Source organism: Durio zibethinus, chromosome 27 (assembly GCF_047325235.1).
Source record: "Durio zibethinus cultivar Kanyao isolate XHJ-2024 chromosome 27, ASM4732523v1, whole genome shotgun sequence".
Classification (NCBI taxonomy): Eukaryota; Viridiplantae; Streptophyta; class Magnoliopsida; order Malvales; family Malvaceae; genus Durio; species Durio zibethinus.
The window spans coordinates 17,810,657-17,880,622 of NC_143188.1; the positions used below are offsets into that span (position 1 = coordinate 17,810,657).

At 30.9% G+C, this 69,966-nt stretch overlaps 4 protein-coding genes and 1 pseudogene across 9 annotated transcripts; 2 read left to right on the plus strand and 3 right to left on the minus strand.

Annotated features, from left to right (window-relative positions):
* Positions 1 to 3,988: 3,988 nt before the first annotated feature.
* On the minus strand, positions 3,989 to 6,481 carry LOC111279565 (UPF0481 protein At3g47200-like; annotated as a pseudogene).
* A 9,296-nt stretch (positions 6,482 to 15,777) lies between these two features.
* On the plus strand, positions 15,778 to 17,235 carry LOC111279561 (UPF0481 protein At3g47200-like). Its single transcript, XM_089756593.1, has one exon. It carries the CDS (start codon positions 15,780 to 15,782, stop codon positions 17,037 to 17,039), a length of 1,260 nt encoding a protein of 419 aa, XP_089612719.1. The 5' UTR covers positions 15,778 to 15,779; the 3' UTR covers positions 17,040 to 17,235.
* Positions 17,236 to 29,548: 12,313 nt separating this feature from the next.
* On the plus strand, positions 29,549 to 31,090 carry LOC149511087 (UPF0481 protein At3g47200-like). Its single transcript, XM_089756145.1, has one exon. The coding sequence runs from the start codon at positions 29,638 to 29,640 to the stop codon at positions 30,892 to 30,894; it is 1,257 nt and encodes a 418-aa protein (XP_089612271.1). The 5' UTR covers positions 29,549 to 29,637; the 3' UTR covers positions 30,895 to 31,090.
* A 684-nt stretch (positions 31,091 to 31,774) lies between these two features.
* On the minus strand, positions 31,775 to 37,122 carry LOC111280015 (putative voltage-gated potassium channel subunit beta). Its single transcript, XM_022867158.2, has 5 exons — positions 36,619 to 37,122; positions 36,027 to 36,222; positions 35,407 to 35,550; positions 34,118 to 34,282; positions 31,775 to 32,182 (listed from the first exon to the last, which is right to left on the minus strand). Exons 1-5 carry the CDS (start codon positions 36,984 to 36,986, stop codon positions 32,069 to 32,071), a joined length of 987 nt encoding a protein of 328 aa, XP_022722893.2. The 5' UTR covers positions 36,987 to 37,122; the 3' UTR covers positions 31,775 to 32,068.
* A 336-nt stretch (positions 37,123 to 37,458) lies between these two features.
* PAP23 (purple acid phosphatase 23) lies at positions 37,459 to 41,306 on the minus strand. Of its 6 annotated transcripts, none has more exons than XR_002688984.2 (8): positions 40,862 to 41,306; positions 40,584 to 40,775; positions 40,058 to 40,394; positions 39,061 to 39,278; positions 38,770 to 38,960; positions 38,356 to 38,637; positions 38,014 to 38,104; positions 37,459 to 37,815 (listed from the first exon to the last, which is right to left on the minus strand). XR_002688984.2 is itself a non-coding variant. In XM_089756144.1 (8 exons), exons 1-8 carry the CDS (start codon positions 41,121 to 41,123, stop codon positions 37,705 to 37,707), a joined length of 1,611 nt encoding a protein of 536 aa, XP_089612270.1. In that variant the 5' UTR covers positions 41,124 to 41,306; the 3' UTR covers positions 37,459 to 37,704. The 6 variants fall into 6 exon arrangements, 4 of the variants coding, with proteins under 4 accessions (XP_089612270.1, XP_022722886.2, XP_089612269.1 ...); XM_089756144.1 differs by having other exon boundaries at positions 38,014 to 38,142; positions 38,873 to 38,952; XM_022867151.2 differs by having other exon boundaries at positions 38,014 to 38,142.
* Positions 41,307 to 69,966: the final 28,660 nt, after the last annotated feature.

Consider the following 69,966-nt stretch of genomic DNA (forward strand, 5'->3'; position numbering starts at 1 on the left):
TTTCTAAAGTTGTAGAGTATAATCCATTCCAATTCTAACATTCTTGAAAAATTCTAGTGACCTCTTCTTACTTTTCTTGAGTTTTACCTTTCTATTGGTTCATTTCCTCTTGGAGCTCATCCATTTCACATTGTCGACTAAGGTAAGACTTGGTGACTTTTTTAGTCTTGAATTGGACTTGTAATCTTTTGTTTTCTTGGTGCAGGTCTTTCAAATCATTATTGGCCACATCCCGTTCCTTTATGACCTTCTTGAATATGCTCATTTGTACTTCTGCTTTGTATTTCAACTGTCTCATTTTTTAGCGAAGTCTTAAATTTTTTATTCTTATTTTCTCTTTTTTAGCTTTTAATTATTTCTTGACAAGCTCGACTTTTGATAATTGCATTTTTGTCGAAAGGTTAGCTATTTGATGTGAGCCGTCATTACGAAATAGCACTATGTCTCTAAGTCACTTCACTTTTCAAATCTAGTAATCAAGAGTGACTTTGTTAAGGAGAGGTCATAATCTCATCTTTCTTATTTTCTTTCACACTTGGATTAATTGCTCCAAGGTTCTTGGTGGATTGGACTCCTCATTAGTGAATTCTACTTGAACTAGGCCATAAGTATCAAGAACAAACTACTTTGCATCGAATTACCTAAGCACCATCAATGGAGCATAACTCACCATACCTTATAGTCCTAATAGGGGTATCCACAGTTCATTTCCTCCTTAATACAACATGGGCACATAGGGTATCCATGGCACCATCCATTCTATTTCATCCACGATAAGCTTTCATAATAAAAGAACCCATTCTTAATTAGTCTTCAATGTCAACCATTGGCTTTCGCAGAACTCTTTGATTGGTGCCTTGTTTTGAAGATACAACTTTAAGAATGCACTCTTCCCACACTTAAAATAACATTTGACCCATACATATAACAGTGGTGCACACCCTGTGAACTATCATTTTCTTTTCCGTGGATAAAAATTCAATGGCTTAATGATTTTAGCTAGGACTGCTGGTGCAAAATTAATTGTTTAGGTTTCACTTTGCTTAAAAAACTCCACCACCATTATCTTGATGGAGCCTAAGGTTTTTAGGAAGATCTTCATATAATACAATGCTAAAGCAAACATAGCCATGCCTTGATCCTCATCTAGATGCCCTTGAACAAAATTATGGAGTAAGTCCCAATAGATACCAAGATGGTCACCTTTAAGCTTTGTGAAATAATCTATGGTTTTCATTTTAACCCCCATAAGCTTGGTCAACTTTTTGCAATAACCTAATTTCGGCTTTCGGATAAACACTTTATCCAAACACTACAATTTTATCCTAAGTAAAACCAAGTACTCCTCAATGGTTGGCACCAAATCTTCTTAATTAAAAGTGAAGCATCTGTCGAAGGGGCCTCAAAATTATATAGCTGTCCCGATCAACTATTCTTCGATCACCACTAGCATGAGGGATGCAATTTGCCCATACTTTTTACAAAATCTTTTTTTTTTCTTTACGTAACTGACCCCAGATGATGGCTAAGTCTTTTAAATTATTTTATGTGAGATCCAAAGGTACTTTTTTGAGTAACTCAAACACATAACCAGTGGGAAAATAATCTCCATTTTGTTGCTAGGCTTCCTTTGACTAGACATGTACTTCATTATATGATTTGCATGGGACATTGATGGAAGATGAGCAAATCTATAGTTTTATGGAATCCATGAAGAACTTCTAAGGAAAAAGATTTTCTAAAGCTAATACATCAATGCAAAACTGTATGATAAGATTTATGTAAAAGGAAAAAAGAAAGGAAAACAAAATTAAGTTAGTGTGAAGATGTGGTTTAAGATTAAAAAATATTTTTTTTGAGATTTTTCATTTTTGTTTTGTTTTCAACTTTTATTCTTACACATTTTGGACCTAGGCATTTTTTATAATCGGATGGACGAAGCTCTACCTAAGGTTGATTTCCTATAGCTTATTACATGTTTGATTCAAATTGACATGCGTTAGAGGTTCCCAAATTGTTCCTTGCAATTATCCATGTTGAACTAGTAAAACACCCCTATCTTTACCCATTATAGGCTGTAAACGAAAAGGGTTCAATCTGAGTGAAAGTATTTCGCTTGCCATTGCAGAGGTTATCACTTCCCTAGAGCATAAGTACTTTACTTTCTCCTATAAAAGATGGAGCCCGGGTATAAAGCTTATGCTTAAATAGGCATAGTAAAAAAAAAACACGTGAAAATTTCTTTTAGTTTTCAATTTGTTTTTAATTTTTGATTAGTTTTTAATTTTTCATTGAAAAGGAATCAAAATCTAAGAACTTAAAATTAAATATTAATTAAGACTGTTTAAAGCAAAATTAAGGATAACATGTAGTTAATTTTGGCCTGACTAATGAAAAAATGGCATCATTAATGGAGTTGTCAAATTGTCATAATGATTTTGGAATTGCTTGATGAATTTGAAAACAAAATTAAAAAATGAAAAAAATGAAGTCGCCATCAATCTTTTTTAGTTAGGTGTGATTAACTACCTACTAAAACATATCTTTTTAATTAAATTTAAAATTAATTAAAATTTATTAAAAAGATAATTTTAGGGTATGCAAAACAGTTTGGGTCTGGGAGTTGATTATGCATGAGGAAAGATTAGCACCTTTATAGTGTCCATTTAAAACAATACCAATTAATTACATGTTATCCTTTGATTTTGACAAAAATAGTCTTAGTTTCGGTGTTTGAAAATAATTTCCTTGACTTTGTTCATTTATTGAAATTTTGGTTTCTTATTTTTTTTGTTATTATTATTGTTGTTCCATTTTATTTAAGAAAAATAAATTAGAATCCTTTTATTGAAATAATTCTTGAAATGTTCTAGTACGTTGATAATATTAAAAGAATTCTTTCTCACCTAGAGATTTATTAGGCATTATTTCTCAGAATACCTTAGAATCTTATAATCAAGAGTTTGTATTTACTTTTCGTAAAAATGAAATTATGCGTGCAATGCAAATTGCAACATGTTTATGCACACATTTTATTTTTTTTCTTTAAAAACATTTAGTGGGGTTTTTTTTTTAATTTTTGAAGAAAAAAGAAAATTTTTTCATATTGAAGATTTTCTATAAATACTCAAATACACTGGTAATATTTAGAAAAAATCTTTTCACCTAGGGATTTTGTAAAATATCTCTACTCGGAATACTTTTAGAACCTCATCATTGGATAAAATTTTATTTTTTATCATTTTTTATTATTTTATTTCTAACAAATTAATTAATTTTTATTTACTATTTTATAGCAAAAAAGAAAAATTTTTATTGTATTGAAAATTTTTTATAAATACTCTAATACATTAGTAATATTTTAAAAGAAATCTTTTCACTTAAAAATTTTATAGGTATTACTATTTAGAGTACTTTTAAAATCTTATTGTTGGATAAAAATTTTTTTTTTTACATTTTACTATTTTTATTAATTTTTTTGTTATTTTTCTATTTTTATTCTAAAAAAAATTATCAATGGTTAGAAACTATTTTTTTACTATTGATATCATAGTCATTAATTACTAATTATTATTTTTATCATTATTTTATAAGGTTTATTTCAAATTTTAACAAAATTATAAAAACTTTTAACTATGTATTTCATTATTTATTCTTATTTTTGTTTTCATTTTTACTAACTATTATTATAAAAACAACAAAATTTATCCCAATAAATAAATTTAAACATTTTAACATACATAAAAATTAATGATAAAATTTAAAATAATAAAAATAATATTAAAAAAATTAAAAATTAAAAAAAAAATTTTTACCTGAACCAATCATCAATAATCTAATCAACATCAATATGGGTTGATCAATGTCGATTTGAGTTGATTCTTCTTGACTGTTCAACGGTCAGAAAGGGGAGCAGGTTAATGGGTTGTTGAGTGAACTCCGGATCAAGTACGTATGGATCTTCAAGCATCAAAACGACATTGTTTTGGGTTTTCTCCAAATGTCATCATTTTGGTTAATCTATTCACTATAAAAGGCTACTTTTTTTTTTTCAATTTCCTTCCCTTTGCAGAAAAAAATTTTCCCAAGTCCAAAAAAAAACTCCATAGGCTTTTTGCCACAATCGAAATATGACGCCGTGCAACTGAGCTGGTCGTCGTGCCTTTGCCATCGGTGGTCACTAGCTGCCATCTTTGGTGATCGGTAAACTTCAAAAACCTACCAAAAAAAAATCCTCCTGGCCTCCTAAGCCCTGATTTAACCTCCTTTTTGCAAGAAAATGCCATGAATGGTTTGGATAGGGGCTGAAATTTTCGACCAAAACTTTTTTTTTTTGTTTTCGTTTTTGACGCTATTGGTCCCATTTCCAGGGGCTGTTTGTGTGTGTGTGATTGTGGTGTTTTGTTTTGATTGTGGTTTTAACGAAAGATTTTTTTTTTGGTTCGGTAGAACCTTTTTTTTCTTTTTTTTTTGGCAAGGTTTCTTCTTTTCTTTTTTTTTTTTGGTCAAGGTTTTCACTTTTTTGTTTGTGGGTTTTTCTTGGTTGCTTTTCTCGCTTGATGGATGCTCTATTTATAGAGCCAAGCAAGATCCAAGATCCTAGAACCCAGAAAATTTGGGATTTTTTTGTTGAAAATTGTCTAAAAGTTAGGCCGATGTCAGGCGGTCGCCGGCGATTGGGATTTTGGACTTTGGGGATGGGTGCATTTAATGCACCAAATCATTTGGCAAGGAGAAGCTAGAAAAGAAAAAAGAATAAATAATACTAATAATAATAATAACAATAAATAAAAATAAAACACAATGGGTGTTTACAAATAACACATTACAAAGTGGGAATTCATTGAGCATAAGAGAGAACTGAAATTACAGTTTGCAGCAGTGTAAGTAAAAGGATCAGAGAAGCCGGCAGAAAGGAAATGAATGCCCATGGACTGTTAAAATACTTGTCCTTCAAGTTCTCCATCCATCTGTCCCATTTCGCCATCCATCTATTCCAAGTTCTACTGCGATGCTCGTTTATCTTGTTGAATACTTCAGTGTAATAGAAATTGGGGGAGATGACGACACGGAAGCCTAGAGAATTAATCATGGTGGCAACTGCTTTATCATCACCTAACATGTTCTCAATAATTCCATGTTGGCAAAGTATTTCCACATCTTTTGGAGAGTCAATAAGGTAGTCCATAAATAACATATAATCGGTGGCATGCTTGAGATCTCTGTCTTCTAGGAACAGCTGCTCATAGGCAATGAGATTTCGGAGGAAAGGTTCCGTATCGTCTCCTATTTTAATTTCAGGGATATGTAGAGTCCCATTTTCAAACCGTATATCGAACATGGTATTTCCATCGACCAATTTGAATTTGATTCCAGCCTCTTTGAGCTGTGTGGCACAACGTATGAAATTCAATTCATTCTTTTTTTGTGAAGTTGAAGGATGGCAGCAACTGTGATACCTTAAGTTGAGTAAACGCTTGATATATGATCTAAAGCAATTCCGGTCTCTAGGGTTCGCTTCACCGTCCTTCATTTCTGAAGTTGAATTATCTTCTCTACGGGCCTCCACTTCCGAAGTTGAAGGATGAAAGCAGCAATGATACGCGAAGTCGAGTAAATGCTTGATATATGATCTAAAGCAATTCCGATCTCTAGGGTTCTCTTCACGGTCCTTCTTTTCTGAAGTTGAATTATAGGGTCTGAATTTCTTTTTACGGGCCCTCACTGCGGAAGTTGAAGGATGAAAGCAACAGTGATACATGAAGTCTAGTAAATGCTTGATATCTGATAAATTCGGGGACTTCAGATCACCTTCCGGGCGCCTTTTGCCTGGTACTCTATTGCCGAATATCGTAAAGATTGCTTCCACGAAGATCATATCTTGGTCAGGCCTGCTCCTCTCAATCATACAAAATAACTCCCAAAGGACAAAGAAGGGAAGTTGATTTTTGACTAATAACATGTCATAGCATAAAGCAAGTCATAAACCACTGCTGTAACAAGGTACCACATCGTACAAATTTAATGGACGCTTTTTTAAAAACAAGCGAATTATCTGGACAATAAAGACACCATCAAGGAGCAAGACTTTAACGAAATCATCTGTGTCCAGATCACTCGCAGGTTCTGCATACCATTTGCGAGCTTTATCTTTTAATTCTCTCATTTTCATCACATATACTGAAACATCATTCTCTTCTATTTCTTCAAGAAGCTTTTGAAGAAAGAGAATCTTTTGCTTTTCCATTGCTTCTAAGTGATCCTTACCCCGGTGATATGGACCGATTGAAATTACCTGTGGTTCGTATGCCTTCTCGTTTACCTGACGAAGATAATTAGGTACTTTGGAAATGCAAGGCTTAGATGTTTTTTCTGATAAACTCTCAAGCATTTTGCCTATGTCAATGGTAACAGGGTCTTCCAATAGTTTCTTCTGTAAATTGAGTAAAACTATGTTAGAAATAAAATGCAAAGTTTTCATAGTATATCTAAATTAAAATATTAGTTATTTGTCAGTAATTTTGTATTTTTTTTTAAAAAAAATCTTGTTCTTTTTCTCCTCTCTGTTCTCATTCATTAAATTACTGTTAATCATTAGTAATACTTAAATTATGAGTATTCATTCAGTTGGTTCAATTAATTACGAATCAAATTATTTAAAACTGAATTAATTAAATTAAATTATTTTATTTTTGTTAACTGAACTTATTTATTAATTTTAAAATTTTAATTGATGAAATTTAATTTGGTTAATTTTAAAATTAACCAAATAATAAAAAATATTTAAATTAAATCATATTTTAAACTCTTAATTTTTCATATTTGAAACAAACTTATTAAATAAAATTATCCAATAAAATATTTAAATAACAAAAGATTTTGTTAAAAACTCTAACAACTTTAAATAAAATGATCAATTTATCAGTGAAGAGCAATTCAATACTTTTCTGGGCTTTTTGACTAGGAATAAGTGAAGATCAATTCAACCCATCTGAGAATTTCAGCTCATTTACCATCTTTGATTTCCTGAATTTTAAATTACGGTTTAACAGAAAAAAACCTATATTAATGAGACAGGCATGATCAGTTGTAATTTTTAGATTTAAAGATACGAGATACTTACTTGTTCACAGAGCGGTGCCATGCCTTGCAAAGGTGTTTCACTTGGTTTCTTTGTTGGAAGTTGCAAATAGCTACAAAAAATGTGTATAAGAAATTGAAATTATGGACTTTATATAGGCATTCTTCGAGCTCAAATTTCCTGTATCAAAGCAATGAATTTTCAACAAATACAATTGGCTGCGACCAGGAGGTTAGTAGTTGAATGATAATTACAAAACAAGCAATAATGTAATGAACTGGTCACTCTGGACGCAACTTGGTCCTTTTGGAGAATAAAAATTTTTCATATTTCAATCTAAAATATATATATATATATGTATAATTATGTATGCTTTGATCAGTGTGTAAGTTTATTTTTTCCTCAAGATGATAACATATGTCTCTACACCGATATTAACTCTACCATCAAGATAAATTCGTTATCTCAAGTCAATTTTTTGTTAACATCAACTTTATGTCAATTTTATTAAAATTATTTTAATAAAATAAATTCTATTCACTTTATTAAAGCTAATTTATTAAAATTAATTTATTAATTTGTTTGTATTGCTTTATATATTTGTCATAGATTTTATTTTTATTTTTTCATTTAAGGAGAGATAATTCCCTTTTACTCATATATTATCTGGTTCAAATTATATCTCCCAATTCAATCATATATTTTATGGCCCACAATAATCAAACTAAACATGTTCAAATACAATAATTAATCAGATTGTTATCTTCAAAACACTTTTTTTTAAGCCAAACTCATGATTACCAACGAAGTAAGACAATTTTAATAGAAAATTTATTTTCATATCAAAATAGTGCGCTGGGTTATGAAAGCCTATACTCTTCCGTTTCCACTATTCAGCCTTTGAATAGAAAATTTTATCATACAAATAATATATGATAAAAATTCATTTCTAGTCAAAACTATTTTTTAATTGATAATAAAATTTATAAAAAGAGTTCACGTGTCAAATAATGAAATGGGTTAGATCACGATTCCTTTTAACCTTTTAGTAACATAAAGTACAAACCTCTCTTAAAAATGTGTCATCTTTTATTCAAGAATCATATAACTTCTTCAGTGAAATTGAAGTAAATGATATGTTTTATTTCTTGCATAACATAAATAAAGTATTTAATCAATAAGATATAAACACTGAAACAATATATAAACTAATTACTATGAATCATGCTTTCTTCCCTAGATCAATCAAATACAAGTATGGAATAAAATATGAACTTATGACAATAGCACTTGCACTTAATTCTTTCAATGAAGATCTACAATTTCAAAATTTTTTTTAATGCCTTGAAGCAATTCTTGAGAATTTATTTTGATTTAAATAATCATGGTCTTACAAATATAAAACCAGCAAGTACTCCATGTTCAATTCTAGGCTTATGTTTGTTTCATTTCTTTGCCATATAATTCACATCATGTGTATTTAAACCATCAAATGAGACAACCCACGGAAGTATAAAATGAATTTAACACTGCTGAGTAATTTTTTTCATTCATTATATTTGTTTTAAAAGAATGAAAAACTTAATAGATATATTTATATATATATATATTTGTTGTTAGAACTCACAAGAATGGATATATTCTTTATATCTTTAACATTACAAAGATTTTCATGGCATTACAATTGAACGTGCCTTTTACATGTGTATTTCATCGCACAAAGTAGTTCTCTAGCATAAACTTAAATAGATTATTGTACAACCATGCATATTAAACAAAAGCAAAATTTCTTTAGTCATATACCAATTTCTTATGATAGAATCATAAATATAATAAGCAAATCGATTATATATAGTCAATAACAATATATAAAATTTATCTCTAACTTTCAATTTGCTGCCATATCATCAATTTCACTATTCATTTAGATGAAAGTCTTCTTTTTTTTTTTTAGTTTTTGTTGGATGTCAAATTCCACTAAATTTATAACTGTGGGGTGTTTAGAGGTTTTTTAACTTCTTACGTTGGATTTCAACTTTGGATCACATTGTCGATAAGGGGGAATATATAAAATATTGGAAAAGAAATCATGAGACTTAGTCCTAAGATAGAAATGAAGGACAAACTTTATATAAATATCATAACATCTTTGCCCATGATTGAATGCACCTTTTCCTCTCTACCAATCGATGAATGCTAAGAAAAGAGTAAATCAACTACTACAACCAACTACAATATAAGATACCATTCGAGAAATCATCCAACACCCAAAAAGTGAAATAATGTCTAGAAGTGGCCGAGCAACTCTAAAGATATAAATAATTGGCAGCTGTTTAATATTATAAAATAATAATTTTATTATAAAAATTCTAAAAAAAAAGTTTTTGGATATGAATTTTGGGTTAAACTTTTAAAAAGTTTTGTAAAATTGATCCATTTAAAGAAATTCTAAGAAACTTTGCATAGTGATTCTCAGAAATCTTTAAATGAGAAAAATTCTTTTAATATTATCAATGTGCTGAAATATTTTAAAAGTTTTTTCAATTATAAGGTTCTAATTTATTTTTTTAAAATAAAAATAGAATAATAATAAAATAAAGCAAAATATTGTTAAAAGTGGAAAATGAAAATAAAAACAAAAAATCAAATTTGTGATAATAAAAACAGAAAAAGAGAAATTAAGAAAATTACTTTTAAATATCAAAATTAAGATTTTTTTGTCAAAATTAAAAAATAACACATAATTAATTAATATAGTTTTTAAAATGGTTACTGTAAAAGTGCTAATAATTCTTATATGTAACTGTATTCTTGCTCAAACTGTTTTAGTATATCCAAAAATTATACTTTTCATAAATTTTAATTAATTTTTTAAATCTTATTAAAAACGTAAGTTTTAATAAATGATTAATCATACTTAGCCAAAAAATATTAGTAATAACTCTATATTTTTAAATTCGTCAAGCGATCCCCAAAACAATTATTACAAAACAAAAATTTAAACATAATAATTATAACTTTTGTTATTAACTTTTATAAATAAACATTTAAACATATTTAAATAGTTATAACTCTTTCATTATTAATTATTATAAATAGTTATAACTCTTTTAGTATTAACTATTATAAACAAACATTTTTGTTCAAAATATAATTATTCAAATGAATAACTAATATAAACGTTAAATCTATTTATCAAAATAAAAATTTAATGTACACCATTCTAAATCACAACAGCAAACAGCTAAAAAAATTGTATGAGAAATGGAAATTATGGACTCTATGTAGGTTTTCTTCTAGCCTAAATTTCCTATATCAAAGCAATGAATTTTCAATAAATACGATTGGCTGCTACTGGATGGTTAGTACTTGAATGATAATTACAAAACAAGTAATAATGTACTTGACCTGGTCACTCTGGGCACAACTTGATCCTTTTGGAGAGTAAAAATTTTTCATGTTTCAGTATAAGATATATATAATTATGTATGTTTTGTTCGTGTAAGTTTGTTCTTTCCTCAAGTTGAAAACACGAGCCTTTACATCAATATCAAGTCTAATATCAAGACAAGTTTATCATCTCAAATAAATTTTATGTCAATTTTATTAAAATTATTTTGATAAAATAAATTTTATCCATTTTATTAAAGTTATTTTATTAAAATTATTTTATTAATTTATTTATTATTAACCCCTTAATTATATCAGATTTTATTCCTTTAGTTTTCCATTTAGATCACACAATAAGAGATAATTCTCTTTTACCCATATATTATCTGGTTCAAACTATATCTACCAATTCAATCATATATGTTATGGCCCACAACAATCAAACCAAACATGTTAAAATACAATAATTAATCACATTGTTATCTTCAAAAGAAATTTTTAGCCAAACTCATGACTACCAACCAAGTAAGAAATTTTTTATAGAAAATTTGTTTTCATATCAAAATAGTGCGCTTAGTTATGAAAGCCTATACTCTTCCGTTTCCACTATTCTGCCTTTGACTAGAAAATTTTGTCATACAAATAATATATGATATAAATTCATTTCTAGTGAAAACTATTTCTTAATTGAAAATAAAAATTGTAAAATAGTCCAATCATGAGTTCACATGTCAAATAATGAAATGGTTTAGACTACGATTCCTTTTAACCTTTTAGTAACATAGACTACAAACCTCTATTAAAAATGTGTTATCTTTTATTCATTTTCATGGTTAATAGTTTTTTTTTTTTTCAAGTTCCATGCTTATTCAAGAATCATATAACTTCTTCAATGAAATTGAAGTAAATGATATGTTTTATTTCTTGCATAACATAAATAAAGTAATTAATCAATGAGATATAAACATTGAAACAATATATAAACTAATTACTATGAATTATGCTTTCTTCCCTAGATCAATCAAATACAAGTATGGAATAAAATGTGAACTTATGACAATATCACATGTACTTAATTCTTTCAATGAAGATCTACAATTTCAAAAAATTTTTTAATGCCTTGAAGCAATTCTTAAGAATTTTATTTTCATTTAAATAATCATGGTCTTACAAATATATAACTAGTAAATACTCCATGTTCAATTCTAGGCTCATGGTTGTTTCAATTCATTGCCATGTAATTCACACAATATGTACTTAAACAAATAAAATGAGATAACCCAGGGAAGTATAAAGTGAAATTAACACTGTTGATTAATTTTGTTCATTCATTATATTTATTGTAACAGACATGAAAATTTTAATAGTTGCTTATATATATATATATATATATATATATATATATGGTCACAACTCAGAAGAATGGATATATTGTTTATATCTTTAACATTACAAAGATTTCCATGGCATTAGGGCCTTTACATGTTTATTTCATCACACAAAGTAGTTCTTTAGCATAAACTTATATAGATTATTGTGCACACATGCATATCAAACAAAAACAAAATTTCTTTAGTCATATACCAATTCTCATGGAAGAATCTTAAATATAATAAGCAAATTTATTATATATTATCAATAACAATATATAAAAGTTATCCCTAACCTTCAATTTGCTGCTGCCATATCATCGATTTCACTATTTATTTAGATTAAAGTCTTTTTTTTTCCTAGCCTCTGTTGGATTTCAAATTCTACTAAATTTGTAGTTGTAAGGTGTTTAGAGTTTTTTTTAACTTCTTACATTGGATTTCAACTTTGGATGATGTTGTCGATGAGGGGGAATTTATAAATATTGGAAAAGAAATCATGAGACTCAGTCCTAAGATTGAAATGAAAGAAAAACTATCGTATTAGTAACATTTTTGCCCATGATCGAATGCACCTTTTCCACGCCACTAATCAATGAATGCTAAGAAAAGAGTGAATCAACTACTGCAACCAACTATAATACATGACACCACTCGAGAAACCATCCAACACCCAAAAAGTGAAATAACGTTTAGAAGCGGCTAAGTAACTCCAAAAGTATAAATAATTAGCAGCTGTTTAATATTATAAAATAATCATTTTGTCATAAAAATTTAAAAAAAGTTTTTGGATATGAATTTTGGGTTAAAGTTTTGAAAAATTTTTGTAAAATTGATCCATTTGAAGAGATTTTTAAAAAATTCAAATAGTGATTTATAAAAAATCTCTAAATGAAAAAATGTTTTTCAATGTTATCAACGTACTAAAATATTTTAAAAGCTTTTTCAATAATAAGGTTCTATTTTCTTCAAATAAAAATAGAATAATAAAAAATAATAAAATTTTTTGAAAAAAGTGAAAAATGAAAATAAAAACAAAAAACCAAGTTTGTGATAATAAAAAGAGAAATTAAGGAAATTATTTTTAAATATTAAAATTAAGATTTTTTTGTCAAGATCAATAAATAACACATAATTAATTGATACTGTTTTTAAAATGGATGCTGTAAGGATGCTAATTTTTTGTTATGTATAACCGTACTCTTGAACCTAAATTATTTTTTCAAACCAAAAAGTATCTTTTAAATAAATTTTAATTAATTTTAAAATTTTATTGAAAAATTAAGTTTTAATAAGTTGTCTAATCATACATAACAAAAAATCAAAATTAGTGACAACTTCTTATATTTTTAAATTCGTCAAACAATCTCCAAAACTATTATTACAAAATAAAAATATTTAAACGTAATAATTACAACTTTTATTATTAACTATTACTTAGAAATGTTTAAGAATATTTAAATAGTTATAATTCTTTCATTATTAATTATTATAAATAATTATAACTATTTCATTGTTAGCTATTATAAACAAATGTTTTTGTTTAAAATATAATTATTCAAAATGTGAATAATTAATAGACCTTTTTGGTGCAAAGAAGAGTGCCAAAATATCAAAATTCACACTTTTGCCTTATAAAAAGATAGCGTAAAAAACACAGATGACAGTTCTTTCCCTTCACTGTGTTCAAAATTATCAAAATCTTCAAAAATCCCCTTGGCCCTGTTTCTTTAACTTGTTATCCTCAACAATTCAAAGCAAATGAAAAACAGATAAAGAAAATCAAAAGCCCAAAAAGTAAAACCAACCTTTCACTTCTTCAATATTTTCATTATTATCTCACATTCACACTTCCATTCCCAAGTCCCCACCATATTTTCTTTTTCTATACAAAACTACGTAGAATTTACACGTCACGTAAAACGACAACAAACAAAGGCCCCGACCTCCCTCCCCCGTACATATCCCCAGCTATCTAACTATCTGTGCCACGTGTACCATCATCTCCATCCACCATTGAATTCCGCTACGTGTCCAAGCCGACAAGCCTCTTGCGCGTTGGTGTCTGTAGATCTCACATAGCTGGCAACTTTGATTAATTTCTATATTTGATTTTTTAATTATATTAAATTATTAACGATTATTTCACATATTAATTGACATATTATTAAAATTATATTTAAAAATTAGGAGTTTGAGAAAATTTAAGTGTATAATTTTTTTTCAATTAAGTGTGTAATTAGGTAAAGATATTTAAGAGTAGATTAAAAAATTTTTAAAAAAAATTATATTAAATTATTTATTTTTTTAGGTCATCTAAGTAGTTGGAAGATTTATCTTCTCTAAATTACAAATAATATTAGTATTAAATAATATTTCATTGAAAAGAATGCAAATCTATTCATACTTCATTTTCTCCATTACATAGTTGAAGATTATTCATTAAAATTTTAAAATTATCATATTACGTAATATTTATTTAAAAGTATTGAAATTCATTAAATTAATTATCACTATTATATTTAATATACAAATATTATTATAAACTATAATTTAACTAAATTTAAAAGTGACTTAAGGGAATTCATTAGCTAAATTCACTTGATAAATTTTTATTTAGTTATGTATTTAACATTTTAAATTTTGACTTTGCATAATTTTAGAGTAGAGTTTTGAATTTATGGTCAATGGTCAATTAGGTTGAGAAATGATTTATTATCTACTTCTATATATTCAATTATTCACTATGTATCTAGGCAACTTTGACTCAATAATTAGTGCATACTTATCTTTATTTAAAAAATTAAATTCAAATCATCCTAAATTCAAATAAAAAATATTAATATATTAATAATATATTCAATCACTTATAATTGTAATTTTACTTTAGAAATATTCTTAAAAATTAATTAACTAATTAAATCACAAAGGCAATAGAAGTGAGACATTTAAGATGAAGGAAAAAAGTTTAAATAAAAAATTCTTAAATTGTTACAAAAGGTGAAAAAAGAAAATTTGGATTTTAATTCAGTTATTATTTCAGTTCAAATTTTGATTATATTCAATAACTATTAAGTTATTGACTTGTTAAAATAAATTCAAAATTGAGTTAAATTAGTTCATTTTTATAATTAAGTGTATTACATTAATTTTTAATTAAATTAAAATTTAAAATGAGTTAAAATTTTATGTAAACTTAATATGAGTTTTGAATTATTTTAAATTTAAGTTGATTAATCTATATTATTTTTAGTTATGCTTTTATGACACAATAATAAACTTTAAAATAAAATGAGAACAAAACACAATAAAAATTTAAATGCAAAAGTTATAATAATAATCTTGATTCCGACCTATTCAATTCCTGAAAAATCATATCCAATCAAACCAAGGTTTGAAAACAAAGCTATATGTTGTCTGTTAAAATGTCAACAAAGAACTAAGGTGTTGATATTGCCATGCTACGTGGCCGGTATATGCCTATTTTATTGGTGCTGGCCAGCATGGTGACTTTTTGAGTTTGGATTTACTGCCTGACTTTTTGGTTGCAACTAGAATCATTGCCAACCAGCCAATAAACACTTCTACCTTTGTTATTTGCTCCCTCGCCGGATATATAAATGCATGACAATGCCTTGTTTTTTCTTAACTCTATAGAATTAACTAATATATAATAAGGAGAGATCCGATTATATTTATGTAAAACTATATTTTTTATAATTTATTGTGCAAAACTAATAATTTGCTTGAACTTATCGTAGTGGTAAAGTTTTAAGTCAATTTATACCTCTGTTACATCAATTAAGAATACTTAAGTGGTAGCTTTTCGTCCGTTTGGGTCATATTAATGCATATGTGATAGGCTTACTTTTGAAAGTTTGGCATTTCTATTTGTACTAATAATTAACCTGGTTTGGTGCACTTCGCAGGAGAACGTGATGGCAGACGACCCTGTTTTGATTAACATAACGGAAATGATTGCAAAATTATCGCCAATACAACCTGAAAGTTGCATTTGCAAAGTGCCTAATCATCTTCGCAAGGTAGATGAGGAGGCCTATGAACCACAGCAACTTGCAATCGGTCCTTACCACCGCGATAAGGTTCACTTGAAAGCAATGGAAGAGCATAAGCTTCGGTATCTTCAAAAGCTACTTGAAGAAAGAGGGGAGATCAATGATGGCCCGAAATATGTTAAGGCAATGAGAAAATTAGAGACAAGAGCTCGCAATTGGTATACAGACCCTATAAATCTTGAATCAGATGATTTCATCAAAATGATGCTCCTTGATGGTTGCTTTATTATTCAGCTAATTCGGATGTATTTTGGCATGTCATCGAGGGTGGACAATGACCCCATTTTTAAGGTGATTGGTTTGCGTTCCTCCTTACGCTGTGAGTTGTTATTACTTGAAAATCAAATTCCCTTCTTTGTTGTATTGAAGTTAGTTGGTATGATTGGGATTTCCGATGAGGAAGATTTCGCTAGAACGATTTTGAAATTCTTGACGTACACATTACCAGATTCAAAGTTTTCTGAAGATGGTGTAAAATCGATCAATGAAATCGGACACCTACTGGACTTGATACATGAATACTGGCGTCCATCACCTATAGAAATTACGGCCTATCGAAATATGAAAGCAACGGATACCAGCCTCACACGTTGTGCCACGGAACTCAAAGAGGCTGGAATCAAGTTCAAAAATGTGAAGGGAGAGAGTTTGTTTGATATTAAGTTTGAAAAAGGGACTCTGAAAATCCCAACCTTGGAAATCAATGATTGGACAAACTGTTTGCTTCGAAATCTCATTGCCTTGGAGCAGTTTTCCTCGTGCGGAGATATAACTCATATCACGGATTATGCCGTATTCATGGACTGTCTTATTAACTCTGCAAAAGATGTGGAAATACTCACACACCGTGGAATTGTTAACAACAATTTAGGTAATGACGAAGCAGTTGCCACCATGTTTAACAGACTTACTGACTCAGTAACCTACTCTTCCAAAAAATACTATTACCGTGAAGTATCAGACAAAGTGAACGCATATAGCGGAGGACGCTGGAACAAACAGCTTGCCAACTTGAATCACTACTATTTCAATAGTCCTTGGGCACTTATTTCCGTTCTTGCTGCTGCAGTCATCCTTCTATTTACCCTCATGCAAACCATATTTTCTGGAATTGCTCTTTAAAAGTAAGAAAACATACTCTCTTTTATTATGTATTATATATATTTTATGTAAATTATGGAAAATACCTTTTAAATTACAATTATTTGCTGTGAGTGATGTGAACTTATTATTATAAGTTAGAACCGCTTATCGTTTCTGTAATATTAGTCTAAGAGTGATTCGAATGTAATTGATTATTGCTTGTTGCTTTTTCCTAGGACTTGATCTTGCTATTTTGTTTTATTTTATTTTTTATTTTTTTCTTTGAAAAGTAATAAAGGAATTCAGGGTACCTTATAACCGTTCTTTTATCTAAATTTTCTATTAGTTGCTCTTTAAAAGTAATAAAGGAAAGTTTTCTGGTGGACAAGAGAATGTGATAGGAAACAGGCGATGAATCTGCCGAAGATAACTAGTAGATAGAAGGAAGAAGAAATAATGGTAGTTGATTTTGTTAACGGTTTTGTACATTGTGATTCGTCAAAGCTGGCTAGTTGGCCGCGGTTTTTTTTTTTTTTTTCTCTAGAAAGTTTTCAATGCTTTCTGCTCTTTCCATGATCTTTTCACTAAATATCGATTCGAAATGTTAAATGTGAAAATATTCTTCTTAGTCTGTCGTTCAAAAAAAAAAAAAAAAACTTTGAAAAGATCTTTTTTCCTGCAAAAACTTTACCGAATATGTTGTCTTTAAGCTATCCCAAAAAATATTGACATTCTGAGCTGCTTAATGCTTGACCTTGTAGCTATTAAACTTGGCTTAGCCTATTTCCATTTGAGTTGAATAAAAAGAATGTTTAGCAACAGGATCAGTAATCTTAAAACACATTGAAAAGAGAATGAGTGGCAGGGTATGAACTATGTGACAGAAGCTAGGCAGAGAAATATCAATTGAGCCACCATAATTCAGACCAACGCAGATATTATAAAATAAATAAATTTGAGTTCCCAAAATGTATTCCAAACCATATGCATTCACAATCCACCAGCAATCACAAACCACTTCCAAACTCATTTTATTTCCCAATTTTTCGTAAGGGTCCCATACACATGGAAGTTCCGATATTTGAAGCACAAAACACAGAAACCAAATAAACATCAAGTACACAAATTGATTACAGAAAATGGGGCATAACCTTGCTCTAAAAGAATGCTATGCCAATGACATATGCTAATGAAGCAATAGGTATTCTGCATCTACCTATATGAATCTGGTCGCTTCGGCTTGCTTTGAACAACAGCCTCAATCTTCTCCATAATTGCAGGAGTCAGGAATGGGATTACATCGAGTGCCTTCATGTTCTCTTGAATCTGAATAGGGAGAAGAAAAGTTTACTGTTTAGTTGCATGTAAATGTTGTTAGGAAAATGGGGTCCAATCCCATGTAAGTGGTTTTGGACCAAGTAAAGGTCATGGGCCTTGATCTTTTATTTTACACAGAGCCCTAGCTACTTAATAAAAAAGAGGTGGGGTTCTTTTAGGTGTGTGTCGAAAACCAAGCAGAGAAAGAAGAAAAGCCAACAAAAGTAGAGAGAGAAAAAGGAGAAGGAAGAGTTGGTTGAATGGAAGTCGATCCGTGGTCCGATTGAGTTGGAACCTTGTCAGGAGGTTTATGATTCAGAGTTTTACATTCTGAACGGTGAAGATCGGGTTTGAAGCTCTCTAGGAACAAATCCATGGTGTATTTGTTGAGTCACTTATTTGGTGAGATTTCTCCAATTATTTCTCTAGTTGTTGATTAGCTCTAGTTTTAGCTAGAGAAGAACTTTGTATAACTATTATTTGATAGTGAAGATTTTTCTAGTGGCCCGTGGTTTTTTCCCTCTACACTGGAGGGTTTTTCACGTAAATCTTGGTGTGCTTTATTTTTTCTGCGTATTTGATTATTGATTATTGTCTATTACTTCTGTATTGTTGTGATTATTGCTTCAGGCGCAACAAGTGGTATCAGAGCAAGGGTTATTTTGAGACATCGATACAGAAGCAACCCAGGATAGAAGTAAATTCTATTTGAGATCATGGAGAGTGATACAGGTTCCATGATAAAATTGACAGCATCGAATTATTCAATTTAGAAGCCTATGATGGAGGATCATCTATATTACAAAGATTTGTATGAGCCAGCATTGGGTGATTCGGCTAAACCAGTAGATATGAAAGATGAAAGCTGGAAGAAGCTAGGTAGAAAGACGCTGGCTACAATCAGAAAATGGGTTGATATCAGCGTGTTTCATCATGTAGCGCATGAGTCAGATGCTCACATTGTTTGGGAAAAATTGGCAGCATTGTATGAGAGAAAAACATGTATGAATAAAGTTATGCTTGTTAAAAAGATTGTAACTTTACAGTACAGGGATGGACGATCTGTTACAAAGCACTTGAGTGATTTTTAAGATATATTTAATCGGATGACTACTATGGAGCTTAAGATGGATGATGAAATGAAGGCGTTATTTCTTTTGGGTTCATTGCCAGACAGCTGGAATACTCTAATTGTGACTGTTCTTAATTCAGCTCCTGATTATAAGGTGACATTGGATATGGTAAAAGACAGTATGCTTAATGAAGAAGCAAGGCGAAAAGATGTAGACCCTGGGAATCAAGCTCTGGTTACAGAGAACAGGGGTAAAAACATCGACAGAGGTCAGGACCTAAAAGGCCGTGGTAAGTCTAAACATAGATCCAAGTCTAGAGGTAAAGTGAAGTGTTTTCATTGTGGTAAGGCGGGTCATATAAAATGAAACTGTAAAATCTTGAAGCAAGAGCGAAAAGATGAGAAAGACAAGAGTTCAGATGATAGCAATGTTGCAGCAGTGAATTCAGATAGTGATTCAGTTACTTTGATTTGTACACATGGTGATTGCAATCATGTTAGTGATCCCGGCATTAAGTGGATAGTTGACACAGGAGCGGCATATCATTGTGTTCCTTAGAGAGAGTTGTTTACAACTTACAAAGTAAGAGACTTTGGTTGTACCAAGATGGGAAACAAGAGTGTGTCGCAGATTGTTGGGATTGGTGATATTGTTGTACAAACTAGTACAGGCTGCATGTTGACTTTAAGGGATGTCAGACACATTTCAGATATGAGAATGAACTTGCTTGCTATTAATGTCCTTGATAAGGAGGGATATGAAAGCCGACAAAAGAATGGACAGTGGAAGCTTCTCAAAGGATCTATGGTAGTTGCAAGAGAAAAACTATGCTGCACAATGTATAAGACATGGATACAATTGAACGGTAACCAGGTAAATACCGTTGAAAATGATGCTTCAGCAAACTTGTGGCACAGGAGGCTGGCACACATGAGTGAAAAAGGGTTACAGGTTTTGGCAAGACAGTCTCTCATTCCCTTGACCAAAGGTATGTCTCTCAATTCATGTGATTATTGTTTGTTTGGTAAGCATCATAGAGTTTCTTTTCGTAAAAGTTCTCAGAAAAAAAAATAGATTGAAATTAATTTATTCTGACGTATATGGTCCCATTAAGGTTGAGTCATTAGGTGATAGCAGATATTTTATTACTTTTATTGATGATGCTTCACGTAAGACTTGGGTGTATATGTTGAAATACAAAAGTCAGGTACTGTAGTATTTTCAAAAATTTCATACCATGGTTGAAAGGATGACAGGGTTACCTTTGAAGTGTATTCGAACTGATAATGGTGAGGAATACACATCTAAAGGCTTTGAAGAGTATTGCTCAAAGCATGGGATCAGGCATGAGAGGACAGAACCTGGAACACCGCAGCATAATGGTATAGGTGAAAGAATGAATCGCACCATTGTGGAAAAAGTCAGATGTATGTTGAGGATGGCAAAATTACCAAAGCCATTCTGGGGTGAAGCAGTCAACACAGCTTGTTATTTACTTAACAGGTCACCATCAGTTCTTTTGGGCTTTGACATTCCAGAAAGAGTGTGGACAGGGAAAGATACTTCATACTCTCACTTGAAAGTTTTTGGGTGTAAAGCATTCATGCATGTACCGAAAGAGCAGAGATCAAAGCTTGACAGTAAAGCTACACAGTGTGTGTTTGTAGGATATGATGATGAGGAATTTGGCTACAGGGTATGGGATCCAGTAAAGAGAAAGACAGTCAGAAGCAGGGATGTGGTCTTTCATGAAAAAGAAACCATAGCAGACTTTGAGAAAAATGATAAGACTACACAAGTTACTGTTGAGTGTGATGTTTCAACACCGACAGGGATTCCACAGGAAAGAGCCATAGATGGTGAAAATGAGCAAGAAACAGAACTTGGGGATATGAATAAGCCAGCTACAGTTGGTGATGAGTCAGATGCTATTAGTTTTGAGCAGGAGGAGCAATCCTCTCTGCTTGAGAGTGTTGAGCAGGGGGAGCTACCTTCGGCATCAAGTGATGTAGAGTCTCAGCCCAGGAGATCTACTAGAGAGCGCAGGCCATCTACCATGTATCCAAGTTCAGATTTTATTTTAGTTACCAGTGAAAGAGAGCCAGAAAGCTTTCAAGATGTGCAGGTTACTCCGGATAGAGAGAACTGGTTAAAAGCAATGAAAGAAGAGATGAAATCATTGCGAAAGAATGGTACTTATGATCTTGTTAAACTTCTCAGGGAAAAGCTTGAGCTTTACAGTAACTTGGCCGAAATGAGTTCCCTGGCCAAGGTAAGTTCCAAATGAAACTGCTATGGTGATGAATCTCCTCCTAATGGGGCTGGAGGGGGAGATTGTTAGGAAAATAGGGTCCAGTCTTATGTAAGTGGTTTTGGACCAAGTAAAGGCCATGGGCCTTGATCTTTTATTTTACACAGAGCCCTAGCTACTTAATAAAAAAGAGGTGGGGTTCTTTTAGGTGTGTGTCGAAAACCAAGCAGAAAAAGAAGAAAAGCCAGGAAAAACAGAGAGAGAAAAAGGAGAAGGGAGAGTTGCTTGAACGGAAGTCAATCCGTGGTCCGATTGAGTTGAAACCTTGTCAGGAGGTTTATGATTCAGAGTTCTACATTCTGAACGGTGAAGATCGGGTTTGAAGCTCTCTAGGAACAAATCCAGGGTGTATATGTTGAGTCACTTATTTGATGAGATTTCTCCAATTGTTTCTCTAGTTGTTGATTAGCTCTAGTTTTAGCTAGAGAAGAACTTTGTATAACTATTATTTGATAGTGAAGATTTTTCTGGTGGCCCGTGGTTTTTTCCCTCTACACTGGAGGGTTTTTCACGTAAATCTTGGTGTGTTTTATTTTTCCTGCGTATTTGATTATTGATTATTGTCTATTGCTTCTGTATTGTTATGATTATTGCTTCAGGTGCAACAAATGTATTAAAAGTAGCAGCGTCACCCATTAAAAGCCAAGTAAAAGTTAAGAACCAAATGCACTTGAATCTCAATGATAATTAAAAAATAAAATAATGGTTTAGTTTGATTATAATTACTAACAGTAAATAAACACTGACAATATCCAGTCAAACACCAAGAACATGAAATTAGAATCCCACATAAATTAGAAGACGAAAGTGTGCTGATCTGCATTATTCGAGTGTGTTGTAGAACCAGCAAAAATATTTCCAAAGTTTCTGCAAAATGATATTCTGGAAGCTCATTACAGTTGCATACAAATGATAGACCTCTAAATATATTAGATGTTCCTTTAGAATTAAAAATGATAATTATCCACTATTTAGCTAATTGATAATTTTATAGATTAGCAGATATTAATCAGCTCTACATGCTTGCAAATTCTATTAGTTGATATGTATCTTTAAAGCACAGAAACAACGCCATGCAGAAATCATTAGGTTGTGTTTTTATTTTCTCGAGTTAAATTAACCTCTTAGTTTTCAATGTCTTCCATACTAACAACAGTCAACTATATAGACTTCTTGAAGAATTAACAATGTCTTAATTGATTTCTGTGTTGCACTCTTTGCCTTTCCAAGGACATTAGACTCCGACCTTAACCTTTAACTTCACCTTACATACTCCATAAGATTTCTCTCTGCATCTCTCCTTTTCCAAATACAAAAAACAAAAATTGGCATGTATCGTAACCTTTAACATGTGTCCCAACATTGCCACTAGAATGATGCATAGTTAGTGATGCTCACCTCATTCTACAGGAATTTAGGGGAAAAACCAATGATTTCTTTAATATTGGAACTTCTAACAAATAGCTTAGCTAACTGTAACTAGTTTGCCACAGATGAGCAATCCATGAATTAGATGAAGCAAGAATTCAATAGAGTCGAGAAAAACAGAACTACCATTATTACTTACTCAAACTTGTAGACAGGTGAACAACGAAAACACAAAAACATATTTGTTCAGAAATTTGGTATAAGTTTTTAACTTTAAAGAAGGCACTTGGTTGTAATATAAGCATGTTTAGTTAGTTTTATTATCTAAACAAGATAACTTTTCTTTTTTTTTGAGAAAAACTAAACAAGAAACTCAAATTCAATGAAATGAACCAGAGCTTAGCTCAGTTAATTAATGCAATCACCCTTAAGAGGTGGCATCTAGCAGGTTTGGGGGTCGAATCCCAACACTTGCAATCCCTTCCCTTATCCCAGACTGCGGCCTTCTATGTACCAAAACCAATGAAATAAGGATAAATCCATAACATGTATTTTAGGTAGCAAACTGACCATTACCTGCTAGTACACAGCCTAATGATAAAAGGAAAAACAAGAAAGAAAAAGTTGAAACATTAGATTGAAACTTCTAGTAACCATATTTCCATCAATTTTACAAGTTTAGGCCTGGCCCACAATGTCTTAGCCTCCTGGCAAAAGAAGGCACCTAGGTGAGGCTGCTATCCGTGTATTCTGAAAAGATGGCCATAATGCAGATATCTCTATAAACCTTAAAAAATATATCACTCCATAGGATGTAAGTTGCAATCATATCACCTGCTGTCATATATGCAAACGGTCATCCCTGATTAATCTATTAGCCACTAATTAAATTAGCCTCTCTATGGGACAAATTATTCATCATCGTACAGTGTGTTTTCCTTATATCAAACATAAATATAAGCATATTCAAGTGAATGAATGTATACCAAACAGCCAAATTTTATATTGCGATACAAAAAAAATGAGTTTACCATTGCTTTCATGAAGCTTCTCACAGCAAAGCAAATGCATTGATAGATATGGTGATCCACAAAAATAAGAAATGAAATAATGAGATACATAAAATACTAACCTGAGATTCCTTTGTAGCACCAGTAATAACTGATGATACATTTGGATTTGCAGCACACCATCCAATTGCAAGCTGAGCTAAAGGTACACCAAGTTCATCCGCAATTGGCTTCAGTCCATTAACTTTCTTCAGCACATCATCAACTAGTGATCGGTTAGCAAGATTCTACACAAGAAAACAACATAATTTAGTGGCTTACTCATGACAGAAGTGGAAGGTTGTTAAAATTAGCAGCACAAAGCAGGTTAAAAAATCCATAAAGAAAAGAAGCTATATTATCAAATATAGAGCCTGTTTAGCCTTGTTGGAGCTTCTATAAGAAGTGCTATTGTAGAGCTGCTCTAAAAGTGCTCTAAAGTTAAAATAGCAAACTTAATACATAAGTGCCGTAGAATGTTGAAAAAACTATTTGACAGTATTTTATATATTTTTAATAAATAAAAAAATCAACTTTCTTAAATTATATTACATGGTTTTAGGTGAAAAAAGAAAAAGATATTTTTGTTAATTATAATAATAAAATGAATTCAATAAAAAATAGATAAAATAAAAAAATAACATGCAATAATAAACAATTGAAAAATAAAGTGAATGTAAACACTGTTCATCAAATATTTGCTATTAAAATTAGTATTTCTTGCTGAAGCTCTAATTGATAGCTTCATCTAAAAGCTTAAATTTGCTTCCCCATGAGCTAAAAATTCTTAAAATTTTTAGAGAAACACTTAGCATCGTCTTTTGCAATAGATAAGCTCCTTCATAAACTGGGCCAAACACATGTGACCCAATAATACTTGCACCCAAGTTAAGTTGTTGGAGTTTCACAATCATCTCTAAAGATGCTAACTGAAAAGTTAAACAGTGCAAAATATGAAAGGCTAAGTTTGCTTGGATTTTATGTCCATGGCACATGCTCCTATCACTATACACCAGAGTTTTGATCTTTATGTCCTTTTGTTGGATAAGCAACCTAGAGTTTTGCTTACATGTATATATGTAAGAGATGATATTTATTACAAGCTTGGATCCATAAACAAGATGTAAGATTCATGAGAAGCACAAAAAAAATGAAATTAAGGATAAATCCATAACTTGCATTTTAGGTAGCAAACCGACCATTACCTGCTAGTCCACAGCCTAATGAAAAAATGAAAAACAAGAAAGAAAAAGTTGAAACAATAGATTGAAACTTTCAGTAACCATATTTTCATCAATTTTACAAGTTTAGTTCTGGCCCACAATGTCTTAGCCTGCAGGCAAAAGATGGCACCTAGGTGAGGCTGCTATCCATGTATTCTGAAAAGATGGCCATAAATCAGATACGTGACTAAACCTTAACGAAAACTTTAGATTAAATATTTTAGGTGAAATTTGTGAAGTTCTAAACTAAATGATTAAATAAAAATTAAAATTGAAAGATCGAAAGATCTCGTTTCATAGATTATGTGTGTAAATTTTGAAAAAAATATATATATATATTTAGATAGACATTTTTAATAAAAATATTAACAAAATTTTTACCATTAAATAAGTATCGATCAAATTTAAATTATAAATAATATTTTTAATATTTTTTTGTATATTATTGATTTTCATATTAAACTTCAATCTATGAGTTTGGATTTTTTATTAAAATTTTTATTAAATCATTTGAAAAAAAAAAAAAAAAAAACTTAACAAACTTCACATAAAGAATTTCATCTAAAGAACTTTATCTAAGTTTTTTCTAAACCTTAAAGAATATATCACTCCATAGGATGTAAGTTGCAATCCTATCATCTGCTGTCATACACGCAAACAACTATCATCCTTGATTAATCTATGACCTCCTCATTAAATTACCCCCTGCTTGGAGCAAATTATTCAATGTCATCTAGTGTGTTCTTCTAATATCAAACATAAATATAGACATATCCAAGTGCATGAATGCTACCAAACAGCAAAATTTTATTTGTACTAGGAAAAATATGAGTTTACCATTGCTTTCATGAAGCTTCTCACAGCAAAGCAAATGCATTGGATCGATATAGTGATCCACAAAAATAAGAAATGAATAAATTTATCTTTTTAAAATATCCTAAGCTTTTCTAAGAATCTTTAAAAAAAATAAGTTCTTGTCTACTTATCAAAATTGGGTTTGAAATTTCGGTTATGTGTAAAGAAGATCATAGCATCCCTACAACGTCCATCGTAAAATGATATCAATTAATTCTAAATTATCCTAAAATCTCTTGCTTAAATTATATTTTTTTAATTAAATTTTAATATTTATTTATTGAAAGAATTTTAGATCTACCCTACCATTTTGTGAAATTTCTAAAATATTTCTCACCTCAAAAGTATTCAAAAAAACCTATCCATTCACTTGAAAAGGCTCTATCGTTGAATTAATTTTATATTTTATTGCTACTCTTTAATCTCTAATTAAATTTTTATGAGAAAAATTTGAGGTATTCCCCACCATTATGTGAAATTCTTAAAAACTTTTTTTATCTTAAGAGTATTCATAGAATTCATTCGTTTACTTACAGAGGCCATTGTCAAATTAATTAAATGTCTTTTATGGAAAGATTTTTTTTATTTATTGAAAATATATCTGAATTTTTTGCTATTTAGATCAAATTTAAAAGATTTTCTCTCCTAAAAATTTATTAAAGAATCATCCATTTATGATTATTAAGAATTTCATTTTCAGATTTTATTTAATTTTTTATTATAGAAGTTTTATTATTTCTAATCAATTTTTTTTACTTTTTACTTTATTAAAAAATATATAAATTTTCACCATGTGACCCAAATTTAAAAATATTTTCTCACTTAAAAATTTCTTTAAAAAAACCAACCATTTATGATTATTAAAAATTTTATCTGTTTGATTTTATTTAATTTATTCTATAAAGTTATTTTTTTTAACTTGAAAATAAATTTCAATTTTTAATATCACAATTTAATTTAAATTTTTTCGCAGGTTAAATTTATAAAAGTTCCTCTCTTAAAAATTTCTTAACAAATCAAACCTTTGTGATTTTTAAGAATTTATCATTTGATAATTGTCATTCATTTTCAAAATTTCCTAAAGTTTTTAATTTAATTTAAAATATTTCACTACTTAAGTTAAATTTAGATAATTTCTCACCTAAATTTTTATAAAAATTTTAACTATTTGTAATTTTTAAGAATTTATCATTGGATAATCGTCGTTCATTTTCAAAGTTCCTAAAGTTTTTTTTTATTATTGTTTTTGTTATTTTTATTATAAGCTGAAAACGAATTCCAAGACACAATAATAAAGGTGTTCAAAGAAAAGGCTATATGAAGGAAACAAGATTCTTCTCAAAACTTTTGGAGAAAGAAGCCTTAAAGCTGTTTAGAAGATCAAATAACATATTATAAATCATATAATTTATAAAAACCGAAAGCATAAGAAAACGTTTCTTGACCGATTGCACGATGAGAATATCCAAACCAACCTTTGCAAGCAAAGCATATAACAAACCTTGTTTGCTTGTCATTGCCTATGACCAACCGTAGTAATTCTTCCTTTCCCTAGGCTTTATCAACTATTACCATCAAATCATTGCTTAAAAGTTAGGCTTGGTTCAGGAGAGTCATCTGAAACCAAGGAAAATTTGATGAAGCTGATGAGATAATTCTATTTTCTTTTAGATAGAGGAAATTGGAATTTCATATATTAAACAGCAAGCAGATAACATAGGTAATTCTATTATCTCAGGCAACATTATAAAGTGCATTGGCATTTTTCACCTTTACTTTTTTTGTCTAAATGCTAATTTTAAGATCTAATGGTGGCCAAATTTATTAAGCAAATGCCCATTTTATGATCTAATTTATTAGTAAATTATCATTAATATTGGTTTGTAAAAAAAAAAAATTGTTCTATTTATTTCTATGGAAATCAAATATTTTTATTACTTTTTCTCTTTTCCATTGGAAAGTAGAATACAAATAATGTACATGCAACAGCTTTCAACACTGTTTAATAAGACCAATAGCTAATTGAATTCCCCTATGCCTTTTGTTTCAGACATAGGAATACAGGCATTAAAGCACTAATGTGTATAGAACTGAATCCACAATGAAACATAAAATAAGAAAAAAAATTAGCTGTGTAGATAAACTTTGAGCAAAAGAAGATTAAAAATATATATGTTTTTAGGCAACTTTCTTTTTACTGTGTATAAGATGCTGATGTCCTTAGGAATCTTCTGTTGTGTAATCATCTTTTCAGCGTATATTGTGTAATGTTTTCTGTTGTTGATTCGGTTGGTTGGTTGGTTGTGTCTGGTGTTGGAAATTGCTTAGGGGAGGCAGGGTGGAGGTTGGCGGTATGAGTGGAAGTAGGCTTAAAACAGTCTGATGGTACTGGTCTTTGGGACTATGTTTCCTGGTCTTTGGGATTGTGTTTTACTGTTGCTGGGTTGTAACGGTGGTGGTGGTGGTTAGGTTCTGGAGGGGGTTTTAAGCAAGTGGTTAAATCACTAACTTCTAAAGTAATGACGTCACCAAACTTCAATCTAGAAGCATATCTCTTTGATGTTGTTTGATCTTGGTTAAATTTATAGATTTAGTTATGTTTTTGTTAATATATTTTAGTCAAATCGTCGATTCTATATTTGTATTTTTTTAAGGTTTTAAAAGTTTTTGAAAATATAAATTCAGAAACTTTAAAAAATTTCTAAAATTGTAAATCTGCAGCTTTTAGACATGCGAACCCAAAAACTTTAATTTTGGAAAGTATAAATTTTTAATTGAAAATCGACGTTTATATGACTTATGTCATTGTTTATTTAGCATTCTTCATCTCAAAATTTTTTCAAATTTTAATTTTTTATTTTTACAATGTACAAGATAAAAAATGTATTTTTAAAGATTTAAGGTTTGTGATTGAAACGCCTGGGGAAGAAAGGAAAAAAAAAAAAAAAAAAAGAAAAGAGAAAGAGAAAGAAGAGTAGAAAATGGTGTATGAAGGGCTAGAAGGTAAATTAATAAGGTATTTAAATAATTTTATTTAAGGTCAATTTTGTAATAAAAAATTTGAGTGTGAAAAAAATTTATTGGAGTTTATTTAAAAGCACTCCTAAAAATATCTCTTTTTAATGAAATGAATATTTTGCCCTTAAAATCTTAGGTATCCACATCAAATACCAAAATAATAAAAAATCAACTTACATGATGGATAGATTTTAGCAACAACACATATAAAAATAATACAAAAAAAAAAAAAAAAACGAAGATGATACGATTTAGAATTTTAATATATTAATTCATATGCAGCAGCGTCATATTAATTCATCTGTGGTAGCTTTTCTGTTTGGGTCATATTAATTCATCTGTTGTAGGCTTACTTTTGAAAGTTTGGCATTTCTATTTGTACTAATAATTAACCTGGTTTGGTGCACTTCGCAGAAGAACGTGATGGCAGACGACCCTGTTTTGATTAACATAACTGAAATGATAGCAAAATTATCCCCAATACAACATGAAAGTTGCATTTGCAAAGTACCTAATTATCTTCGCATGGTAGATGAGAAGGCCTATGAACCACAGCAACTTGCAATCGGTCCTTACCACCGCGATAAGGTTCACTTAAAAGCAATGGAAGAGCATAAGTTTCGGTATCTTCAAAAGCTACTTGAAGAAAGAAGGGAGATCAATAATGTCTCAAAATATGTTAAGGCAATGAGAGAATTAGAGACAAGAGCTCGCAATTGGTATACAGACCCTATAAATCTTGAATCAGATGATTTCATCAAATTGATGCTCCTTGATGGTTGCTTTATTGTTCAGCTAATTCGGATGTATTTTGACGTTTCATTGAGGGTGGACAATGACCCCATTTTTAAGGTGGCAGGTTTGCGTTACTTCTTACGCTGTGATTTGATATTACTTGAAAATCAAATTCCCTTTTTTGTTGTATTGGAGTTACTTGGGATGATTGGGATTTCCGATGAGGAAGGTTTCACTAGAATGATTGGGAAATTCTTGCAGCCAGAATTACCAGATCCAAGGTTTTTTGAAGATGGTGTAAAGTCGATCGGTGAAATCAGACATCTACTGGACTTGATACATGAATACTGCCGTCCTTCACCTATAGAAATTAACGCGTATCGAAGTATGGAAGGAAAGGAAACCGTGATCACACGTTGTGCCACGGAACTCAAAGAGGCTGGAATCAAGTTCAAAAAGGTGGAGGGAAAGAGCTTGTTTGATATTAAGTTTGAAAAAGGGACTCTGAAAATCCCAACCCTGGTAATTGAAGACAACACAAACTGTTTGCTTCGAAATCTCATTGCCTTGGAGCAGTTTTCCCCGTGCGGAGATATAACTCATATCACGGATTATGCCGTATTCATGGACTGTCTTATTAACTCTGCAAGAGATGTGGAAATACTCACACACTGTGGAATTGTTTACAACTGTTTAGGTGATGATGAAGCAGCTGCCACCGTGTTTAATAGGCTTGCTAACTCAGTAATCTACTCCAAAAAATACTACTACCGTGAAGTATCTGACAAAGTGAACGCATATTGCGGAAGACGCTGGAACAAATGGCTGGCCAACTTGAATCACAACTATTTCAACAGTCCTTGGGCACTTATTTCCGTTCTTGCTGCTGCAATCATCCTTCTACTTACCCTCATGCAAGCCATATTTTCTGGAATTGCTCTGTAAAAGTAAGAAATTATACTCTCTTTTATTATGTATTATATATATTTTATGTAAATTATGGAAAATACCTTTTAAAATACAATTATTTGCTGTCAGTGATGTGAACTTATTATTATAAGTTAGAACCGCTTATCGTTTCTGTAATATTAGTCTAAGAGTGATTCGAAAGTAATTGATTATTGCTTGCTGCTTTTTCCTAGGACTTGATCTTGCTATTTTGTTTTACTTTATTTTTTATTTTTTTCTTTGAAAAGTAATAAAGGAATTCAGGGTACCTTATAACCGTTCTTTTATCTAAATTTTCTATTAGTTGCTCTTTAAAAGTAATAAAGGAAAGTTTTCTGGTGAAAAAGAGAATGTAATAGGAAACAGGCGACGAATCTGCCGAAGATAACTAGTAGATAGAAGGAAGAAGAAATAATGGTAGTTGATTTTGTTGACGGTTTTGTACATTGTGATTCGTCAAAGCTGGCTAGATGGCCGCGGTTTTTTTTTTTTTTTCTCTAGAAAGTTTTCAATGCTGTCTGCTCTTTCCATGATCTTTTCTGTAAATATCGATTCGAAATGTTAAATGTGAAAATATTCTTCTTAGTCTGTCGTTCAAAAAAAACAAAAAAAACTTTGAAAAGATTTTTTTTCCTGCAAAAACTTTACCAAACATGTTGTCTTTAAGCTATCCCAAAAAATATTGACATTCTGAGCTGCTTAATGCTTGACCTTGTAGCTATTAAACTTGGCTTAGCCTATTTCCATTTGAGTTGAATAAAAAGAATGTGTAGCAACAGGATCAGTAATCTTAAAACACATTGAAAAGAGAATGAGTGGCAGGGTATGAACTATGTGACAGAAGCTAGGCAGAGAAATATCAATTAAGCCACCATAATTCAGACCAACGCAGATATTATAAAATAAATAAATTTGAGTTCCCAACATGGTATTCCAAACCATATGCATTCACAATCCACGGTCAATCACAAACCAGTTCCAAATTCATTTTATCTCCCACTTTTTCATAAGGGTCCCATACACATGGAAGTTCCAATGTTTGAAGCACAAAAACACAGAAACCAAAGAGACATCAAGTACACAAATTGATTACAGAAAATGGAGCATAACCTTGCTCTAAAAGAACGCTATGCCAATGACATATGCTAATGAAGCAATAGGTATTCTGCATCTACCTATATGAATCTGGTCGCTTCGGCTTGCTTTGAACAACAGCCTCAATCTTCTCCATAATTGCAGGAGTCAGTAATGGGATTACATCGAGTGCCTTCATGTTCTCTTGAATCTGAATAGCGAGAAGAAAAGTTTACTGTTTAGTTGCATGTAAATGTATTAAAAGTAGCAGCGGCACCCATTAAAAGCCAAGTAAAAGTTAAGAACCAAATGCACTTGAATCTCAATGATAATTTAAAAAAAAAATTATGGTTTAATTTTATTATAATTACTAACAGTAAATAAACACTTATAATATCCAGTCAAACACCAAGAACATGAAATTAGAATCCCACATAAATTAGGAGACGAAAGTGTGCTGATCTGCATTATTCGAGTGTGTTGTAGAACCAGCAAAAATACTTCCAAAGTTTTTGCAAAATGATATTCTGGAAGCTCATTACAGTTGCATACAAATGATAGACCACTAAATATACTATATATTCCTTTAGAATTAAAAATGATAATTTATCCACTATTTAGCTAATTGATCATTTTATAGATTAGCAGATATTAATCAGCTATACATGCTTGCAAATTCTATTAGGTGATATGTATCTTTAAATCCCAGAAACAATGCCATGCAGAAATTATTAGGCTGTATTTTTATTTTCTCGAGTTAAATTAACCTCTTAGTCTTCAATGTCTTCCATACTAACAACAGTCAACTATGTAAACTTCTTTAATAATTAACAATGTCATAATTGATTTCTGTGTTGCACTCTTTGCCTTTCCAAGGATATTAGACTCCGACCTTAACCTTCTACTTCACCTTAGATACTCCGTAAGATTTCTCTTTGCATCTCTTCGTTCCAAATACAAAAAACAAAAACTGGCATGCATTGTAACCTTTAACATGTGTCCCAGCATTGCCACTAGAATGATGCATAGTTAGTGATGCTCACCTCATTCTAAAGGAATTTAGGGGAAAAATCAATGATTTCTTTAATATTGGAACTTCTAACAAATAGCTTAGCCAACTGTAACTAGCTTGCCACAGATGAGCTATCCATGAATTAGTGAATCAAGAATTCAACATAGTCCAGAAAAACAGAACTACCATTGTTTCTTACTCAAAATTGTAGACAGGTGAACAATGAAAACACAAAAGCATATTTGCTCAGAAATTTGGTAGAAGTTTTTAACTTAAAAGAATGCACTTGGTTGTAATATATGCATGTTTAGTTAGTTTAATTATCTAAACAAGATATCCTTTTTTTTTTTTTTTTGAGAAAAACTAAACAAGAAACTCAAATGCAATGAAATGAACCCAGAGCTTAGCTCAGTCAGTTCATTCAATCACCCTTAATAGGTGACATCCAACAGGTTTGGGGTTCGAATCCCAACACCTGCAATCCCTTCTCTTATCCCAAACTGCGGCCTCCTATGTACCAAAAAAAATGAAATAAGGATAAATCCATAACATATATTTTAGGTAGCAAACCTACCATTACCTGCTAGTTCACAGCCTAATGAAAAAAAGAAAAACAAGAAAGAAAAAGTTGAAACATTAGATTGAAACTTCTAGTAACCATATTTCCATCAATTTTACAAGTTTAGGCCTGGCCCACAATGTCTTAGCCTGCTGGCAAAAGATGGCACCTAGGTGAGGCTGCTATCCACGTATTCTGAAAAGATGGCCATAAAGCAATTATGTCTATAAACCTTAAAGAATATATCACTCCATAGGATGTAAGTTGCAATCATATCACCTGCTGTCATATATGCAAACTGTCATCCCTGATTAATCTATGAGCCACTCATTAAATTAGCCCCTCTATGGGACAAATTATTCATCACCGTCCAGTGTGTTTTCTTATATCAAACATAAATATAGGCATGTTCAAGTGAATGAATGTGTACCAAACAGCCAAATTTTATATTGCAGTACAAAAAAATGAGCTTACCATTGCTTTCATAAAGCTTCTCACAGCAAAGCAAATGCATTGATAGATATGGTGATCCACAAAAATAAGAAATGAAATAATTTGATACATAAAATACTAACCTGAGATTCCTTTGTAGCACCAGTAATAACTGATGATACATTTGGATTTGCAGCACACCATGCAATTGCAAGCTGAGCTAAAGGTACACCAAGTTCATCTGCAATTGGCTTCAGTCCATTAACTTTCTTCAGCACATCATCAACTAGTGATCGGTTAGCAAGATTCTACACAAGAAGACAACATAATTTAGTGGCTTACTCATGACAGAAGTGGAAGGTTGTTAAAATTAGCTGCACAAAGCAGGTTCAAGAATCCATAAAGAAATGAAGCTATATTATCAAATATAAAGCCTGTTTAGCCTGGTTAGAGCTCCTATAAGAAGTGCTATTGTCGAGCTGTTCCAAAAGTGCTCTAAAGTTAAAATAGCAAACTTAATACATAAGTGCCGTAGAATGTTGAAAAAACTATTTGACAGTTTTTATATATTTTTAATAACTAAAAAAATAAAATAATCAACTTTATTAAATTATATTACATGTTTTTAGGTGAAAAAAGAAAAAGATATTTTTGTTAATTATAATAAAAAATAAATGAATTCAATAAAAAATAGATAAAATAAAATAAATAATATGAAATAATATAATTCTCCTTATAATTTTGTAAATTATTGAAAAATAAAGTGAATGTAAACACTGTTCATCAAATATTTGTTATTAAAATTAGTATTTCTTGCAGAAGCTTTAATTGATAGCTTCATCTAAAAGCTTAAATTTGCTTCCCCATGGGCTAAAAATTTTTAAAATTTTGAGAGTCAAACACTTAGCTTCTTCTTTTGCAATAGATAAGCTCTTTCATAAGCTAGGCCAAACACACATAACCCAATAATACTTGTGCCCATGTTAAGTTGTTGGAGTTTCACAATCATCTCTAAAGATGCTAACTGAAAAGTTAAACAGTGCAAAATATGAAAAGCTAAGTTTGCTTGGATTTAATATCCATGGCACATGCACCTATCACTATACACCAGAGTTTTGATCTTTATGCTCTTTTGTTGGATAAGAGACCCAGAGTTTTGATCACATGTACATATGTAAGAGATGATATTAATTACAAGCATGGATCCATAAACAAGATGTAAGATTCATGAGAAGCAAAAAAAATCAATCAGAATAATGCATCCATGATGAGAAAAAAATCAGTTGTCACAAAATTTCTATTATAATTCTGCAGATAAGGAGCAAGGAACCAAAATAACTATGAATTGTTATCTTCAACAGTTAACGTCGAAACAAGATCAATAAACAGGGCAAGATCAACAGTCAGAAATCAACTTTAAAGTGATTCTTACTTTGAAATTTTCTAATGCAAACCGACTGTCAGCTGGTATCATTCCTTTGCTGTATTTTCCAGCAAGCACTCCAGATGCAAGTGGACTCCATGTGGTAAGACCTAGGCCATAGTTGGTGTACAGAGGAAGGTACTCAGATTCAACCTGCATCCATACCGAAAACGATGAAACAAACCAGAGAGTGCTGAAGGAGGCAGGAATAAAACCATTCCCAGTAAACCCAATAGCCGTAAAAGCTTTAAACATAATACAAGGGCAAGTCAAAGAACTAAGTTATCAGGTCATTTGTTGTAGTTAGTCTTGCACGTTCGGGATGCATGACCATAAGTCTCCTCCACCATTTGGTTACTCATGCAAAAGCCATTCAGATATTAAAAACCATTTCTAGACTAAAGACTGATGAATTGGGTCAAGCATTGTCATTAATCATTGTATTTTTCAAGAACAAAGTTGCTTGCAATTATTTTTTCCAACAAGTATCTTCTTTTTTCAAGTTTTTTATGACACAAACACAAGAATAATGAGAATTCTTTTAAATATACATGCATAATTGCCAAAACAAAACTCATATAAAATTAAACTGCAGAAATATGCCTCTTGGTGTTATTACTAACGCTTACCTTGTGCCTGGTCAATAAGTTATACTCAGGCTGCTCCACGATTGGGCCTACCAAGTCCAACCTCTCTGCTACTCCCCATGCTTCAGTAATCTGTTGTGCAGACCACTCACTTGTCCCCCAATAAAATGCCCAACCCTTATCAATCACATAATTCATTGCCCTGACTGTCTCCTCAATAGGAGTCTGCGAGTCTGGCCTGTAATGGAGATCACGCCCATGAACACAATGTCAAGTTTCTCAAAACGAAAAATCCTTTTAACTTAAACTCCACCGTCAAACCACAGAAACAAGAACTCCATCCATGGAAAGACAGACCACGATGAAGGAGCCTTCCACATGATAAACTATTCTCTCCTCCACATGCAAAACATCAAATCAATCAACAGAAAACTTCAATAAGATTTAAGGAATCCTAATTCCTACCATGTAACTTCAAATTAAAACAATAACCCAACAATAACAGCAACAGCAGCAAATCAAATACCCAAAACAAAACACACATTTGTATCAAAGAAGCAACAGAAACAAAAACCCTTATTATCAAAACCAAATAAATAAATCAAATAAAAATTCGATCTTTAAATGAACCCACCTATGACAATAGATCACATCAACATAGTCCATATCAAGCCTCTTCAAAGACGACTTGGTTCCTTCCACAATATGTTTTCTCGACAAACCCTTATCGTTAGGCCCTGGTCCACCCCAAAAGATCTTGGTCGAAACCACGATATCCGACCGTTTCCACCCCAGCTCCCTAATAGCCTGACCCATGATCTCCTCAGCTCGACCATTGGCATAAACCTCGGCATTGTCGAAAAAGTTGACCCCGTTATCTTTACAACACTGGAGAAGTGACTTGGCTTCTTTAACATCGAGTTGGTTACCGAAACTGACCCATGCTCCATAAGATAGTTGGCTCACTTTTAAGCCTGATCTGCCGAGGTTCTTGTAATGCATTTTTTGGTTGTTGAGGAAGACGGGAAGTGAAACTGAGAGTTTCAGACTGATGGGAACGTGGGAGTACGAGAAATGGACAAATAAAAGGTTATTAAATGGTTTGTGTTCACTTGTCTGTCCTTTGTCCTTTCACCCGAATCCATTAAAGGGCAAAAAAATCTAGCTCCTTATATTTGGATCGTTGCGTGTGCATATTTGGGTTTGACCCTTGACTGAGACATAGCCCAGACAAGAGAAAGCTCTGCCAAGTAAAATTGGTCATGACAAAACTCTCGACTCAGACGTAGCTGTGTTCAATGTGCAAGTATACAAGTACTAAAATCGAAGGAGTCATTGTATAATGGCAAATTTCACCTTAATCTCAACTGAAAACTATTAACTAATTTGTTTTTTTTTTCCCTTCACATTGCATCATTGCCTGATTCCATTTGTTATTTGATAATTAATTTATCAGACCTTCCTCTCAACTATTGTTCATTGATATGTCACTCGTTTATTAGATTAAAACCTTCGTGGCTATGGTATATTTTAGCAGTAGAACAATATCAAGCAGGTGACATGAGTTCTGCTCATACAATTTGCATGATGAATTGAAAGAGTGACTGTTGCATCAAGCAACAATGGTCTGGAAATGTAACTATTGTTGTATCATTCCTCTGGTCACCTGATCTTCAACCAGTGAACTTGGTAATTTTCTGTGTTAATCATTCTACAATTGTTAACAGACCGCAATTGTCACCGTGAAGAATAATGGCATAACCCATGACCATTTAGAAGATACGGCTGCATTTTCTTTTACTTGTGCTGCTTGTTCAGTCTCATTGTTTCCCTGTCATGAGATAAACAGAAAATTGGAAAAAGGATAAGTCATAGCATCTTAATGAATAACGAAATTGTGCTATGATAACATATATAATGCATAATCATCATTGTTTTTAATGAAAATTCCATTCCTTTTGCCACAAGAAATTAAAAGAAAATAATGGAGAATTGTAGATTCTGAACTGGTGTTGAAGGGGGAAATCACTTTTAAGGTTGTAGAGGGAGAGCACAATTCAGGCTGTCGCACAATATAGATTTGATCACCGGGACTATCCTCCTTATATATATCCTGATTTCTGTGCCAAGTCCACAATGCGTATGTCAAATTCAGAACCTTCATCAAGAAATTCAAGATAACTTTCAGAGATAAAAGATAAGAAACTAGCTAGCTTGTTGAATGTCATAAAGACATGCAACTTGCTGGAAAATTACCCAAGAAACTGAAAACAAAAAATCTGTAATAAGGAGAATATAACACCAAATTATGGAATCTAGGAAAAAGAAATGATGTAATAAGGAGAATATAACACCATAGGCTTCAATATACCTCAAGTATTCCATGTCCAAAGCTGCTTTCTCTAAATGCACTCCACTCTGGTTGCCTGTCCCAACAAAACCTGCCTTTAGCAGGACCAGAAGAGAAATTCAAGTGGCACACACCTCCAAACTCTGGTTTATTGTCTCCTTGTGAAGGGCACTTTCCAGGGTCATCTGCATGATCAACATTAACTTTCTCAATGTTCCCACCATCTCCAACTGTTATGTAGACAGGTCCACATGAATCTAATGTATAATTATACACTCTGTTCATCCTTTCATAAGCATGAACCTAAGATGGAAAATAAAACATCACATCCATTAAATTTGGGAAAAATTTTGTTGTTGATAGACAACTGACGACAAATGAAAATTTTACTTTCAAGGCATTTGAGCAATCTAGAATTTGTTTAATCCAACTTACATGGCCAGAAAAAACAATATCGATGCCATATTGATATAAAAGTTCTTCCATTTCTTGCCTCATGCATTCAAATTCCTGATAGTGAGAGGAATAACTATTATACCATGGTGGATGCCATGCTGCTACTAGCCATGGGGTTACCGTACGATCTACTTTTCCTAGGTCTTCCTTTAGCCAAGCATACTGAGCTCCTAGAATTGAGATGAAGAAATTGTTCCATGTTATATCAAAGTCTGCTATTAAAAGAACAGAGTTTGAAACCAAATATGAATGAAAGCATATTGTTCTCACCTGTACTATTATAGTCAACGTATGCCCCAAGCATAACAAAATGTACCCCTCCAGCATCAAAAGAATAATAAAAGTTACTGTTAGAGCCAGACTCCTCAGCTGGAACTGCAAACCTTGTCAAATATGATTTGAAAGTGATCTCAGCTACTTGAGGTTCAATTTCGTGGTTGCCTTCAATGACCATCATAGGAACTTTTGAGATCAGTGGCTCCATGAACCTGAATTTGAAACAAGCTTTTTTTAATAGGAAGCAGCATTAACTAGAATGACTTCTGAAGCATTTATGCATAGACAGCACACATGCTTTAATAGGTTGTACGCAATAACGTCCATATTTTACTTTCAAGTGACCTAGAATTCAAGCCAGATGTAGAATGAATTCAAGCCCTTTTGTGGCATTAAAGCACCAAATCTGGTTTAATGGTTAAAAACTTTAACAGCAGCAATGGAGAAAGAAAAATGCAGTAAAGGAACGTTTACTAGTAGATTAATGTGTATGCAAAAAACAGAAATCCTTACAGAAAGAGAAGTACCACATGCAATCCTCGATTCATTCTAACACATAGGTAAAGTAGAACATCTATAGTCTGCTTAGGCCAAGATTCTAGCAGTTACAGTGTCTTGACTATACTAAATTGTTGGTTCCAAGTAACAGATATGAAACAGAAAAGTGATCACTGCAAGAATCCCCAAGGAAAGGATAAATGCTATTGCCTTAATCAAAGGAATTCACCCTTCCTTTCTTTGATCTTGCTGCAAAATGTTTTCCACATTCGTATTTGGATAATAGGCTACACCAAGAGTCCATTTGGTAGCTGGTGGAAGCTCATTCCCACACGAGTCCAGTGCCAAATCAGCACTCCAGCATGGGCGCTACCAAACAGACTTCAATTACAGATAAGATACAGTAATATAGATTAAATCTTAAGAATTTCTGAAGTATAAGGAGGCACATGACTGTCAAGGGCACAAAGCAAGTTAAAGACAGATTACGTACCTTCCCCATCCATCCCAGCGAGGTTGATAAGATTCTCTAATTGGTGCATCTGGGAATGCACATGAAAAGCATGGAACTCCTTTCCCACCAGTAGTAAGGTACTGATTTGCATAGGTCAAGTCTCCAACCATTAAGATCAATGAGGGATCATTCTTGGTCAGATGATCAATTGTTGTTGATGAATTTCTGGTTAGACCTAAATCTCCTATAACTGCTATTCTACGAGGATAGGAACTATGGCCGGGCAATGGTAATGTTTCAAACACATGCTCTTCACTCATAGCTGAAAGAGAGCTATCTCCACACTTATAGTAATACTTTGTCCCTGGTTCCAGACCTGCAGATCAAAATGTCTGATTTTACTTATTGCTTTGCCAGCATTTAGTACATCCAAAGGGCTGACATAAATTGATAACAATTTTCACTCGAAAAATGCATATTGTTATACCAGATTCCATTAATCACATTAACCACAACAATAACAGTAAAGAAACCATATCAGATCAATGGGATAGTCATGTTATACCATCAATTCTGACATGGTGAATGATGCCAGAGGTATAATTCAAAAGCCCTACAAATGGGTACAATTGGCTATAAACAGTTGCATTTCCTCTCCTTTTGTTAGTATACTTTCCACTTTCTTTCCCATACCAAACCTCACTGGCGACTGATGTCGGATCAAGGGCAGTCACATTGGAACCAATCTGTGCATCCCCTGAGCCATAACAAACCAACCAAACACATTAACAACAAAAACAAGACCACAAAGACAACAATAGCAGGAACTGGAAAGAAAAGTACCAGTAACCCAAGAAACCCACATTGAAGTTGGTGTGGATACAGCAAGAGCTATTTGTTCTGGAAATATAGAGGTGACATTCTTCTTGAGTCTTGGATCATTCATCGGTATGTCATCACTGCCTTGACGTAAAGACGGATCGAAACGGATAGTTACAGGATCAAAGGGACCATCTAAAGTTGTTGGTATGTGTTTTCCAGAACCAACCAGCTTTGTTATGATCAAGAAAAAGGTTAGAACCATGCCTGCCGTGTAGTCCTCCATTGATGAATTCCTCTATTTTTGGTTGCTGATGTTAGTGAATGTACCAAGCAAACAAGATGTGGAGATCATAGCAGAAATTGGAAGCAACCAAGCAAAGAGTTTTGGTACTCAACAGTTTGTTAAGTTCTTGGTATATGTGCTATGGATAATGGAATATGCCATTTCCTTGGCGTTTTCTTTCCTAAGTAAGCGATTAAAACTAGTAATCTGCTTTTATTTTATTAGCGGGTTGGTTCGGGTCATTTGGACCAGAATCATTTCGGATCAAAGATAATTTATATCATTATTTGAATTAGTTTTACCTAACAAGTCGATTATTTTATCATAACAAAAGAAAAATGTTAATTGGTCGACTAAGTTAAGTTGATAGTCATAAAAAAAATTTACTTAATTTATTTTTTATTTTATAAAAGTAATACATTAAATAAAAATATTTTCTAAAATAATATTTTTAAATATCTTTTTGAAGGACATTTTTTAAATTTTAGAGTGTGTTTGATAAATCATTAAAATTTTTAATTCATTAAATTTTTAATAGTTTCATTTTCAATAAGTTTGGTAAATCATTTTTAAAAATAATTTAATGGATGATTATCAAAAAAAAGAGTGTCGAAAACACTAAATAGCTTTGATTTACATAATATATTAAGTTAATTTTATTTAAAAATATATATTTATTATATTAATTTTATATATTTTTAACTATTTATTTTTTATTTTTACCAATTTAAAATAATTATAAAATCATATCTCTATTTTTTAAAAAAGGTTACCAAAAAATCTACTAAATATTTAATTCTCAACAATGTACCTAAAAACATTTATATAATAAATTTAATACTTAAATTTTTATTGCTAAATTTGGTTAGTTTCTCAAACTATAAATATTCTCTTTTTTTTTTATTGTACAAAACTATAAATATTCTTTAATCAAGGTTTCTTAAATAATAGTCCTTGCTATTGAAAATGATTTCATGGACTTAACAATAGCCATTAAATTTTAATTCATAATAATTAAAAATTATCTGAAAAACAGCATACATATATTAAAAAAAAATCACATTTACTACTTCTTTGGATATTAAATTGGTTATATTTGGCATGTGTTCATCAAGGATTTGATAAAATGTCCTTTAAATATTTTATTATCAAAATAAAAAATTATTTTATTTTCTGTGTGTGAAATTTTTAAATATTATAAGTGGAGTTAAAATAAATATATATTTTTAAAAAATATTTAAAAAATAAAAAATAATTAAAAATATAAATAAAACATGTGTTAATATTTTAATTCCATTTATAAAATTAAAAATATATAATAACAAAACTCAATAAAAATAGGTTAAACCCCTTTTTGCAATCACTCGAACGGTTTGTTTCCTGAAGAGCATGGACGCTCGGTGAGTATGAAGTTTTTCAGTTTCCAGCGTATTGAAAGCAAAAAGAAAAAGCGTGTTTCATTGTTCTAGGGTTTTTGAAGTTATTTATGGTAAATTTAAGTTAATATGATTAAATTTTTAGTAAGAAAAAGCCAAATTGGTTTAATTAAAATATTTTAAATAATTTTTAATTATTTATTATGAATTAAAATTCGTGGTTGTGATTAAAGCAATCAAGTCCGTAAAATTAAAACTTAAATAACACTTCATTCATAATCAAATCAATCAGCATTACAAATAAAATTAAAAATTATTTTTAATATATTTAAAAAAAATATATGCCACTTTTTAAACATGATTGATTAAATTTAAAATTTCACTTACACTAAAAAAAATAATTTTTTTTGTATGAGATAGAAGTGTTTATGAATTGTGTCCGATTATTCAGACTGAATTAATACTTTTAATGTTTTTGTTAATATTCGATCTGTTAATAAATTTTTGAATAAATTTGATGATTTATGTATTCGTATTATATAAAATATTAAAATTTATATTTTTATATCATATTTTTAGGTAAAAATTATGTGTTATAATTTTTATTATATAAAAATATAAAACATATTTTTTAATTTTTTTAAATTTATAAATAATTATTATTAAAATTTTAAATTATATTTTTTATATATTTTAATTTTATATCATATTTTTATTATATTATCGTAACATATTTTAAATTATTAAATTATCACAAGTAAGCATGCCCTATAGTTGCAAAGTCTGCCTCAAAAAGGTTGAAAAGAGAGTATTGGGAGGTTGGAGTGATCGATAATTGCAGCTGCAGAATTGCCTTGAAAACAAAGCCATATGTTGTGCCTGTTAAACTGCCAAAAATGAAGAAAGATGGTGTTACTGCCAAGCGCCATGGCCGGCATATGCCTACTTTATTATTGGAGCTGGGCCAGCACGGTAACTTCTTGATTTTGGATTTACTGCCTGACTTTTTGGTTGGAACCAGTCATCGCCAACCAGTTGACCAACACTTTTACCTTTGTTGTTTGCTCCCTTCCCGGATATCTAGATGCATGAAAATGCCTTTTTTCTTAACTCTATATAAAATAAATAATATGCAACAAGGAGAGATCCAATTATATGTATAAAAAACTATATATATATTTTTATAATTTATTATGTAAAACTAACAATTTGCTTGAACTCCTTGTACTCATAAAGTTTCAAGTGAAGTTAATATCTTTATTATATCAATTAAGAATACTGCATTTTTTAATATAAATTTAATTATTAAAATTTTATCATGTCAAATAAATAATAAATTAATGTAAATTATAACATTTGATATCAAAATTTATTTTACATATTAAAAATGTGTCACTAAAAATTGTGAGTCTCGTTAAATCAAGAGAGGATGTTACGGTTTCATATTTTATATTTTACATTAATTATGTATTAGAGTTATTATGTATATAATCATTCATATTATCTTTAACTTATGAGATATTTATTTTTAAAAAATCGTAAAATTTAATCGATTGAAGCGAATAATACATTTTAAGTTGATATATAAGAATGATACAAAATCTAGATATACATCTTAACATGTCATAAAAAAAAATGGCATACATAACCTGCTGTGAATAGAGTATGCAATCCTATGATTGGATCAAAAAAATAAAAATCATAAGAAAAATATGAAACATATACTAATTTAATTATACACATATATAAGTGTATCCTTTTTCAACCATATATATAAATTTGTGACTTCCTTTTCTTACTATTGTCCTAAGGACTTTTTTGGGCTGGGAACGAGCATGGGCCAAAATGCAATCATCAGAAATAACAAAGCTTGTTTAAAAGTAAAGAGATGGTGTTCAGTTAGTTGGGCCAGCTTAGGCTTCAATGGGCTTTCATTTGAAAAGAACAAAACAGGTTTATAAATGTTGCACAACTCCAGAAGATTCGACCTAGACAAATTGTACCATAAGCCCAAACTTTTAAGAAATGGGCCTTCATTTTCCTGCCCTCCTCATTTCTACGAGTATTATTAAGCCGAGTTCGTTTTTGACAGACCAACAACGTAATTTGTTTTAATTTTATGAGCAAGATTAAAAAGTTATCACATGTTTTATTTTTTTAATTATTTTTTACTTTTTACCATACCTTATTAATTTTGACAGTTGAATTTAAAAATTCCATTGTTAATGTAGGTTCTCTTATTGAAATCAAACCTTCAAAAACTATTTAGCAACATTATTCTACAGTTCGACGCAATGATAATACAAAAATTTTTATAAAAATAATAAAAATATTAAACATGGATATTAAGTAGTTATTGAGTATAAAAAAATATGGTGAGAATTAATAGTGTTATATATTATTATTAATTATCTTTGTAGTAATTATACATCACTTTCACTACAAGAAAACATGTGATCAGCGATGCAATTTCAATGACGGATTTTCCATTGCTAATAGTCCGTAACAATGAAGGATTGATGACGGAATGTCGATGGATTTTGTGGAATAAAATTTGAGTCATTCTCGACGGAAGTTAGTTATACAGTCCAAATTTCACAACGGAAACAGAATCCATTGTTATTAGTTGGTGCCAAAAACTCTGATAAATCCGCCAATTTTAGCTACGAAATCCGGCACTAAAATAATCAATATTGACAGAATTGATGACAAAAATATTTCTTTGCTACAAACTATTTATTTCAAAATTAATTTAATTTTTAAATTAAAAATATTAATGTTCTAATTTTAATAATTATATTTATTTTTTTCAACTTTTGAATTAAATAACCATTAGCAACGGAATTTTGTTGCTAATAGTTTTAATTTTAAGATCTAACGGGGAAGATGGCAGATATGCAAAACTAAATGAAAGAAATGAGGTAATCACAAGATGAAATTAAGACAATTTTACTTAAGCTCAATCAAATGTTCGAAGGTGAGTCGTTTACTACATTTGGATCTTCTCGACATGATATTGAGAGATAGCAAGAACCGAGTGTTCAATGAGATAATGAACTCTTTTTTTTCTTTGTTTTCTATTGAATTGGTATAATAATGATAAATGATGGATCTCTTTTTTATGGACAGTTGTGGATGTTTATGAATGTTGTTAGAGGGATATGGACGTTTATGAATGTTGTTGGATGTTTATATATAGAATTGAGTTGAATGTTGAATTTTGCAATTATATAGTTGTACTAAAATTTATATGAAATCTTTTTATATGATTTGTAAATGAAAAATTCAATTAAAAGTGGAAAGGATCAATCTTTTTTTTAAAGGAAAGATCAACCCTCTATGGACAAGATCTATCCTCCATCAAAGGGGATTGATCTCCAAAACATTACAAAGTCTAAGATATTTAAAGACAAATTTTGTACTTTTACCGACGAAGCTCCATCACTAAAAGGTCAAGACCATTTTTTCCAACAAACTTTCAACAATAAAGCTTCCATCACTAGTAATTATTAGCGATGAAATAAGAATCTTTTGCGCGGAAAATCTGTCGTTATTTGAACTTTTATCTAGTAGTGTTTAAAAAAATCAAATTAAATATTTTTTTAATTATGAAGGGGGTAGCCAAACAAACACATTATTAGGCACCAACTACATGCAGTAGTTCCCTGTTGAAAAAATAAAAAAGAAATCAATGGCTAAGAAGGAAATAAAGTATGTTAATGGCTAGCCAACACTGAAGGAAATGGGAATTGTGGCTTATGTCTTTTTCAATATTTTTGAGCGCACATGCAGCCATGTGGGCATATCCTTTGTGGACCTAAACCAACTCCTTTATTATTCTTTCTTTATTATCAATCAATATTTTTTTTCCTAAAGGCATAATCTTGTGGACCTGAAATTAACAACCAATATTCAATGTGAACAAAGGGAAATACTGACATAATTGATTCTATATATTATGTACATAAATTATACAAACACATGAACGTAAATCTTTTTCTATGTAATTGATTCCATGCTTGCATGCGTCCATGCAGAAACAGCCATGAAAGAAAGAAATAGAACAGATAATTAATTGAAGCATGAACAATTTTTTTCTTTTTTAATTTTTTGTTGGGGAATTAATAATCATTGACCTGATGAATATACATATATATATATATGGACTATTGTTTATATGTAAAAGAAACTTATCCAAAATGTTGGGTTGCTTCAAGTTTCAACCAAATCTCCATGATTCTTCACGAACTGTATTTGAAAATTATAAAGGCCAAAATCCTTTAATCAAGGCTCCTCAAGCTTGTCCATTTTTATACAAATGTTGTCCCTAATCAAAACTTTCGTGTCATATATTTTCTTGAAATTAGTTATTCTTTGAATATAAACTTTCATTATTGCTCATTAGAAGGTTTCAAATTCGAATATAAAATCTCTACTTAAATCGAGCTATTTTCCTTACCCTAAACATTTCACTAGCTTTTTTCTTTTCATTTTTGGGTTATATTATAATTACATACCTTTGCTATCTAATGGACGGGTTCAATCATAAAACGCACCTTACAATGGACTCTGAATTGTGAAATGTTTGAACATTTTAAGTTAACATTGGGTATAGTACAATTATGTTCATCAGCCATGTTCTTTGTGGGGAAAAGCAATTAGGTTGGGCATGTAAAGACCTTGCTTTAAGGACCAGATTACTGCTGAAAGTGACTGATTATTTGGACAATCTGATCGACCTTCCTATAGTTGACTGGCAGGTAGAAAATAAAAGGACTACAAGGGTAATTCATAATCTGCATTTGCTTTTTCTTTTTTTATTTAACTCTTTCAAACATCCTCTGAATTTTGCACCTTGTCACTGCAATTTCACAGCAATTTCAGTGAAGGTTCAAAGCAAAAGAACTAGTGATGTACAAGGTTGTCTATGTACTCGCCATAAGAATTAAAAGCACACTGAGAAAAACTGCTTCTAACACTTGTTTTCTATGGGCATTTAGGGACTCCCTGTCATAACGTCTAGATCCGAGGATCTATCGCTAGACATTGACTTTAGGGAGTCGCCACCAATCTTTTTTATCTAGGTGTGATTGGCCACCTAAGGAATCTGTCATTTCAGGGAACACCTAAGCTTAAGGGTCCCTAAAAGAATAGGTTCAGGTCTACTAACCAGAACAGGGTTCGGGAGTTCGGTTACGTGTGAGGAAGGTTATAGCACCCTCACAACGCCCATCAAAAGATGGTACCAGCTTAAATTTGTGTTATCTAAAAGCTTTAAAATTTTACCAAGTAATTAGTTATTGGAAATTATTCTCAATTGACTCTAATACTTTTAGCAGAAAATTGAGAAAATTCCCTCACCTCAGGAGTATGCAAGAAAACTACTGTTTCACTTACAGAGGCTCCGTCGTCGGATTATTTAAAGAAAGAGAAAAAAAAACAAGATCAAAATTAAGATAGAAAGGAATGAAAGAATGATTTTTTTTGTAGGGAAAATTGATACTTTCAACTTTTCCCTAAAAATATTTTTTGAAAATTTCGATTTTCAAGGAAAATTGATACTTTCAACTTTTCCTCAAAAACCCCCTTTTTTTTTAAAAATTTATTTCTAAGGAAAATTGATACTTTCAACTTTTCCCCAAAAATATTTTTTTTGGAAATTTCGATTTTCAAGGAAAATTGATACTTTCAACTTTTCCTCAAAAACCCTTTTTTTTGAAAATTTATTTCTAAGGAAAATTGATACTTTCAACTTTTCCCCAAAAATAGTTTTTGGAATTTTATTTCTAAGGAAAATTGATACTTTCAACTTTTCCCTAAAAATGTTTTTTTTTTTGAAATTTATTTCTGAGGAAAAATGATACTTTCAACTTTTCCCCAAAAATATTTTTTGGAAATTTATTTCTAAGGAAAATTGATACTTTCAACTTTTCCCTAAAAATATATTTTTTTTGGAATTTTTTTATTTTTATTTAAAGAAAATAAAATAATAAAAAATAAATAAAAAGAATATTACATAAACCTAATATAATACATAAAAAAATAAAATAAACAAAAGAAAAAAAAAAAAAAAAAAAACCTGGAGCGGCTCGGCTCGGCTCGGCTCAAGGCAGGAAAACGGCTCGGGGGGGAGCGGCTTGGCGGCTTGGCTCGGCTCGGCTCGGCTCGGAGGGGCTGGCACGCGCGGGTCAGAAAGCGGGTCGACGCCCGGGTCGGGTCGGGTTGCGGCAAAACGCGCGGATCCTCTGAGTTACTTAAGGCCAAAACGACGTCGTTTTGGGAGGGTATAAAAGGCACCTTCCTCCGTTTTTCGGCAGAACGCTCCTCCTCCTCTCTCTCTCTTCTTTTTTTTTCTCTCCCTTCTCTCTAGAAACCGAAGAACACCGGTGCCGGATTCTGGAAATTTTCGCCGGAATCTGGAAATTTCACCGGAAGTTGGCCGGAAAGTCGCCGGTTTCTGGGATTCTTCGTCAGAAACTGGGCAGGTCGCCGGAAACTTCAATGTTGGCCGGAATTTTCCCCGAAAAATTCAAACTTCGCCGGAATTTTCGCCGGAATCTGGAAATTTCCCAAAAATTTCCAGAAAAAATTTTCGCCAAAAATTTCTAAAAAATTTTTCTCACTCCCAGAACACTCCTAAACTTTTTCTAACTTCCTATACGCCTCCTTTTCTCTCAAATCAGTAGCTTTGCTTACTGTTTTCTGTGTTCCTTGCATTCTGTTCCAGAGTCCCTTTTATAGGGATTGATCAGGAGTTCCTGATCAATCCCAATTCCTCCTTGGACGGGAATTCAATCTTTGAATCCCACTGGACTCTTCTGATTGAATTCCCATTTCCAATGGGATTCTTCAGCCTTCAATCTCAGCCCTCCAAAATTAAAATCAAAATAAATAAAAAATACTAGATAATTAGAAAAGATAAATCAAAAGATATTATAAAAAAATATCTGATAATCAGAAAAAATCAGAACAGATAAAAAAAAATAATAATAAATATATAACTATATACATATAAATCTAATCTAATAAAAAATAAATAAATAAATAAATATATACATAATAATAAAATACATAAAATACAAAATAATACAGGACAAATTGAATTGGGCCCTACCCATTTGGGCCAGGCCCAATTGATCTGGGCCGGACCCAATTGGGTGTCTACAGCTGCCCCTCTTTGCACATTTTTTGTGAAACAAAAATTGCGCAAAGACGTAGACACCCAATCAAGACTCAACTCAACATTTTTTGGTTTTTTTTTTTTTTTTTTTTTTGTTTTTTTGTTTTTTGGTTTTTTTTTTGTTTTTTTGTTTTTTTTGTTTTTTGGTTTTTTTTTTGTTTTTTTGTTTTTTTTGTTTTTTTGTTTTTTTTGTTTTTTTGTTTTTTTTTTTTTACCAAAGCTCCTCTAAACAGAGGCACCACGACTTTTGAAAAGTAAATTGCTCCTCTAAACAGAGGTATCACGACTTTGGAAAGTAAATTGCTCCTCTAAACAGAGGCACCAAGACTTTGGAAAAATAAATTGCTCCTCTAAACAGAGGCACCACGACTTTGAAAAAATAAATTGCTCCTCTAAACAGAGGCAACGGAACTTTGAAAAATAAATTGCTCCTCTAAACAGAGGCAACGGAACTTTGAAAAAATAAATTGCTCCTCTAAACAGAGGCACCACGACTTTGGAAAAATAAATTGCTCCTCTAAACAGAGGTACCACGACTTTGAAAAGTAAATTGCTCCTCTAAACAGAGGCAACGAACTTGGAAAAGTAAATTGCTCCTCTAAACAGAGGTACCACGACTTTGGAAAAGTAAATTGCTCCTCTAAACAGAGGCAACGAACTTGGAAAAGTAAATTGCTCCTCTAAACAGAGGTACCACGACTTTGGAAAAGTAAATTGCTCCTCTAAACAGAGGCAACGAACTTGGAAAAGTAAATTGCTCCTCTAAACAGAGGTAACGAACTTGGAAAAGTAAATTGCTCCTCTAAACAGAGGCAACGAACTTTGAAAAGTAAATTGCTCCTCTAAACAGAGGTACCACGACTTTGGAAAAGTAAATACTCCTAGACGATCATGTCTGAAGGAGTTGAAAGTTGTGTTTGAAGGGATTTCAGGAGATTATGCCCAAAGGTCTTATAAATCAACCCCGATACCAAGAGACATCCTATTTCAAGGATTAGGAACTTACCTGACAAGTTTCTTCTCAAACTTGCAAAGTCTTTTCATATCTGTCTTTTTCATGTGGGATGTTGGAACACCCCTGCTTCTTGAATTTGTACACTATACTTTTCTGAAAGTAGTGTATGCTATGCAATGTGCATGATTTTCAATGCATGCTATGCAAATGTTGGTCAATCAATTCCTGTTCAATGTATGGTACTCAAGTTTCTCAAGCTCTTTTTTTTTTTCTTGGGCGTCAAGCCCTTTGATTCCTTAAGGATCCAATTGCACTGCTCTTCTAGGATCGAACCAATGTAGCTCTCAATTTGTCTTTTCCACTCACATTCTTCCTTGTTCAGTTTCTCAATACTTTGGAATAAGCTTCATCGATCGATCATCACTTGACCATCATTCAATGAATTTCTCAGCACTAACAAATTTTAAAACAAGTTTCATCCACCATCACTGGGTCATTACTCATAGGTGTCTCAGCATTAACCTTTCCAAAACAGATTTTATCTTCATCATTCAATCACAACTTGCAAGTCATATTGACCAATTCATCCTCGTACTCATCACTTGATTGTATCACTGCCCCATTTCTTCATTTGATCACATCATATATCCTTCTAAATCATCTCCTCTAGGTTTCTACCATTTCTTCATTTTGTCTCCACCATCATCTTAGATTTCTTTTCAAATGAATGCAAGACTCTTTTAAGCACATATTCATTCATTCGTTATCATTTCAAATCCTGACAAATACAATGCAATCAAGCATTTTCTCAATTCATTCTAGTGGTGAAACAATAAGAGAACAGAAGGTGAATTATGGTAAAGATAATCAATGGAGATCTATTTTGGTAGAAAATAAATGGGAAAGGAAATAAATTAGATGTCATTGAGGTGAATGGTATGTCCAAATGATGAATATTCAGACAATTTTCAACATTAATCTAGGATTTTTTTTTCAAAAACTCATTCCATTTACTGTTGAAGTCATCTTGAGCTTGGCGAACTCTGCCCCAGTCTTTGAGGGATCTTCAGATGTCTTTGATCTTTCATTCATGTGAGCCATTTGACTTAATTTTTTTCTACTAAGATCACCCTTTCAGGTTTTCAATTTGAATCTCTTTTTTTCATTTTCTCATTTTTTCCTTCTTTTTTTTTTCTCATTTTTTCTTTTTTTTTCTTTTTTTTTTTCATCCATTGTTGATATCTTTCATACGTCCAACTTTAGAGCATGACTTCATTGCTTCCTCGTGAGCATACCTTCGTTCAACATATGATCATTCGAGTTGAATATTCACACTTGATCTAAATGGACTTTTCAAGGCTGTAATGTAGGCCAAGGTGAAGGGTAAAAAAAAATGGATATAATAGGCTCAAAACATATATTAAAAAGGTTCAAAACCAAAAGATCATTTGATACAACTTGGTATTTTGCCCCACATCATTTCACTGCTTTTTTTCTCACACAAAGGATCTCATTACTTTGCCCCAAATCATGTGTGGCATTTTTTTTTTTTTGCTTTTCTTTCTCTTTTCATCTTTGAGACCTTTTGTGGTGTTTTTTTTTTTTTTTTTTTTTCAAAATTTACCCTCCAGTGTAGAGGGTGATCCTTGGTTGGGGTTTTAAAAAAAAATGATAAGCTCAAAGGGGTAACAATAAATGGTTTTTCAAATGGTAAAAGAAAGATGGCCATTTTTCATCTCAATTGTGAATACCTTTCTTGAACATCATCTATTGAACAGAGCTCATGAACTTGTATAAAATATTGCACACCTTCAAGATATATCTCTTTCATCTCTGGTGATGGCTTACCCTCTTTATTTTCGCTCAAATCATCTCCTCTGTGAATGAGTTCTCAAAATTAAATTCCAGAATTATTGTTATCATTGTCTAAATATTCATCATCTGAAATTTAAGAATGGCAGTGTGAAGTTATGGAAGGTAACAAGGCATGGAATAATGGTAAAGTGAAAGAGAAAAATGTAATGAAATGCATTGACTTACTTTTATTAAAATGATAACAAGTGAAGTCATATTGCAAAAAAAAAAAAATCTAACATTTTTGAAAAGAAATCCCAAAATGACAGAAGAAACCTTCAACCAGCCTTATCTCCATTGACATCTTGCCCCTCAATTCATTGTGAATCTCCGGATCCTTTCTGTTCTTGACTTTCGCTCAGTACACTAACATTAGGTGCTGTTGCTTTTCCTTGATCAAAACTTACCATTCCATCATTGATCAACCGTTGCACCTTATACTTTAAAGCAGTGCAATTTTCAGTAGAATGGCCAGTAATTCCATAATGATAGTCACAACGGGCTGTAGGATCATACCACTTTGGATAGGGTGGTTTAAGTGGTTCCACATGGCTGGGGGCAATCAAATGGCTATTATAAAGCTCTCGATATAACCCTGTATAAGTCATAGGGATTGGATCAAATACAAGTTTTTCTCGAGTAGTCCGTTGTTCTCGCGAGCCACTGGCTGGGTTAGTAGGGCGGATTTGGGTTCTTACAGGAGCTTGAATGTTAAGGCGATAAGTGGATGAATAAGATGGTTGGGGAGCTAGCTGGTATGGGTAGGATGAGGCATTATTCACAGCGGGATAGTATGGAGAGTAGCCTTGGGATGGATAGGGTTGATAACCCCTGAATTGTTGTCTATCGAAGCTCACAGCTTGAGCTTCAGCTTCTTTCTTTTCTGATGCCTTCTTGGTTTCTCCTCCTTTCAACTTGCCATTTTTTATGGCACTTTCAATAATTTCTCCAGAGATCACCATGTCAGCAAAATTCTTTGTTGCATTCCCTATCATCTTTTCATAATAAGGAGGTTTCAAAGTGCTAACAAACAGCACTGTGGTCTCTTTTTCTGTCAGAGGAGGTTGTACCTGTGAAGCTATATCTCTCCATCTCTTGACGTACTCTTTAAAAGACTCGTTTGACTTTTTCTCCAGATTCTGCAAAGACAAACGATCAGGAGCCAAATCGATAATGTGTCGATATTGACTGATGAAGTCATGTGCCATATCACTCCAAGAGCGAATACGAGTCCTATCCAACTGAACATACCATCTGGCGGCAGAGCCAGTAAGACTGTCCTGGAAAACATGCATCAAGAGTTTTTCATCATGTGCATGAGCTGCCATCTTTCTGCAAGACATAGTGATGTGGGTTTTGGGGCACTTTGTACCGTCATATTTTTCAAATTTCGGTACTTTGAACTTATAGGGAATAACCACATCAGGAACTAGGCAGAGCCCAGCAGCATCAACTGACCCATAAAAGTTAAATCCTTCTACAGCCCGTAGCCTCTGCTCTAACATGCTAATCTTGAAACTTTCCTCAGCCTCTACTCTCATCTTTTCCTTCTCCTTCTCTTCTAGATCAGGAATTGGTTCTGCTGCCTTTTCAGTGAAGACAGGATTTATATAGCTGTTATACTGCCCTGGGTTGAAAGCTGATGGCATTCCAGGATAGGCGAAATGTTGTGGCGGGACCTCTTGGGCAGACTGGGCTTGAGGTGGGCCAAAACCTGGAGGGTACAAAGGGTCAGCCACTTCTTGTAAATGGGGAACTTGTTGGCTTGTATTTCCTTCAACCCCTTTCCCCTTATTCATGTTATTGAGGGCCTCTAAAATTTTGCTAAGTTCATTTTCAATCTTCTCCTGAGCTTTTTCTAGCTTTTCAAATATATGAGAACTTTCTTCCTCCATTTGCCTTGCTCTGGACCTTGTGTTGTATGGATGAGCAGGGTTTTTGCTAGATGGAGCTATCCTGGGACCTTGAGTACCATACTTATGATTAGAAATGTTATGCTGTGCCTTATGTATGATGCTTTGATATACAAATGAAATGTACATTTTTCTGAATGAAATCTAATATGAAATGAATGCAAATGATTGTGTTGAAACATGATCATGAAAAGAATACAGATGCATACAATCAGACAAACAACATGGTTAGTTCCGTGGATGAAACGAAAGTGATGCTGATGCATAATGTTACATATAATAAAAATAACACACAAAGTTAAACAATCAAAATGATTAGACAAACACCCTTTTTGTGTCCTAATTTCAAGGCATATCTATCATTGGGTAGAAAGGGCTCTATCTTAGGTGTAGGCACTTCTAAGGTTCACTATATATAGTTTTAAGGTCAGGGTCTAAAGGTCCTCAAATTGTTCCTTACATCCCTGTCCATCACAGACTAGTAAGGCACCATAATCCTCACCCATTACAGGCTACAAGCGAAAAAGGTTCAATTTGAGTGGGAGTATTTCGCTAGCCACTGCGGAGGCATTAGACCTCACGAAAGCAATAGGTACTTTACTCCCTCCTAGAGAGACAGAGCTCGGGTGTAGAGCTCATGTTATGCACATGCACATGAATGACATAATTAACAAGGTAAATAAAACATGAATGAATAATACACATATATACAAAAAGGTTCAATTTTATTAGGCTTTTGGATAACACAAATTCATTTGCTGGCCTGACTCTCAAAGTCCCCAGTGGAGTCGCCAAGCTGTCATAACGTCTAGATCCGAGGATCTATCGCTAGACATTGACTTTAGGGAGTCGCCACCAATCTTTTTTATCTAGGTGTGATTGGCCACCTAAGGAATCTGTCATTTCAGGGAACACCTAAGCTTAAGGGTCCCTAAAAGAATAGGTTCAGGTCTACTAACCAGAACAGGGTTCGGGAGTTCGGTTACGTGTGAGGAAGGTTATAGCACCCTCACAACGCCCATCAAAAGATGGTACCAGCTTAAATTTGTGTTATCTAAAAGCTTTAAAATTTTACCAAGTAATTAGTTATTGGAAATTATTCTCAATTGACTCTAATACTTTTAGCAGAAAATTGAGAAAATTCCCTCACCTCAGGAGTATGCAAGAAAACTACTGTTTCACTTACAGAGGCTCCGTCGTCGGATTATTTAAAGAAAGAGAAAAAAAAACAAGATCAAAATTAAGATAGAAAGGAATGAAAGAATGATTTTTTTTGTAGGGAAAATTGATACTTTCAACTTTTCCCTAAAAATATTTTTTGAAAATTTCGATTTTCAAGGAAAATTGATACTTTCAACTTTTCCTCAAAAACCCCCTTTTTTTTTGAAAATTTATTTCTAAGGAAAATTGATACTTTCAACTTTTCCTCAAAAACCCTTTTTTTTGAAAATTTATTTCTAAGGAAAATTGATACTTTCAACTTTTCCCCAAAAATAGTTTTTGGAATTTTATTTCTAAGGAAAATTGATACTTTCAACTTTTCCCTAAAAATGTTTTTTTTTTTAAATTTATTTCTGAGGAAAATTGATACTTTCAACTTTTCCCCAAAAATATTTTTTGGAAATTTATTTCTAAGGAAAATTGATACTTTCAACTTTTCCCTAAAAATATATTTTTTTTGGAATTTTTTTATTTTTATTTAAAGAAAATAAAATAATAAAAAATAAATAAAAAGAATATTACATAAACCTAATCTAATAAATAAAAAATAAAATAAACAAAAAAAAAAAAAAAAAAAACCTGGAGCGGCTCGGATCGCGGCTCGGCTCGGCTCGGCTCAAGGCAGGAAAACGGCTCGGGGGGGAGCGGCTTGGCGGCTTGGCTCGGCTCGGCTCGGCTCGGAGGGGCTGGCACGCGCGGGTCAGAAAGCGGGTCGACGCCCGGGTCGGGTCGGGTTGCGGCAAAACGCGCGGATCCTCTGGGTTACTTAAGGCCAAAACGACGTCGTTTTGGGAGGGTATAAAAGGCACCTTCCTCCGTTTTTCGGCAGAACGCTCCTCCCCCTCTCTCTCTCTTCTTCTTTTTTCTCTCCCTTCTCTCTAGAAACCGAAGAACACCGGTGCCGGATTCTGGAAATTTTCGCCGGAATCTGGAAATTTCACCGGAAGTTGGCCGGAAAGTCGCCGGTTTCTGGGATTCTTCGTCGAAAACTGGGCAGGTCGTCGGAAACTTCAATGTTGGCCGGAATTTTCCCCGGAAAATTCAAACTTCGCCGGAATTTTCGCCGGAATCTGAAAATTTCCCAGAAATTTCCAGAAAAAATTTTCGCCAAAAATTTCTAAAAAATTTTTCTCACTCCCAGAACACTCCTAAACTTTTTCTAACTTCCTATACGCCTCCTTTTCTCTCAAATCAGTAGCTTTGCTTACTGTTTTCTGTGTTCCTTGCATTCTGTTCCAGAGTCCCTTTTATAGGGATTGATCAGGAGTTCCTGATCAATCCCAATTCCTCCTTGGACGGGAATTCAATCTTTGAATCCCACTGGACTCTTCTGATTGAATTCCCATTTCCAATGGGATTCTTCAGCCTTCAATCTCAGCCCTCCAAAATTAAAATCAAAATAAATAAAAAATACTAGATAATTAGAAAAGATAAATCAAAAGATATTATAAAAAAATATCTGATAATCAGAAAAAATCAGAACAGATAAAAAAAAATAATAATAAATATATAACTATATACATATAAATCTAATCTAATAAAAAATAAATAAATAAATAAATATATACATAATAATAAAATACATAAAATACAAAATAATACAGGACAAATTGAATTGGGCCCTACCCATTTGGGCCAGGCCCAATTGATCTGGGCCGGACCCAATTGGGTGTCTACACTCCCAATATTTGTTGGTACATAGGAAGCTGTAATTTGATAATAAGATAGAAAATTATAAATTTTGAAATTTAAACTTTAAATATATTGGATGTTATCTCTTAAAATTAACTGTATGAATTAATTGAATTAAATTTTAAATTCGATGCTCACAATATTTTATTTAACTACTAAATATGTGTATTTTCATGAACTAACATGTGACTACGTTAGTTTTGTTAAATTTGTGATTGATATTTAATTTAAAATTAATTGATTATAAATTAAGTTATTTTTTGTTCCTTTTATGTATTTTTGATATTTTTTATTTAAACTATTGTGATTTTTTTTATATAAAAGAGGTCAAATTGGAAATATACATATATATATAATAAAGAAGAAAAAATTATAAGCGTTGAAAATCGAATCGTATCTCTTAAAATTCCATTTCATAAAATAGTTAATAAATCATTTAACTAAATCTCAATGGTTTGGAATTGATGACATATATATAGAGCATGGAAATGTATAAGGAGGGAGCATGGGTGTAACAAAATTTCCATAATAGATTAAGGCTATCCAATGCAACAGGCACATAACATGGGGATGTCAGAATGGCAGAAATCTCATCATTAGACAAATTTGAGTATCAAAATTTGCATTCCCAATCCAATCATGGCATCTGTTTTTGCATATTTGGATTCTAATCGTAAACAGATTCCAATTAAGATATGCATGATGAGTTCAATGATTATTACCGTGAAGAAATTTTCGTTTTTTTGCCCTTTATGTTGACAATTTAGATATTACATGACAAACTCTTCATAATCCAATGGAGGATTTGTAAAAATTTCTAATGATTCTTGGCACTTTCAAGAGAAATGGCTTGAATTTTAACTCCTATTAAACAATTTTAATTTACCCCATTTCAGCCTCCAAATTTCAATTTTGCATCAATGCAAACTTTTTTTTTTTTTTTTTTGCAGTTTCCCAACTTGTTACTGCAATTAAGTTGTTAAATGTAATATTAGGGATTACAAGACATAGCCAAGTTAAAAATGCAGAGTCACTTGATCCACTGAAATTTGAAATTCTTATATAACATATGCATTAACATAGGAAAATTTTAACTAAAAATAAAATTTAAGATAAATTGACCTCATTAAAATGAAAATTTAAAAATCAATATATAATAGAGTAAATTAATTTGGGATCAATATATAGTTAGTGAAAAATAAAAATCACATAAAAAGTTTAATGATTTAATTTTTTTTGTTAAAATTTTAGTTTAATGATTTAATTTATAGAAAACATTTGCTTATATTTATTTAGATGAGCTGAATAACAAATATTTGAGGTAATGTTATTTTAAAAATTTTGTCAATTGAATATTATTTATCCATTTTAAAATTAATGGGTATAATTACAATGATATAGAAGTTTATAATCTTAATTTCGTATAATAAAAGGTCGAAGACTTATTTACATTCTAAAATAAAGTTTGAGGGCTTATTTGGGTATTAAATCTAATTAAAATAATATATAAAATTATCATATGATTATAAAATCATAACGATTCATTCCTTAATTAGTAAGAGTCATAAGTATATAAATAAAACACCACTTTGTACTATATAAAAAAAAAAACCTTTTTATAGTATTTTCAAAGCTAATGAATACATAATTTCTTCTTGTCTATCACAACTTTAATTACGTGAAATAAACATCAAAATTATGATTAAGGCATTGATAGAGTGGTGGAACTTGAATGATGGATGGTAATTTGTCTAATTTAATTCATAAAAATGAGAAACTATAAGGAAAGAAGAAAATCACCCTATATTAGAAAGGAAAATGCACATTAGGCCCCCAATTTAAGCCAAACTATGTATTGAATAAATGCAACAGCTCAATTCAACATGTTCTCACTTCTCAACAAAATTTTAAATGGTCTCCATATATAGTAAAGCAAGTACATGCCCTTCCCTACATTAAAAAATATATATATAATATAAAAAAGTCCCACATTCCTTACAAGAAAAGAGAGGACAAACAGTGTAAATGGTTTTATTCTTTGATTACATTGAAGGCTTTATGACATTGAAAGTAAAAGGAAGATTGGAGGCTTTTATTTAGGTTAAAACCAAATAATTACAGGATTGACAGTGAAAAAAAGCAAATCCCAAGTGGCCACTTTTTTCTTACCTTTTTAATTTCTTGAATAAACAAAGTTTCTAAATCATATATGGAGTTCTTAAGATAACATAGCTATAATAATATATTAAATCTGAATTTTTTTATTCTTTTCCTTAAATGATTCAATTAAGGCATCTTTGAGTTTTTTTCTTTTTTTTTTTTAAAGAATCACAAAATAAAAATCAAGCAAAAATTTACAAATCCTCAAAAATCATAAAAACAATACAAATTATCATCAAATTCTCATTTAAAAATAAATTAAAATTCCATATTGATAATAATGAGAATTTTATCTAATAAAAGTTAAAATAAAAAACATTGATACAAATATACACTTAATCAAATACAATAAATATCAATCAATTATTAATTTTGTGAAAATAAAGAATAAAATATATAATATATTAATTAATAAAATTTAAAGGATAAAATTGATTTAATTTTTATGCTTATATGTTATTTTTGAGAATTGCTTATATGTTATTTTGATAAATTTATTAAAAGTATTTTATTTATACTATTATTTTATAATTTCAAAAAAGAAATAAATGAAAGGAAAAACGATATACTTAATTAAATTAAATTAAATATGATTAAATAATACGTTTGAGATATTTACTTATTTTATTTGTATTATACTTATGGTGTAAGAATGATATAATGTATGAAAATTATATTCATATTTAACTTTATTGTTTAGTATAATTTTTGATAGATGGAGATTTGAAACTACATAAATGATAGGCACATAATCATTAAATAAAATGTTAAAATATAAATTGTCTTTTACTTTACATTTTATTTTATTAAAGTAAATTCTTGAAAGATTTAATTAGTTATACCATCTAAAATATGTAAAAAATATAAATAAATATTTTTTAAATTTAAAGCACATTTAAATAAATTTTTTTGTAAGGTGCAGGTAAAATTTCTAATTAAACTGTAACAAACAGAAAAGTGCAAAAGCAGGATTAATTATATTTGGCAATATCACAATTGCTGGATAGTACTCCAAATTAGAGGGCAACAGCATATATTCAATAATTATAACCAATGATTTATGGTTTAGTCCCCTGTCTAAGCTTTGGGAGCCCCCTTTCTTATTTTATTGAATGATTGATTGATTGTTTACCTGTAAAATTGTCTTGCTGCATTTTATTACATGATAATAGAAGCCTTTATTCACTTTATTTGGATGTCTATTTTTTTTAATAATAAGATCAGCAGTGGTTTTAAATTTTATCTTAATTTAATTATTTTTTAAACAATTTTAAAATAAAATTTTTTATATTTAAATATTTAAAATTTTATTTTCGAAATACATTAATGATTTTTAAAGCAAAGAAGGGCCAATATTTAAATTTGATGTGTGAATATTTTTTAATGTTAAGGAATCACCTTATAAGAAAGTTATTTAAAAGTCTTCTTTACCTTTTTTTTTTCTTTTAAAAAATTATTATCCGAATGCCATAGCAAATCAGAAGTAGATTTAGATTTTAGATCAAGTCATCAACATCCTCTCCCTTTCATTTCTTTTTCTTTTTTTTTTTTTTTAAATGGTTGGTGGAAACAAAGATCAACAATATAACAAGAATATTGGGTTTGATAGAGAAAGGGGAGTTTGACCCATGTGAGTGTGGGGTTATTAGTAATAAAAATGTATTTGGAAGACAAGATCACCAGTTGGATAGCAAAATCAATTAAAACCTGAAATATTTGGATGTCAAATCCATTTCCAGGTTGGGGAATAATTACTGCTTTTGGCATAACAAAACTTGTTGAAAATATTAAGCATTGCTGGACCTACTATCCTCTGCTTAGGCTTTAATTCATTTCTAACTTTGGGTCACATTCCACTTCATCATCACCATTCTTTTTTATCACTTTCTTCTCAATTTCCAAGGTAGGTGATAAGAATAATGGATTGAGTTAGAAGGTTGTAATCACAATCTTGATTTCAAAAATTTTTATGACATAAATCAATTGAACTGTATTCATAGCATGAGCCTTAAATTTTAGATTTTCTTTTTCTTTTTCCATTTCCTCCCATGGCTTTGAGAAAAAAATTATTAAATTTTGTTGAGGTTATATTTTGCAATTTTAGAAATGGTATTTTTATTTTTTTTTATTGAAAGCTATCAGGATTAAAATTAAGAGTTTACCACTCACACAACTATTGACGAAATCTACTTTTTTGTCCTAAATCTGATTTACCGTTGTCAATTTTCTTACCTTATCCTATAGTGTGGTAAAAATAATTTTGTAAAGAGGAAAATTGTTGTTTATATAAATTCAGAAAATTTTTTCTTATTTACAAGAGAAAAATAGTAAGAGATTGATGGTGTTATTTTTGGATGAAGCAACCCCAACCATCAAATTGGCCAATATATGTTTTTAAAACAAATTCCTATCATTCCAACTATTTCTTTTTTGTTTTTTAAACAAAAAAATCCAACTATTTCCAGCCAATTATTGACTTTAGAGTGCAAACAAAGACATCTATCTTAGTTCTTTTTTTTTTTTAAGAATAAGAATTAAGAACTCGTCATTTGATATTGCGATTAAAGTAGCATTTGATCATAATCAACAAAAATTTTGGCAGCAAAACAAATTAAATTTGCAACAAAAAATATTAATTGCAATGATTTTTTTTTTATTTTAATTATCGTAAAATAATTTCTTTTATGATTTTACAACTGAATAACTTTTGTTATCATATATTTCCAATCACAATTGTAACACAAACCATACCTAAGTTGTTTGACTCAATGATAGTACATGAGTTCTAAAATTAATCAAACCAAACAATGCAACTCTCTTAAGCTAAAAATACGGATATTGTTTGAATTGAAATCATCCGAAATCGAATCCAATACATTTGGGGACATATATTTTAATATATTCTTTTTTTATTTGTTAATGATTAAATGATTGCTTAATTTAATTAATTGGTAGGGTCTTAATCCCTTAATGTGTGCTTGTAAATCACACAAAAGATTGATCTTCTCCCTTTACCCCCTTAATCATAGTCATTAAAAGGAATCCTCTCCACCCTTCCCCCTCTCTTTTCTAGCAAACAATATTATATGTAAAAAGAGATACGTAAACAAAAACCTTTTTTTCTTCTCTCTTATGTTGGAGGATAAGACATGACATTGCATTTGTTATAAAAAGATAAGATTCTTCCTTTAAGATTGTTGCACCAACCTAGCCGTACAGCTACTTTAGGCATGCAATGTTACAAGAATCTTCCTTTTAAGACTTTGACAATTTGCAAATAGCTATTCTATTTGTTTCGTATTAAACGAGTGTAAAACACAAAAGTTATCATGTTACAATTTGAATTTATATGTGAATACGAAATACATTTTTTATTTTGTTAAATTCATATAAAATTTTTATTGAAATTTTAAACTCTATTATTTTTTATTTTTTTCATTTTCATATCATATCTAAATTTATAAGTTATAATTATATATATTAATCCTTAAACAATAAACAATCTTTATAAAAATTAATAAAGATAAGGGTTCTGCCTCCGCCAATCACTCCTCAAGCAAACATTAAAGCATAAAATAGAAGATGGTAGAAGTGAAAAAAAGAAGAAGAAGAAGAAGAATAATAAAGGGGAAAAGGAGAAGATAGAAGAATCATTGAAAAAGATAAGGAAAGTTGTAAACCAAAGGAAATTGAAAAAGTGGGAATGCTTGTTGTTTCAATGTGTAGTACTAGTAGTTGTTGTTGTTGAGTTCCTTGATGAGCGGGGGAAGAGGAAGACCATGTGAGCTAAGCTAGCCCTTTTGCATGGTCATGGTCAAAGGGTAGTCGGTGATTGTGGTTGGTGATTGATTATTGGTCTATATATGAGCTGGATTTATTTATTTGGCTGCCGTTCCATTTTGGACCACTTTTCATGCCCGAGTTTGGTGAGAAACAGCTAGAGTTGTGATGAAGAGAAGAAAACAGTTGCAAACTCAAGAAAAGCATAAATATAGTTCGAAATTTTGAGTTGCTTCGACTCTTAACTTTTCCTAAAGTGCTCGCGTTAGATGCATATCGGTCTAACTCTTCAAACTTAAGAAAAAAAAAATCTTATGTGCAAGCTAAACCAATTAAATTCTACTAGTTTTTGTAAAAGTACTTGAAATTCTACTAGTGATGGTTAGAATGTTGGTTAGGTGAAGAATGCATTCAGTCTAAACTAAGCAAGCATTTAGTTAAAGAAGATGATAATATATATCTCAACTAATGAAACTAGTCTTAGCATAAACTTGGATTCAACTCTTCTCAACTCAAACAAAACTTCATTTTTCTTTCTTAATGCTTCCCTTTTGGTGGGGTTGGTGAATTCAATTCCTTCAATTTTCTTTTCTCTACATCTTTCTATCTAAATAATTCTTACCACTTACTAGTTGTTATGAAAGAAGAATGTCATTCTTAATCAAACATTCCACCAATTAATATATGATGTTACAACTAACTTGTCACCCATGTGATGTATAGATTATTTTACTTATTTAAATATATGATTATATCGTAAAATTTGTATTTTTCCCACAATTATATCTAAGTCTATAAAATTTTATGACATATATAAAATATAAATATATATTCAATTAACATGTCATAAGAAAATTAAAATTTTCTATTATTATTTTGTTCAAAATGCTGAAAATAAATGTGAAAATAGGAGATATTGGATATTGACCATAAAGTAAAAAAGAATTGAATAAAAATATAATATTGGTTAGAAGAACATAAAAATATATTATTGAATGATCAGTTAAATAATAAAAGAAGTGTTGATGTACTTTCACTTAAATATGATTTTGATCAAAATATTGAAAAAAATCAATTAAGAAATGTGTGACAAACGAAAAATTTTGAATAAAAATAATGTTAAAAGAAAAAATAATATAAGTAAAATAAACAACAAAATCACAAAAGTAATATACATCTTAAAAGAAAATTGAATACTAAAAAAAATGACGTAGTATATATTATTAATAAGTTTAAAGTATTTATCATATACTTCATCATAATAAATTCAAGAAACTATTTTCTACATTACACCAATCAATAAAAAAAAAATTTTAATAAAAATAGTGTCAAGGTTCTTATTATAATAAAATATAAAGTTTATGATCATAATTTCATATAACAAAAGTATTATACTCATTGAGAGACTTCCCTCGTGAGAGTCAACGTTAACTAAAAGTGTCATAACATATAGATTTGTAAATTTATAGTTAGACTTAACAAATAAAGTTGCCATCAATTTTTTTTAACTAGGTGCGATTGGTCACCTAAGGAATCTATCTTTTTAAAGAATTCTTAAACTTGACTAAGGATCCCTAAAAGAATAGTTTGGGTCTACTAATCAGAATAAGGTTCGAAAGTTTAGTTACATATGAGAAATGTTATAGCACCCCCACATGCCCATCTAAAGAATGATATCATTTTATTTTAAATTTATCCCAAGGTCTTAACTCTAATAGTTTTAATTTGTATGTTAAATATTAGAAATAATTCATAAGATTCTTCCATTAATTTGATAAAATTCCTAAAAATATTTTCTCACATCAAGAGTATTCAAAAATCTTATTTGTTTTCTTAAAGAGGCTTTATTGTTGGAAAAAAAAGTTTAATTATTTTTTATTAAAAATACATATAATTATTTCACCATTTGGGCCAAATTAAAAATATTTTCTCTGTTGGAATTTCTAAATTATCCACCATTTGGGCCTATTTAGAAATTTTTCTTTTTTTATTTTTTCTCTTTTGGAAAGAAAATAATATGACAATTATTTTTCTTGAAATTTCATTTAAATTCTTCCACTATTTAGAATAAATTTAAAGAAATTCCTCACCTTGAGATTTCTTTGAAAATTTATCATTTGAAATTTCTAAGATTTTCATTCTTGGATAATTATCAAATATTTTCAACCAAAATTTTTATTTGAAAAAGAACACAATTACTTTTATTGAAATTTCATTTAAAATATTCCATCTTTTGGGACAAATCTAGAGAATTTTCTCACTTAAAGATTTTTTAAAAATTCATCATTTAAAATTTCTAACAATCTCATCATTGGATAATTTGTATTTAATTTCAAACTATTTATTGATATTTTTATTTTTTTATTTTTAGTTTTTTTATTGAAAATAAATATTAATTATATTATTGAAATCTTTTCTAAATTATTTCACCATTTAGGACAAATCTAGAAAACTTTTTCACCTAGGAAATTTATAGAAATTTATAATTTAAAACTTTTAAAAATTTTATCATTGAATAATTATTATTTATTCTCAAAAAATTATTTTTTATTATTTTTTTTATTTTTCCTAAAATTAATCATGCAAAAAAAATTAAATAAATAAATAAATCAACAAAAAAAATACCAAATCAGCTCGACTCAGCGACTAAAAGGCTCAGCTACAGACACAGCGAGTGGCTCAGGGATATAGCTTGGAGGATCGGCTCGGCTCGACTAAGCTAAGACCCAGGGCTGGGATACAGGTCGATAGATAAGGTTGCGCTCGGGTAGGGTTGGTATAAGTAAAAACGTGCGGATCCTAGATGTTTATTAAGGCAAAAATGACGTCATTTTGGGGTCAATATAAAAACCCAAGTTCCAGCTTTTTGCTTTAGATCTCCATTTCCTTCTCTCTCTCTCTCTAGAACCAGATGAACTCTGATTGAATCTTCATCATATTCTAAAAAATCTCATTAGAATCTTAGTTAGTTCACTGAAAGTTCACACAAAATTCAAACTTCATAGAAATCTTCAATCGGATTTTGAAAAATCTATCGAAAAATTCATTGAAAATCGAAAAAAGTTATCAGAATATGGAAAATTTCCAGATTTTTCTAGAAAAGAAAAAAAAATCTCTTTTTTTTAAAACCCAAAAAAACCTTCAAAGTTTTTTTGACTACTTTCTACTTTTTATGCCATCTTTATCTGATTTTTTTTTATCTATTGTTGCTTGCCATAGCTATGTATTTATAGAGTTTTAAATATGAAAACCCTAAATTAGAAAGGAATTTGATTTCCTTTTAAATTCAAACTTTAATTCTGATTTTAACCTAAATTGATAACCACAAACCTAAACAAATTAAATCACCTTAAAATTTTCTTAATTTTTATTATTTTTTTATTTTTTATTAACAAAATCTAAACCTAGTAGACCCACAGATAGATTGGATTATCTACAAAAGATATTAAATTGGTGGTGACGATCATTTAAATATTAATTTATGTGTTAATGGACCGTATTAACCCAACATTATTATTAATATATTGTATCGACACAACCTATGAAAACTAAGAATATAGCCCAACATGGCACACGACCTATCATCCTTGTTGTTATGTTGTGCCTAACATGACACTATTTTTTGTGTCGAACGAGGCCAAACACTGTCCATTAATAATTTTTAAAATTTTTAATTATCATTTGAGTTTAAGTGTATTTTTATGTAATTAAACTTTGAATATAAGGACCGACTTTTTTTTTATTTTATAAACTTAACCCTTTTCATATTTGTAGACACCCAATTGGGTCCGGCCCAGATCAATTGGGCCTGGCCCAAATGGGTAGGGCCCAATTCAATTTGTCCTGTATTATTTTGTATTTTATGTATTTTATGTATTTTATTATTATGTATATATTTATTTATTTATTTATTTTTTATTAGATTAGATTTATATGTATATAGTTATATATTTATTATTATTTTTTTTATCTGTTCTGATTTTTCCTGATTATCAGATATTTTTTTTATAATATCTTTTGATTTATCTTTTCTAATTATCTAGTATTTTTTATTTATTTTGATTTTAATTTTGGAGGGCTAAGATTCAAGGCTGAAGAATCCCACTGTGGAGGGGAACTCAATCAGAAGAGTCCAATGGGATTCAAAGATTGAATTCCCGTCCAAGGAGGAATTGGGATTGATCAGGAACTCCTGATCAATCCCTATAAAAGGGACTCTGGAACAGAATGCAGGACACAGAAAACAGTAAGTAAAGCTACTGATTTGAGAGAAAAGGAGGCGTATAGGAAGTTAGAAAAAGTTTAGGAGTGTTCTGGGAGTGAGAAAAATTTTTTAGAAATTTTTGGCGAAAATTTTTTCTGGAAATTTCTGGGAAATTTCCAGATTCCGGCAAAATTCCGGCAACCTGCCCAGTTTCCGACGAAGAATCCCAGAAACCGGCTACTTTCCGGCCAACTTCCGGTGAAATTTCCAGATTCCGGCGAAAATTTCCAGAATCCGGCACCGGTGTTCTTCGGTTTCTAGAGAGAAGGGAGAGAAAAAGGAAGAAGAGAGAGAGAAGGGGAGGAGCGTTCTGCCAAAAAACGGAGGAAGGTGCCTTTTATACCCTCCCAAAACGACGTCGTTTTGACCTTAAGTAACCCAGAGGATCCGCGCGTTTTGCCGCAACCCGACCCGACCCGGGCGTCGACCCGCTTTCTGACCCGCGCGTGCCAGCCCCCTCCGCGCCGAGCCGAGCCGAGCCAAGCCGCCAAGCCGCTCCCCCCCGAGCCGTTTTCCTGCCTTGAGCCGAGCCGCGATCCGAGCCGCTCCAGGTTTTTTTTTTTTTTTTTCTTTCTTTGAATTTTTTTATTTTATTTATTTCTTTGTTTATTTTAATTTTTATTTATTAGATTACGTTTATGTAATATTCTTTTTATTTATTTTTTATTATTTTCTTTTCTTTAAATAAAAATAAAAAATTCCAAAAAAAAATATATTTTTAGGGAAAAGTTGAAAGTATCAATTTTTCTCAGAAATAAATTTCAAAAAAAAAAATATTTTTGGGGAAAAGTTGAAAGTATCAATTTTCCTCAGAAATAAATTTCGAAAAAAAATATTTTTAGGGAAAAGTTGAAAGTATCAATTTTCCTTAAAAGAAAAATAAATTTCCAAAAAAAATATATTTTTGGGGAAAAGTTGAAAGTATCAATTTTCCTTAAAAATCAAAATTTCAAAAAAAAATATATTTTTGGGGAAAAGTTGAAAGTATCAATTTTCCTTAGAAATAAATTTTCAAAAAAAGGGTTTTTGAGGAAAAGTTGAAAGTATCAATTTTCCTTGAAAATCGAAATTTCCAAAAAATATTTTTAGGGAAAAGTTGAAAGTATCAATTTTCCCTACAAAAAAAAATCATTCTTTCCTTCCTTTCTATCTTAATTTTGATTTTGTTTTTTTCTTTAAATAATCCGACGACGGAGCCTCTGTAAGTGAAACAGTAGTTTTCTTGCATACTCCTGAGGTGAGGGAATTTTCTCAATTTTCTGCTAAAAGTATTAGAGTCAATTGAGAATAATTTCCAATAACTAATTACTTGGTAAAATTTTAAAGCTTTTGGATAACACAAATTTAAGCTGGTACCATCTTTTGATGGGCATTGTGAGGGTGCTATAACCTTCCTCACACGTAATCGAACTCCCGAACCCTGTTCTGGTTAGTAGACCTGAACCTATTCTTTTAGGGACCCTTAAGCTTAGGTGTTCCCTGAAAGGACAGATTCCTTGGTGGCCAATCACACCTAGATAAAAAAGATTGGTGGCGACTCCCAAAAGTCAATGTCTAGCGATAGATCCCCGGATCTAGACGTTATGACAATATTATTTAAATTTATAAATATATAAGAATAATTAAAATATTTACCAAAGATATCTTAATTGCTTTTACAAATGCTAGATCAAGTAACAACTTTTTTACCTTAGTAGTTTATTTTTTATGAATTTTTACCAGTAGTGTAGCTTTTATGAAAGTTTTTTTTTGTCTAATTAAAATAATAAAAAACCTTTAAACTTTATAACTTTACTTTGACAAGTCTTTATATTTTTACTACATTCAAATAGGTTCTTAATTTTTAATTTACAACAAAATAAGCTTTTAACTTCTATTTTCTATCCAAATTAGCCCTTAAACTTTTAATTTGTAAATAAATAAGCTGTTAAAATAAATAATTCCTTAATTTGAAATAAGGGCTTATTTGCATATAAATCAAAATATGAGAGCTTATTTGAATATAATAAAAGTATAGAAACTTATTTAAGAAAAGTATAATAGTTTAAGGGCGTCATTAGTATTGTAGCCTTTTTTAATATAAAAAAGTGACATATCATATATTTTGTATTAAAAATAAAAGGATTATAAATTTATCTACCAATAACTTAAATATTTGATAAGTGAATTTATTTAATATAATTTTATTTTTATAAATTACCAACAAAATGCCAAAAGCACGTATAATTTTATCATAAGATAAAAAAAAAATAACATTTGAGCTTGTATGTTGTCCAAGCTCAACTAACACAAAACCTTAACGGATTATATCGTGCTGACTCATGAGCCTAAGATTCTTTAACCCAATGCGATGCATGTATATGTATTGTGTTTTGGCTCAACTTAATTACTTAGCAACGATTCATGCCACTTTGAGAGCTTTCATTTTCAGTTTTCAAGCAAAAATAA

Coding starts and splice junctions, on each gene's coding strand:
- LOC111279561 (XM_089756593.1), top strand. CDS start 15,780: ATGGCAGACGACCCTGTTTTGATTAACATAACGGAAATGATTGCAAAA.
- LOC149511087 (XM_089756145.1), top strand. CDS start 29,638: ATGGCAGACGACCCTGTTTTGATTAACATAACTGAAATGATAGCAAAA.
- PAP23 (XM_022867151.2), bottom strand. CDS start 41,123: ATGGAGGACTACACGGCAGGCATGGTTCTAACCTTTTTCTTGATCATA. Junction 40,776..40,861: donor GTGGGTTTCTTGGGTTACTG/GTACTTTTCTTT, acceptor GTTATGGCTCAG/GGGATGCACAGATTGGTTCC. Junction 40,395..40,583: donor TCACCATGTCAGAATTGATG/GTATAACATGAC, acceptor TTTGATCTGCAG/GTCTGGAACCAGGGACAAAG.
- LOC111280015 (XM_022867158.2), bottom strand. CDS start 36,986: ATGCATTACAAGAACCTCGGCAGATCAGGCTTAAAAGTGAGCCAACTA. Junction 35,551..36,026: donor ACTTATTGACCAGGCACAAG/GTAAGCGTTAGT, acceptor GTATGGATGCAG/GTTGAATCTGAGTACCTTCC. Junction 34,283..35,406: donor TTGCATTAGAAAATTTCAAA/GTAAGAATCACT, acceptor CTTCTTGTGTAG/AATCTTGCTAACCGATCACT.